This window comes from Parasteatoda tepidariorum, chromosome 6, assembly GCF_043381705.1.
Source record: "Parasteatoda tepidariorum isolate YZ-2023 chromosome 6, CAS_Ptep_4.0, whole genome shotgun sequence".
Classification (NCBI taxonomy): Eukaryota; Metazoa; Arthropoda; class Arachnida; order Araneae; family Theridiidae; genus Parasteatoda; species Parasteatoda tepidariorum.
Window position 1 is genome coordinate 42,097,653 of NC_092209.1, and position 72,089 is coordinate 42,169,741.

The 72,089-nt window shown below is 29.7% G+C and overlaps 4 protein-coding genes across 7 annotated transcripts in view; 2 read left to right on the top strand and 2 right to left on the bottom strand.

Moving 5' to 3' along the window:
- Window positions 1-7,607: 7,607 nt before the first annotated feature.
- Window positions 7,608-9,199, bottom strand: LOC107440594 (endothelial zinc finger protein induced by tumor necrosis factor alpha-like). The gene is made up of 2 exons (XM_016053569.3): window positions 9,158-9,199; window positions 7,608-8,913 (listed from the first exon to the last, which is right to left on the bottom strand). The coding sequence occupies exons 1-2, from the start codon at window positions 9,178-9,180 to the stop codon at window positions 7,896-7,898; spliced, it is 1,041 nt and encodes a 346-aa protein (XP_015909055.1). The 5' UTR covers window positions 9,181-9,199; the 3' UTR covers window positions 7,608-7,895.
- Window positions 9,200-9,296: 97 nt separating this feature from the next.
- LOC107440587 (Fas-associated factor 2) lies at window positions 9,297-32,413 on the top strand. Of its 2 annotated transcripts, none has more exons than XM_016053562.3 (12): window positions 9,297-9,573; window positions 9,812-9,880; window positions 12,911-13,014; window positions 14,939-15,057; window positions 15,143-15,172; window positions 16,532-16,632; window positions 17,465-17,550; window positions 18,902-18,993; window positions 23,877-24,054; window positions 25,995-26,166; window positions 27,190-27,333; window positions 29,198-32,413. In XM_016053562.3, the coding sequence occupies exons 1-12, from the start codon at window positions 9,517-9,519 to the stop codon at window positions 29,375-29,377; spliced, it is 1,332 nt and encodes a 443-aa protein (XP_015909048.1). In that variant the 5' UTR covers window positions 9,297-9,516; the 3' UTR covers window positions 29,378-32,413. The 2 variants fall into 2 exon arrangements, with proteins under 2 accessions (XP_015909048.1, XP_042907954.1); XM_043052020.2 differs by having other exon boundaries at window positions 9,414-9,573; window positions 23,853-24,054; window positions 29,198-29,639.
- Window positions 32,414-35,734: 3,321 nt separating this feature from the next.
- On the top strand, window positions 35,735-43,488 carry LOC107440595 (uncharacterized). Its single transcript, XM_016053570.3, has 2 exons — window positions 35,735-35,958; window positions 42,653-43,488. Exons 1-2 carry the CDS (start codon window positions 35,850-35,852, stop codon window positions 43,348-43,350), a joined length of 807 nt encoding a protein of 268 aa, XP_015909056.1. The 5' UTR covers window positions 35,735-35,849; the 3' UTR covers window positions 43,351-43,488.
- A 2,007-nt stretch (window positions 43,489-45,495) lies between these two features.
- LOC107440588 (myelin regulatory factor-like protein) overlaps window positions 45,496-72,089 on the bottom strand; it is a 138,113-nt gene continuing 111,519 nt past the window's right edge. For 2 of the 3 annotated variants that reach the window (XM_071182258.1, XM_071182259.1), the window contains exons 10-24: window positions 69,895-69,971; window positions 66,621-66,825; window positions 65,947-66,027; window positions 64,470-64,589; window positions 64,160-64,378; window positions 61,994-62,148; window positions 60,266-60,412; window positions 57,781-57,870; window positions 56,613-56,731; window positions 54,426-54,650; window positions 52,598-52,783; window positions 50,703-50,865; window positions 48,960-49,086; window positions 46,362-46,451; window positions 45,730-45,949 (exon numbers count right to left, since the gene is read on the bottom strand). In XM_071182258.1, coding sequence (XP_071038359.1) covers window positions 45,875-45,949; window positions 46,362-46,451; window positions 48,960-49,086; window positions 50,703-50,865; window positions 52,598-52,783; window positions 54,426-54,650; window positions 56,613-56,731; window positions 57,781-57,870; window positions 60,266-60,412; window positions 61,994-62,148; window positions 64,160-64,378; window positions 64,470-64,589; window positions 65,947-66,027; window positions 66,621-66,825; window positions 69,895-69,971 — 2,079 coding nt within the window. In that variant the 3' untranslated portion in view covers window positions 45,730-45,874. Of the gene's footprint in view, window positions 45,950-46,361; window positions 46,452-48,959; window positions 49,087-50,702; window positions 50,866-52,597; window positions 52,784-54,425; window positions 54,651-56,612; window positions 56,732-57,780; window positions 57,871-60,265; window positions 60,413-61,993; window positions 62,149-64,159; window positions 64,379-64,469; window positions 64,590-65,946; window positions 66,028-66,620; window positions 66,826-69,894; window positions 69,972-72,089 lie in introns of all 3 variants that reach the window. The other variant, XM_016053564.3, reaches the window with a different exon arrangement.

The following is a 72,089-nucleotide window of genomic DNA, read 5'->3' on the forward strand; positions in this document are numbered from 1 at the left end:
CCAAGAAAGTATATATTTGCAACATTTGTGATAAACACTATAAAAAATGCTCCAGTTTAAAAAGACATAATTTAATGCATTCTGATGAGAAATCTAAATTTTCATGCGATGTATGTAGCAGATGTTTCATATCAAAACATCATTTGCAGCGTCATCATCGAACTCACACAGGAGAAAAACCTTTCAAGTGTAGTGATTGCGATAGATCCTACATTGATGTCACCCAGTTAAGACAACATCAACAAACTCACACTGGATTAAAATATGGTTGTTCATTTTGTGTAAAAAAGTTCGCCACACAAACTAGGCTAAATATACATTATAGGGTACATACTAAAGAAAAACCTTACTCATGTGATGTGTGTAATAAAAGCTACAGTGTAAAACATAATCTTAAAAAACATCACCTTGTTGTCCATCAAGGATTAAGAGACGTTTGTGATATATGTAACAAATCTTTTCACTCTAAACAATATCTTAATGCTCATTATCTCACACATTCTGGAAGTAAGCCATATATATGTGATGTTTGTCAAAAAGGTTTTGGTCACAGAATTCATTTAACATCTCATATGCTGACTCACTCTAAAGAAGATAAAATTAAATCCAGTTAAGTAATAATGCCAACATCTTAAAAGGAAAAGAATTTGATGAATGCTCTGAAGGACATTCAGACAAAGATACTAACTGCATTGTTTGAAGTTGATTGATGAAGTTATATAATTATCAAACCAGAGATGTTCTTCTTATTGGTACCTGCACTAAATTGATTGCCAAATTTTGGTGAAAACGGGGCTGTAACACAGGAGAAATCACATGAAAGAGCAAACTTGTCGCCACTTCCAGATAAGCCATTATATATTTTTAAATTAATTTCATGTAGAAGAACTGAGATTGGTGCCTTGGTGATAACAGTTGGTGCAAATAAGAAATATAACTTTGAATTATCCACATTTTTTTTCTCTATATTATATAGATTGTATTAAAAAAATGTAAGAAAATAACAGAAATCTTTTAATTAATACTGAAGAGGTTCCTATTAAACAAATCATCTTTAACTGAGTCAGTTTTAATTTCTTTCTATTTATGTATAAATTATTTATACACATATATTCAAAAGGAAATTTATTAATAAGGTCGTTGTTGCTATTTTATTAACATATTAAACATTCTATTAAAGGTTTTTGAACTTGAGATTTTGATTAGTCTAAATTACTTTGATTATCGATTAATGTTGTGCCTGCAAATTTTTTAAAATTTATTTTCAGTTGTTTTTTTATAAAATGACAAAAATAGGCTGTGCCTATTTATATTATGAATCTGTATCTCATGTATATGAAGTTTGTAATAAACTTTATTGTTGCACAATATAATTGTATTACTATCATTGTTTTTTCTGTAGGAGAATATGACGTAGCATGAAAAGGATATCGTACTTTTAATATTTAGGTATGCATTAGGTGTATCAAAATTTTACAACATATATTTATTTGTTTGGTAATTGCTTAAGTCAATCCTTTGTTTTGTTATTGACAAGACTTACCCATCCTCACAAATATGCAATACTATGTAGTATTATTATGATACATTCTTAAAGTTTAACTATATTTCATATGCATTAATGGTAATCACTTCATTTAGTGTGCATTTGTTATTAAAGATATTTGTAACTGGAAAAGATATTAATAATCAGTTTGTTTTTTAAATTTAGTTACAAAAACTTTCTAAGTCCCTGAACAGGTAAAAGAAAAGAGCACGATTTAAAAATTTATAAAAGTGGCTTTTTAAAACACTAATCTGATTTGAAACTTCTTTTGGCATGTGACCAAAGTGGCACCGGTAAAAGTAATCCAAAAGTGGTTGTTAAGAATTTTTTCTTCTTAATATCAGGTATGAGGCCTAAAAATCAGTTCCCCCAAAGTAGGAAATCCCCCCCCAAAAAAAAGAAAAAAAATCAGCTTGAAAGTGTACTAATTTTTTATGTTGAATTTTCTCAACAATTAAAGTGCCTTTTTAATGTAATTAAATTTTTACAACTTTGCTAAAAAAATAATGCACATAATTTTCTTAAAATTAACAGATCCTTCATATATTGTCAAAAACATTGTAACATAATTAAAATGTGTGCAGCAATTAAATCTGAGTTTATCAAACATGACAAATTTTGTATGTTATTCATAAATGGGAAAAACTTTTTTAATAATAAAGTCCTGCTTTTTTTTTCAAATTCACATTAGAAAATAAATAAACAGAATATTTATCAAAGCATTATGTTAATTTTTGAGTCTAATGAAAATTTTAAATATATACATATATATTAAATATATAATATATTAAATAGCATTAAACATACTTAATGCTCTTTCTTCCGTGGTACCAGGAGTCAGATAAATAATTCATCTATGTAAATAGCTCAGATGGTGACCAGATTCATACATGGAAATATTTTATTTATAATATTAAAGCAGGGAAATATTTCATTAAATATATCTTCTACTAAAGGACTTGTCTGGTTTTAATAGGATTTATCAAGAGTTTAATTTAGATAACATATTTTTAAAAATATTTGAAAAAATTTAATTTTAAAGAGGAAGACACCCAACTTTTTAAGGATATTGTATAACTAATCATATAAAATAGCATTACTGTAAAAGTTTTCTGTTTGTATATAAAGAGCTTGAGTTGCAATTATTGTATTCAACATTTAATAATACACACTACCTACAAAATTCGAAGTTTCATATATTTATTTCAAACAAATACAGCATATTTGAAAATATAACAAGTTTATAAAAATGTTATATTGAAAATATTAGAAAAAGATAAACAATATACTGTTTAAATATTTATATAAAAGTTTTAATACACATTTGTATAACCAGAAGTATATATTTCCCTCAAACAAATTTAACAACAAGTAATATCATAGAATATATAAAAATACATTTGCCAAATAAAATTTTTGTTGTAGGTAAAAACTAAATTTTTTTTTTTATCACATTCTAGTTGAAGTTCAAGTTCACTATTTTCTGTGTGTTATCAAATGATGTTAAAATCTTCCTTGCACACAAATAAAAAATGAAGAAAACCAAAGCAATGTCACTTAGAGATCGAAGTGATTATTTAATGATTTTGTGAAGAAATATCACATGGTGATATTTCTTGCTTTATTCTAGCAGTGCAAAATAAAGTTTTTATTTTAAAATTATCTCTTAGAAATATTACTTTGGTGACAATACCAATACAAGAACTTGATGATAGAATGCACAGTGCGTCAAGAAAAAGGAGCACCCTGAATAATTTTTGATTTAATGAACGAATCTTCATGTTTTAGGGCTCAATCTTCATGGTTCAAGGGGGTGACCATATATGATAATTAATTAGGGCAGATATTTTAAGTTACGATAACATACATTTTCTGTATACCTTTTATTTCAACAGATTCAGGTTTCATACTTCCGAAATATAGGGGGTAGCCGCAATTTGGGAAATATGGTGCCCATAGTTTGTTCAGGAAAGTGATCCAAATTTTGAAACCTTTAATGTTAATTTTACTTTTTGCATATTTCACCATATTTTGGGATTTTTTTAAGCAAATTGAAAAAGTTTGCCTACAATTCTTAAATTATAATTCTGTGCAAAAAATAAATTTTAGTAAGGATATATATATTTATTTAATAATAGTCGAAATTTTTTTGAATAGTTAGGTATAATTTTTTTTTTCATTTTAAAGTATGTAATTTTACATGACAAAATACAAAATTTTAGCGATATCAGTAAAATAGTTTCCGGAATCAAATTTTTAGTATTTAACTTTTTTAAAAATCAATTTCTCAGTAACAAATTGACGGGTTTTGCTCAAAGTTTGTATTTTGCAATGTAAAATTACCTTCTTTAAAATGTTTTAAAAAAATTGTATACCTATTAAATAAAATAATAAAAATTTACTAAAATATTTTTCTGGCAAGGAATTATCATTGGATAGACAAATTTTAGAATTGTGGGCAAAAATGTTTGAATTCACTTATCTCGAGATATGGTGAAATACGCAAAAAGAAAAATTAGCATTAAAGGGACCAAAATTTGAATCACCCTCCTGAAAAACTAAGGGGAACATATTTCCCAGATTGGGGTTACCCCCTATATTTTAGGGGTCAGAAATCCAAATCAATTGAAAAAAGGTATGTTTTTTCAGAGATAGTTTATTTTTGGGTCTGATTTTGTAACTTAAAATATCGTTTGCTCTAATTAGCATATTTAAGGTCAACTTCTCAAACTATTAAATTGAGCCCTAAAACATGAAGATTTGATCATTAGATCAAAAAATTATTTAGGGTGGTTTTTTCTCTCTCTTTTTTTAGGGTCTTTTTTTTAATATTTATTTTGGCATACTGCACAGTTGTATATACATAATATAATGTCTCATATTTATTGCTGCATAACTGATATATATATTTTAATAAGAATATTGATACAAATTTAAAAATTGTTTTAGTTATAAACACACCACACTGCAAAAATAAATAAACAACATGTTACTAAATATTTATATAAAATTGTATATTTTTGCTAACAATTGTCAAATGCAGATTTCATAGAAACTGATTAGTTACATTGCGATCAATTATTTTTTAAAGTTTTATAACAAAAATCACAACAAGGCAACTATTATCTTCAATTTGTTCACAACAGTATTGAGGGTTTATAAATTATCTTTTCAAAAATAATAATGCAATCTCTTTACATACTTTTGATTTCACAGTATTTTAGACTTTGAAATATGAAAGATAAAATTTATGTAATACAAGGTATCCATGCAATGAAATAAAATGCAATATTTATTACAATACAGTATGAAATTAAGTTTTTGAACAAGAAAATTCAAGTCAGTTCATGCAATTTAAACTCTAATTTGAATTTTATTGATCCTATCTCTCCTATTAGAAAATTCATACAAATGACCCAATATTCTGAGGAAGGGTGAACTAGTTCAGTAATTAATCATTTTTTCTTTCCTATTTTTACTATGAGACAGTTTAAGGATGGAGGCTTTGTGGCCTACTTCTGACCTGCTGTCTGTTAAAGCAAGTGGTTTAGGAACCCTGATAAGGAAATTCTGTAATGTTGACAGAAAAACTTTAAGCAATTATTTTTTAGTCCCTTTCGTTGCAAAGGGTTAGATAAAAGTTTGATTTTACACATGGTTGCAGAGCAATACGAAAAAATTCTCTCAAACACAACCCCCTTGCGAGTCAAAATATGATGTAATCAAATTTTGGAAGTGACAATATTTATTGCACAGCACCATTTTGTTCTTTCGTACTTTCAACATTTGCCTCACTGAGTAGAAATTCAATATTTTATTTGCGAGTTTAATTTTCCTTTTGTTTTTTGCTGACTGTGCATAACGCATTGCACAAGAGTCTAATTGGCTTTTAACTCATGTAAGTAGCAACTGTATGTTTCCTATTAAGTGTTTATTCTTTTATAGTACATAACAATATAGATTACCTAAGCACTCATAATAATAACCCGTATTTAGTTGACATGCACTCTCTACTCTATTCTTCACTTGTTCCATGTAAAAATGCACTTAGCATTTACTGAACTGCTTTAGTGAAGAATCATAAAAATGTTTCTTGGTGCATCATGCAAAACTATTAATACAAAATTTGTTATCCAACCCCTTTAGGTACATAGATTTTTAAAAACAGAACAAATACAGTAGTAATATCATAAATAATTTTCGTATATACAAATAAATTTTTCAAATATAATTTTCCTTGCAAAAGCTTCATAACAAATATCACATTCTTATAACAGTCAACAAATTTTTATTATTAAATAGAAATTGTAAAGGCTAAACAGATAGAACAAATAGCATTCTTCCTATTACAGTAGGGAACCGATTATCCGGAACGGTCGGGACCATCGCTATTCCGGATAACTCATTTTCCCGGTTTTCTGAATCACTACAAAAAGCCGTTTTTTTTATTGTTAAACCCAACTAAAAAAAAAAAAATTGGAAATAACCTTAAAAATAAGAAGAAACGATGAAGTAATACACTAATGATTATTTCCAAAATGATGGTAAGGTAAATATCTTTCAAAAAAGAAAGAAAAATCGTAAAATCTTAAGAGGAAAAAATTTTTTTTTTTTAAATGGCGAGAAAATTTATCGAATTTCGTTCCGGATTTTTGGTTTTCCGGTTTTCTGATTTCCGGATAACGGGTTCTGTACTGTACATGACTCCAGGGACTGAGTACATACTGAGTTACTATATGACCTAGATTTTCTTGGACACTTCCTGGAGTGACACTAAATTTTACAATAATAAATAGCTATTATTCATGTCTAACAGAATTGAAAAGATTATTTATAAAAATAGTACTTATTTCTATGTTTTACATGTGATTAATTAATTAACTTTTGGGAGAAATATTCTACAGAGAGGCTTCAAATTTCCATTAAGGATTTATATCTTTATTAGTTTGCTATACTGCAGCTTAATATATTCTTATTAGAATATAGGTACTATCTGGTCATCACGTTCACGATTATTATGGTTACTTTTAACATGGGTGTGAGGTTTAAGGTTTCATATTTGTTTAGGTTAGGAAAATCATTTTTATTCAATTATTCTAAATCATTAAAATGAGTTTAGTCTTGTTTACAGAATACCAGACAACTTTAGACTTTTAATTAGGATGAATTGTCTTGAAAGAAGAACAGCAAATAGCTACTTTGTAAAATAGTTAAAATCTAAACAAAACTCTACAAATGAAAAATTTGCATTTTTAAAATAACACGAGACTATTCACACATTAATGATTAATAAAATGAATAATTCTAAATGTATATGATCCAAACAATATTCATTCATTCAGACAATTCATAATGTGAAACATATTCGAACACATACGGCAAATTTTTTTTCAAAAATTGAAAAGGGTAGGTATTGCATAGATTTCCCTTATGATACGATATTCATAATTTCTTGTTAATGATTAGCATAACTAATAGTTTTCTTTCAAGAAAAAGCTTTAAAATAGGCTTAGTGTTTTTTGTTTCATTTAGTTTACAGGAAAATTTAGTTGGTTATTTTTTACAGTTACATAGATATCAATAGAAAAAAAAAACAGATATTAATCAATAAACAAATGTATGTAATAATCTAAAGCAGAGCCATGACTACGAAAGGCAGTGATCATTAAATTAGATAATAAGACATTTTTGAAAAATTATTTTAGAAGAAATTTTAAAAACAAAATATGCCAAATCAGGGATCTGTCCAGGCCGAATTTACTACCGTTTAGCGGTACCTTCACAAGTTCAACTTAAGGAAAAACGGTAGTTTCACAAATTCAATTTTAGGAAAAACGGTAGTTTCACAAAATACTTTTTCTTAAAATTTCATTTTTGTATCCCTTAAGAAACGATAAATCCATATTTTTGTGTTGATTTCTTAATATAATTTTTAATTTTTCACAAATTACGTCTAAATTTTCACAAAATAGGTACCTGTCAGGAAAACCTAGACAGACCCCTGCAAATATATCTAATACAAAATCAAATAATAATTTAAAATTAGAAAATAAAATCAAAATTATTCATATAAAAAGTATTTAAGCTCTCTTCTTATACATGACATTAAAAAAAAGGGGGTTTTAACAGACAAGGAAAAAAATACAATAGGATTTTGATGTTATCAATTATCTTTTGGGTATTAGAATAAAAATTTTTTTTAAAGGGTCCCAAGAAAACAAAGTCTAATAAAGTAAAAAATCATTAAGGATTTACAGAAATTGTATTTTGATTTGTTTTTTGCACAACCATATAAAAATATAGTATATAAGACAAGCAGATGAAAGCTTTTAGTAGAAGTGTACATAGTTTATTTCAAATTGGAATGTAAATGGACATGCTTATTGTACCTTGTTTTCCTTGTAAAGCCTTTATTACAAATACTACATACAAAAGGTTTTCCATTTGTATGCACAAACTTATGCGATAACAAATGGTCTTTTCGGCCAAAACACTTATTACAAATATCACAGATATGTGGTTTTACTCCAGCATGATTTAACAAATGTTGTTTTAAATATCGTTTTGATCTGAACTGCTTATTACACACGTCACAATTGTGAGGCTTTTCACCAGTATGTGTATAATAATGCTCAGTTAAGTATTGCTTTGAACAAAATCCTTTATTGCAGACATCACAAAAATGCTTTCGTTTTATATGCACGATAAGGTTGTGCTTGTCAAGATTTGGTTTTAGAGGAAAAGCTTTTCCACATTCTTCACACACATAAGGTTTTTCCCCAGTATGCACCCGATAGTGAAGATTCAACCTAGTGTTAGTGGTAAATTTTTTGTTGCAAACAAGACATTCAAATTTACCTCCAGTGTGATTAAAAAAGTGTTGTTTTAATTGAGTGCTGGTGATAAAACCCTTGCCACATATTTCACAAGTATGTGGTTTCTCGCCAGTGTGAGTAGAAAAATGTCGATTTAAATGGTGCTTAGTGTTAAAACTTCTCTGGCATACCCTACAAATAAGCTCTGGCTTAATCTCACCTGTATGTTTACGATAATGTCGATTAAGAGAACATTTAGTTTTAAAACTTTTTGAACAATGATCACAAACATGTTTCCTCTCTTCACTATGAGTAAGATAGTGACGGTTTAAACCTCCTATTTGTGAAAACTTTTTATGGCAAATTTCACACTCAAACTTTTTAGCATTCACAGTTTGTTCTACCTTGATTGAATTGAGGTAATAACAAAAATCACACAAATGGCTTCCTTCTTTGTAAACATTATTGCTGACGGGTTCAAATTTCAATCCACATTTATCACAACTTGAGGTGATACGCTTTTCTTCGAAATCCATCAATTTGGAAGAATGACTATAAAATATTAAAAAAATTATGTAACAATAAATAAAATATTTTAAAGCTTACAAATATTCTGTAATTTATTTTTCACTAATGCAATATTAAGGACTGATTCTTTTAATTCTTAATCAAATTGTAACACAAAGGATTTATTTTTAATGCTACTAAAAATTCTTATCTTAAAAAAACCAAACCATCGTAAAATCATTTTGATAGAAGCTTTCAAATAAAAAGAAAAAAAAGCAAAGAATTTTACTCTTTTCGTGAAAATAAGTGCATTGAACTATAATTGTTTATTTTTAGTTGGTTTGGTGAGTTTATAGCTTTTTCTTTCTGCCCAGCTCAGAAGCTCGAAATGTTAATTTGGATTCTGGATATTTATTAGAAATATAACTGAGGGTCGAATTGAACTAACGCTACTAAAATAGTCCTAAATGAACAATGAAGTCAATTATTGGTTGCCGTTACGTAGTAGCCAATGAAAAATTCAAATAAAATTACATACGCATAATGCCTTTTCCCTATCGAAGAAAGTTGCACGAGATGAGAGAAGAGAAGTTTGCAAGTACGTGAAAAAAGTTTGAAAAAGAAAATCTCAAATCTAAACAGATAAATATGGCGGAAGATGTGCAGCTTTCATCTTTGCAGACAGATAAATTAGTACAATTCCAGGTTAAATTTTCAATCAATTTTAGTTAATTTACTTAATCAGTCAACTTAATTTTTGAAAAGAGATTTTGTATACATACTATTATTAAATTTTAAAAATGATGTAATGTTTTATCTACAGTGTAACATTCTTGTGATAATTACTCTGCAATTAAAACTTGTATTACTGCAGTTGCTGACGAAATTTTTTTTTTTCATATTGTTAGTCAACCGATATTTTAATTCTATTGTTTGATTTCAGGAGTTAACAGGAATAGAGGACATAGAACGATGTCGAAATATACTCGAATCTCACAATTGGGATTTAGAGGTAATAATCTCTTGTAAATTTATTTATTCTGCTTGATAAGTAGATCTAAGGTTTAGGGGAAAAAAAAGGAAATATATTAATTGAAAAACTTTATTTGTTAAAATACATTTCAAATTTATACTCGCTTTGAATATATTTGCTTTCAAAATATATATTATGTTAAAATGGGTTCGGTATTCATTTATTATGCAGGTATATAAATTTTTAATTGTTAAATATAAATTTTTTCAAATGATAATGATAAAGTTCATCTAAGAATGTGTCTAAAAATTTTGTAACTTGTATCAGTGATCTAGGATACTTAAAGGAAAGGCGTTTGTAATTCATACCTGCATTAAAAGTTTTAAATGCAACCCTGCATTGACTCATCCAAAACGAGAGAAAAAAATGTCCTAAAATGTGGCTAATTTGAAAGGTTATTACATAGCCAATGCTGAGTAAAGATATATTTTTTGTGTAATGATCTGTGGCATCAACTACAATCTCCAAGGTGTCAAATGATTTAACTTGCTACGTTTTTTTTAAAATTTATTTTTTAAATAAGCATGTAGTGGTTGCCCTAAAAGCTGGCTATGAAGAAACACAGTTTGAAATTGGAGCATACAAATTCGAAGCCGTTGATAGCTTCACCTATTTGGGGTCTAAGATTAACAACAAAAACAACGCTACACAAGAAATACACACGAGAATCACAATGGCTAATAAGTGTTTTTATGGTCTAAGAAAATATCTTAAGTCAAGCCTAATAAAAAGAAAAACAAAAGTGTTACTCTATAAATGTCTTATACGATCAGTGCTTACATACGCATGTGAGACCTGGACAATGACCCTTGGAGATTAAAATATGATAGCTAGATTTGAGAGAAAAATACTGCGAAGCATTTTTGGTGGAATAAGTAAAACGGTACCTGGTTTAGAAGATCAAACACGGAACTTTACCAAGCATATAAAGAACCTGATGCCATTAAATTTATCAAAATTCAAAGGATTAAATGGGCAGGCCACATTATAAGAATGGAGGATAGCAGGACAACCAAAAAAGTTTTCAGTGCGAGGCCAACAGGTACAAGAAAAAGAGGGCGACTAAACCTAAGATTTTTAGACTGCCTTGAAAAGGACCTACAAGTTTTAAAGATAATAAACTGGAGAACCTTGGCTAAGGGAAGAATGTCTTGGCATAGGCTTGTTGAGAAGGCCAAGGCCCATCCTGGGCTGTCGTGCCAATGAGAAGAAGTAGTGGTTGCCCTAGGAAGCTACGAATTATTCCTTCAAGTTGGTCTTTTGTGATATTTTTTGTTTCTCTCTTTTTCCCCAAAACTGCCAAGACTTGGTGATTTCCTCTGGCATAAATCATGGTATAGAAATATTCTCTGGAATCCCCTATGTATATATATAAAATATATTTCAGTTACAACATCTGGGTAGTTTCGCAGAGCCTCAATGGTTTCAGTTGGTGGTTAGCACAAATAGGTGCAGATATGAAACATCCTTAAGGAGCTTTTTACTGATCCAAAATGGAATCAGCCTGAATAAAAGCACATTAAAATCTTCAATTGATGTAGCCTTTTATTTAGTAGTTAAATGAAAACTGTTTTTTAATGATAGTTAGGTTTTTACCAAGTTGCCAGAATAAGCTGTTGTTGTTGTTGTTTCACATCCCCACTGGTCTAGCTCCGCTAGACCAGGTCCATGAGTCCATTCACCCTCAGGAAATCAAAAAACAAGACCGGATCACTCAGAAAATCCTCCTTTTCAAAATCCACACAGCTAAGCAGGTGGGCGAGGCTGGCTGCACTGGAGAAACATTTGTTGTGGATGGGATAGATCTTTTGCTGTTGCTCATACCTCATGCAGTTTATGTGACCACTGATGAATCTAGTGAATGCGGTCTGATCGCCTCTATTACCTTTGAAGGTCAAGGCACGGCCAGGCTTATCCCCAGAGTACCAGATATATTCTGGGAGAGTATTCCAGACTAGCTGAACACCTTGCTTTCTAATGGAGTGAATTTCCGAGGATGTGAGTGCCAAACTTTCCGGCAGAGGTTCATTTGTGCCAAGTTGAGTCAGCGATTTCATTCCCGTACAGACCAACGTGGGACGGAATCCACTGCAAATAAATATCCCGCTTCACGGAAAGTTCCAGAATAAGCTAAAAATAACTTATACAAATACTTAAGTTAGAGAATTCTATATATTTTATTTAAAATTGAAGTTAGTTCATTATTTAAATAAAGCTATAGTTAAATCTACGCCAAAAATTGTTCTTTGATTTTGAGCTATTGTGATTAATACTATTTAGTGCTAATGGGAATTATTGATTTATAAATTGTCTTTAATTATTAAAAAAATCAGTCTGTTGTTTAATCAACTTTTAAAACTATGTTCTATTTAATCTGATTAGATATGATTTATTCAATGATAAATTTCAAAATCTTTTTGTTTTTTAAAATAAAGAGCCCAAAGCTCTATTAAAAAGAAAATTAAATTTAGTGCTGGAAACATTTTGGTGATAAGGCTAGTTTCAGAAAAGTTAATCCTTTTGCCCATTGGAAACAGGTTTTTTGATGTAGAAGAGCCTGCAGCTTTTAAGATCAGAAAAAGCTGGGACTAACCTTCGAATGGTGAATAAAAAATGTTCCAAATTTGTCTGTTTCTTGATTACATTCTTTATCCATGTTTCTCTTTAAAGCAGGTAGTTTATCTGTTCATTTAAGAACAGAATTTTTCAATATTGTTATCTAATTTGCTTAGTTGAATCTATTTTTCAAGAATTCTTTTAAATTTATATTAATTCCAGGATATTTCAGCAAAGTGTTGTGAATTGTTACCCATTTTTCTGATAGTTTTGATAATTTAATTGTCATATTCCAATGTAATTTCTCTGATTCTTTATTATACCTAAACTTAGATAATTTAGTTGCACATTAATAGATTTATTTTGACAATTCAAGTAAATATGAAATTTTTTTAAAAATTTTTATGAAATATGAGATAAATGTTTAATTTTATATAAATCTTTTTTCCACAGGTTGCCACTCAAGTTACGTTGAATATGCTAGAAGGATCTCCTTCTGCTTATAGACCGCTTCCAAGAACACCTCCATCTGTTATTGCTAGCCCACCAGATCAAAGGTATTTAATTTCTCAGTAGTTACAGGTATTTAGCATGTACAGTAGACTTGTGTTAATCTCTATTTGAATTTAAAAATATATCTTGTAATCTTAGGAAATGTCTTCTCATCGAAACCTTGGTAATGTTAAGAAATTAGGATTACAGGGATCTGTCCAGGCCGAATTTATTACCGTTTAGCGGTACTTTCACAAATTCAATTTTAGGAAAAACGATAGTTTCACAAAATATTTTTTCTTGCAATTTAATTTTTGTATACCTTAAGAAACAATAAATCTATATTTTTGTGTTGATTTTTAAATATAATTTTTAATTTTTCACAAATTATGTCTAAATTTTCACAAAATAGGTAATTCTCAGAAAAACCTAGACAGACCCCTGAATTATTTAAAATTCATATTAACCACAATTTTTTTTGAAAATATCAGTTTTAAGCTTTCTCTTTCATGATATTATACACTGTTGTAATTTTGAATTTAACTTTGAAAATCTTATGCTTTTTTTTTGTCAAATTACTGTTGGAAAAATAGTTTATTTGGCTAAAATTAGAAGAGGATATCTGTAGTATGAAATAAATCTTTTCTTGGTAGCCGAAATAACATATACACGATTTATTTTATTTTGGTGTTTTAGATGAAAGTTAACTCTCGCTCTCATCTCTCTCCCTCCCTCCCTCTCTCTCTCTCTCTCTCTATATATATATATATATATATATATATGTATATATATGTGTATATATATATATATACACACACAGTCAAACCCCGCTATAGTGAGCACAGTTTATAGTGAACGAAATGTTTACTCCTGTGAGTTGCTACATACTTGTAATATTATTTTTTGTGAATATAGTGAAAGAAAAAAAAGAGAGGAAGTTGGATGTTATGAACTTTTTTCTGTCTTCAACTAATTTTTCTTCATTTCTTTTTGTAATAATTTTGAAATTTCTACTTCAAAATAGATACATATACCGATTTTTAAAAACATTTATAGCATGGAATGAAGCAATGAGCATTTTTTCTTATTTGCTTCATTATTGAATTCGTTCAGCATTAAAAAAACAGCTGTAATCTTCCAGTATGTGGACAAATGCTTCAAGTCAAAGCCGATGAATTTGCTAAGCGAATTGGTGAGACTACTTTTATGTGATCGAATGTCTGGTTAGAGAGGTTTAAAAAGCGGACAGGAATTGGTTAGAGAGGTTTAAAAGCGGAAACATAAATTTAGGAAAAATTATCGGAGAGTCGGGAAATGTTTCCATATCTGATGTTGCTCTTCAGCTAAAGATTATTGGTCTTCTTGTACGCGAGACGAAGAGTAATAAAAAATAAAAGTGAATACAATTTTGTTACTACATATTATTTTTTAATTAATTTTGGTATTTCATTTTATTGGTGATTTATTTAAATAATGTTATAAAAGGGGGGAGTTTGGAACCATTGGTTAAAATTGTTTGCGGAACAGTTATAGTGAAATCCCGGTTATAGTGAACTGAAATTTCGGTCCCTTGAAGGTTCACTATAGCGGGGTTTGACTGTATATTATTAACTGCCTGTTTTTCATATTCATCAATCTTTATCTTTAATTAAGTTTTAATTTGTTTATTTAAAATACTTTAGTAGCACAGATAAATTTATTAAGTACTATACTCATAGTATTAGACATTCATGCTTTTTATAATTTACCAAATGCTGTGCAGGTGAATTTTAGAATTTTTCCGTGATGTTGCAGGATAATAAGTAATGAAATTTTCGCTGTCATTGTTCAAAATATAATTGACCTTTAAAGTTTAGATTGTTTATGATATAAAATTGTATAGATCTAGATTGTATATCATATTTATACATTTATTATTTTTTTTATTATTTTTTATAAAATATTTAAATTCTTTGTAATTTTTTAATATCATCTTTTATAACTTTCTAGGGTTTTTCTAGCTATTAGTCCTTACCGGCCTTCTACTATTTTAGGATGGGGATACTTATTTATTTCATTTCCATTTCAATTTATGTATTCTACATTTATAAGACTTGCAAGATTTGCATGTAAGTATCATATAATGTTTAGTTCATTTTAGTATTTTTTCTTTATAGCAATTTTTATTAAACTACTTCAACACTTTTATTTTAGTGAGTTTCATCAGAGCAGATCCTAGAAGAAGTAAGTAAAGCAATTCATATTTCATTTTATAATTTTTACTTAATTCTTATTGCTATTAATTATCACTTAAAATTATGTAAGTCATGATTATCTAAATCCTCAACTAGCTATGACCTTGTTTCAAGTAAACAAGATACTGTTAGCTATGTAATTTTTTTCTTCTCTGTCTTTGACGTTTTTATTATTATTTGCTGTGATAGTTGTGTGATAATTTGTTATTAAGTACCATGAGTTTGTTAGCCACTTAACCACTGTCTAGATTATCCTGGTGCTTTACCACTGTCAGTGGTTTAAAGTACCAAGCTGTAAAAGGCTAGGTTTAAGATCAAGAGTAAAAGTGGTTGTTTTGCAATATTTACTCCATTGCTATCACATTGTAGGTCTAAAAATTATATTGCAACCTTTTCCCCTTCCAGGAGACAACTGGCTTTTGTGGAATTGTTATCTTTTATTATTTATATATCTTTTCAATTATTTATCTCTTTATTAATTTATTTTTTTAATGTCTAATTAAGCCAATATTAAAAGAAGGTTATGAAATGGACTCTTCTTGGTGTAAAAACTAAGTTTCTATGTTGCAAATTTAAAGTTAGTTTTGTGTGTAATATCAAATATTGTAATAAATAAATAAAATAAAAAATGCGTTTTTTGAATATTTTTATTAAAGATTTCAATTAAAGCAAATTAATGCTATAAATTTTGTGTAAGTCAGGTAAACAATCTTTTTACTCTTATAGTATAAACTAAAGCATTTAAAACTAAACTGTATGTGATTTGCATGATGTATTTTTATTTTTTACCTTTTGCTTGTGGTAGTATAGTTAGTGTAGTGTGACTTATTTAAATGAGTAATACGGTGAAATCTTTCCAAGTTGGTTTTATACCATAGAAACCATACATTTATGTAATTTTTGTGTTGATTACTGAGTATAAGTTTAGCCACAGCAAGACTTCTAAAAAAATTTCAATAAGTTTTTCTTTTATGCTACAAGCATTTTGTAATGCATTGTTTTAGTTTTCATCTTTTAATAAAATGTGGTTGTTCAAAGTTAATTTTCCTTTTCTACATTTATTCCTTACAATTTAGTTACTTATTTGTAATGGCCTCTAAAAATTCTCCAATTTTTCAGTTTTCAACTAAAATTAAAAAATTCAGGTAAATGATTACAGGTCCAAACACACTTATTCACTAGTTTTTTTCTCTTTTCAACGAAGTGTGGTAACTTAGCCTTTTAAAGAAATAAGTGTTGAAAGATTTTATTTTTTATGTATGTAAGCTAATACTTTATTTAATTTTATCAAAATAATTATAACTATACTGTGTTATTGCTTACTACATTAATTTTATTTTTCCTTTAGTTTTAACTGATCCTCTTAGAGATGTATCAATTTTTATACAAAATTATGAAGAAAAATATGGAACAGTGCATCCTATATTTTACAGAGGAACTTATTATCAAGTAAGTTTTCTAAAATCTATAAAAATTAAGTATTGCATCATGGATTTTTAACTTTTTTTAAAACTCAATATGTTATTTGTATGTCATTTTATAAATATGCAAAACTGAGAAGAGTAGAGTTTACTTTTAGCTGCCTTTTTTAATATTATTTTCAGGAGTACATATTCAAATCATCGATTGTAAAAAATTTTGTGTTTGTGGTATAGATGTAAAACATGATTTAAGTGTTTCAATTACGATTTAATTATTTGATTTTAATAAAACTAATTGGTAACAACTATTTGATCCTTTGATCCTTTTTGAGACATTTTGTTAAGATTATATTGTTTACAGATAATGCTCTATGTGTTTATATTGTCACTCTTTGAAATGAGTCATTTCAATAGCTTTTTTTAAACACTATAATGTAAACCGAAATTTAAAATATTGTAATTTAATTTATATTAAATTAATTACCAAATATATTGCAGCTGTTTTTTTTTAAAAGTATAGTGACTTAATAACTTCTAAAAAAAAAAATCAATATTCATTTATTACTTGGTGGATGACACTTTGGTGGATGGAGCCGTTTGTTTCTTTATCTCTATTTACCTCAATTTTTTAAAATTTTTATTATTAGAAGCTAGGAAAGAGGTTCAGCTTGTTCTCTTACATAATAAAAAGGCTTCAAAATTGGTGTTAGTTTGGATTTGTCACTAAGTTTTGTAAATATTTACATTTTAGTTGTAAGCTTGGTTAACCATTAACTTCGTTAAGTCACAGAATGAAAATATTACTAGTTGTCCATTACTGACATTATGTTACTTATTGAAAAAATTATTACATTTTTTAGGCTGTTAATGATGCAAAGCAAGATTTGAAGTTTTTATTAGTATATTTGCATGGTGATGACCATCAAGATACTGATCAATTTTGTAGGTAAGAAAATTGAATTTGTAATAAGTTGATAAGAATAAATTTTATCTTTTATATGAATAATTTTTTTTCTTCCTCTAAAAATATTTTTGTAACTAAGTTTTTTACGTTCTAAGTATTTATTCCTTCTGTAAACTGACTATGACCTGATTAATAGATTTTTATATACATCAAAACAGGATCTGATTAAGTAGTTAAGAACTGAATGATACAAATCCTATCACAAGGATCTATTTACAAAAAGTTGGCATTAGTTAGATATAAATTCTTGTTCGTCATTTGAACTCTGAAAAATTAAACATCTCTGTCATTGGGTTGGGCATTCCCAGGTGGTATTGTAAAACATTTTGTTTTGTATCACTAGCCAAAGTATTGATATTTTTCTTCCACATCACAAATTAGATTGTTAATGTGTTCAAAAATTGAAAGTCTATTTTAAAATATAGAATGTCTCAAAGCTATCTTTTCAAATTTGACTAGCAGTAACATATGAAATAATATTTACAACTTTTGTTATTTGCATGTGTCTCAGTAACAAATATAGTTTCCATTTTTTGACGCAATTTTTATAATATTCGCTTATATAATCTGGTAGCAAAGGTTGCAACTCTTTTTTTTCTTCTTCATAAACTTGTGATGAAGGTTCACAATACTTTTACCTAGTTAAAATAGAAGTGGAACATTCCTTATTTTTCCATGGAAATGGGTTTTTTTTTTTTAAAATAAAAATTAAATAAAGCCAGGTATACTCATTCCCTAGTCAGAAGCAGTATAAAGCTTATTCAGGTATTTATTTTTGAAATATGTGTATGAGGAAAATTGTCTTTTGATAAGCTTTTTTTTTTCAGTAGATATTTTTTTCTCTCCAGATTTACTTAATTTTTGGTAGTCTCTTTTTTTAAAATTAATATTAGATGTTTGTGTTTTGCTTTTTATTATTTTTTTAGATTATATGTAGTTAAAAGTACAATAAATATAGTTTTTTAGATGTTTGTATTTTAAGAAATACTGAAAGACTCTATGAAGAACACAACACTTTAACAAGGTGGTTTCAGAATAAGAAAACCAGGAAATTTTACTAATATACTCAAAAAGTTACAGAAAATGAATAAATTAATATTTAAAGTACCTAAAAGTCAGAAATTTTTTCCTAAAGAAGTTGTAATAATTTTTATTTTTAGAAAAATATTTAATCGTTACTCATTTGGCACATATAAGTGTTTTGTATAATATTTTAGGATTAAAAAATAAGGCTTATGATTAAAAATAAGGAAATTTGAAAAGTTTTTTCTTATTACATACTACTTTCGAAGTGATAATCTTAAGTAACTTTAATGTATTTTCTATTTTACAGTACAGTATTATCCAATCCTGAAGTTGTGAATTTTGTGAATACATCTTTTATCTTTTGGGGTTGCTCTGTTAATTCTCCTGAAGGTTATCGAGGTAAAGTGCCAGTCACTGAGGTTGAAATTGTGCTACAATTTTACTAACAATTATGTATTAAATAATCTATTTTGTTGCAATGAACTTTAAGTTTACGCTTACCATTCTTTCCAAGTTATTTATCAAAACATTTGTTAAATTCTTAATTTTTTGACTGAGTGTAAACAAACCAGTGTTTTCATCGCAGAAAAAAAATGGGTGAGAATTTCTCACCCTTTCTCAAAAACAGGGTGAGATTTCAAAAAGTTAAGTGAGATATCTAAAAAAAAAAAAAAAANACGCATAGAGACTTGAAAAAAAAATCATTTCTTTAATTATAATACATTTTTAACATCTTCTAGTTTTTAAAGCATTGAATATTTTTTTTTGCATCATCACATGGAAAATGTTCTACATCTACTTTTCATCAGCTATTCTCATTAGGTTGCTCAAATGCGCGTTTGTTTCGTTCTGATCGTTTCTACCCACATTTGTCCATTTCGGAGTAAAAGATATTGCCTTTACAAGGTATTTGTCCATCTTACATTAATGCGCAAAAAATTTGAACTTCTTACATGGAGAAACCTTACCTACGGTAAGCACATGCTTGCAGAGAAATGCGTTCTAAAAGAGGTTCCGTGGTTCATAGGGATGGTGTTCTGTTGTTCTTAAAGGTTCTGAACAATACTGGTAAATAGGGAAGCTAGATAATGGGGCAGATGTTGAAAATAATGAAAGATCCAGGAAGAAAAGTGAAACGGATTTCATTCTAAATGGCGAAATGAGAAATTTTTTTCAAAATGCAAGAAATTCGCGAATTTTGAAACTGCTTTATAGAATGTGCGATTTTCTCGCGGTAATAATTTTTTAATGCGAGAAAAGAAAAAAATATGCGAGATTCTCGCGTTCTCGCGCTGTAGTGAAAACACTGCAAACTTTATATGTTCTATTTGTTTGGCTGACATTAATGGCAGTGCTAATAGTTATTACGAACTATTCGCACCACCCTGGACCATGCACAATAAATATATACATCAGACCTATCACTTGAGAAGCTTGACTGATCGTAATTGCTGCAAATATCTTTAACTATAAATGTGACTTTTTATTGGAAATACCTGACACTGTAGAATTAGTAATAGACGGGTCTACTGGGCAGTAGCACTTAGCCTTAAAAAAACATCAGTGATGGGTATACCAAGCAAATGTGTACATAGCAGGGGTACTTTAACCTTAATCGAAACATCAGTCTAGGGCAGGGATGGCGAACCAATGGCACCCGTGCCATTTATGGCACCCGACACAATATTTCGGGCACGCCACCGATCACATTTGTTATTACACGAATGGTATTACACTATGAGGCATATATAACAATTAAATTACACCTTTTAATTGTATTTGATAATTGTTTGTTTTACCACTTTACATCTTCACCTCCTTTTGTTTTACATTTGAGATTTTCTTGGCTCCTTACGCCTTGTTCTTCTGTCTTACCTGTTGTCAATTTGTCATCGACTGTATTGGTTCTTTGACCTATATTAACTTGGGACCTCCGTTTACCTGTGACCTTTTAATGTTTTCTTATGCTCATTTCAGGTACACGTTTTTTTTAATGGTTCACTTTATGTTTTACTGTTCTTGAATACATCAACAGTTTATACTTTGTGTCCTTGATATCCTGTCACAATGTTAATGATCGCTTTGGTTTAGCGACCCAACTTACTCCGTAATATTACTCGTTTTAATCCTATGTACTGCCTGCACATGATGCATTGTATGTCCTACTGTACTTTCCTGCGATGTGTTGTAAAATTTTTCATTTGTGTCTTTGACTCACTATAAGGGAAGCCCCATCGGCTTCGGCACTATAAGGTGGGACTCTCGGAGCATTTTAATTATTTTACTGCTGTTGCCATCAGATTTTCTTGATTTTAATAAACATTTACCCGTATGCCCTAAATTGGGGCATGTCGGGGTAAATATTTCATAAAAATTAAATTAAAATTCACAAAAAACACAAAATAATAAACAATTATTAATAAAATAACAATTAATGCTAAAAAATTAACAATTAATGCTAAAAAAACAATTAATAACCCTATTAAACAAGCTAACAATAAATAAGTAGCAAAAAAATTAACAGACCTGCTTAAACTAACTTCTTACAACCTAATATAAGTTATTTGTCATCTAATCTGCGACAACAGATTGTCACACTGATGTTACTTTAAGTTGAATTACGCGTATAACTGAGACATTGCAAAATGTTTTTTTTTTTCAATGTAAATAAAGAGTTTTGAGTTGATACTATTTAGTATTATTATTTTCCCAATAATCAAAGTTACTTGACGGCACGTCTATGGCCTAATCAAACAATTTTTTAGAAAAAATGGCACGTTGGTGTATAAAGGTTCGCCACCCCTGGTCTAGGGTATACTGGGCACGGGCACAAAAACACCAAAACTGAAACTCAAGTATTATAAAACTAATTGTCTAATACACAGTTAGATTGCATATTCCGATAATAAAAAAAACTATTATTTTGCAATGCTAAACATGATTTGTTATATATCTGCTACAAGTTTTATAAAAATATAGCAATATAAAAACACAAAACAATTAATGATGCTAAACAGGCATTAAAAAGATGCAATAATGAACACATTGAAGTTGCTCACTTATTAAATGTGTATCCTATTTCTTTTTTTCAAAATGCCTTGAAATTATAATAATCATTAAACTTTGTTTAACAGATGGACAGTAATAAAAAGTAGACTCCCCTGTGTTATTAAATCTTCTCACATTCAATGAATTTACAACACACATTCAGCTTCCTGCACGATTCAAAATAAAATGCCTCTTATTAAAATCAGTCTTACGCTAAGACGTATTGCGCATCACATCAAAATTAATTTGAACATTCTAAAATTAATTTCACGCAAGTGTAAACCAGACAATGGCTTTTTTCTCCCTGCTGTGTTGGCCAGTGTCCAACGCAGGTGCCGTCACCTGTAAAAAGTAATTTGCTGTATTTGTCCTGCCTTAAAGTGAACTTATGATCTTGTGGAAGAAAAGGAAAAATATGAGTTTTCTTACCTATTTTTTCCTCTCTTAATTTGTTTTGTGTTTGGAACTGACTGGCAAATTTTTTTTTTTTTTAAAATTACAATATATTTTTTATTCAGCTAGCCCCTTGATGCAGATAGTATTTATTTATATATATATTTTTTTTAAATATTAGTACCTACAGTTTTTGTTATATCTTTTCTTAAGATTCCTTTTTATTTTACTTGATAAATTTTTACTGAAAACTTAGTGCATTTTCATAATTTTTGTATATAGAATTTACTTGAAAAATGTTTTGTAGTTATTCTAATATATAGGTATTATTTATAGTACTCGATATTCACTAAATATTTACAGGTTTTAATTTAAGGTGCACACTGCTCATGCACAATATATGACACAATATAATAAATATAATTTTTAACACAATATACTTTTTTTTTCTTTTTTGTACTTGTATTTTGCATTCACTTTATTTCTAGAAATTTTTTTTAAAAATTAGGTGTTGAAATCTTTCCCACTTTTATAAACAAAAATTTTATAAATGATATTACTTTTGTCCATTTAAAAAGCTAACTTATTCCATCTTTAATCATTAAGTAATAATTTAAGCTTGGTTCTGTTATGTTTGTATGTCTTTTTAATTTAACTTATTACTAAAGGTTGTTATTTCTGTTAATTAGTTATGGGCGCAATTTATTTTCTTTTGGGCGCCGCGTTTTAATTTTAATAATCTCATTCTTTATTTTAATCCATTTTTTTTTATACTCAACAACCCCATCTAATGCTTTCCTTCACCCCTGCTCATTAACCTCATCCAATATTCTTTCCTTCACCCCTACTTGAAAGGGAATCACCTCACAGATGTGAATGGGTGAACGATTGCAGCGCCGCCATGACATACATGAGTGGGAAAAGAGATGCAATTCGGTTTTTTTTGGCATTCCCTGCTTGGCGGTCTTTGGTGTAGCTGGTACACATATTGCGGCGATGGTGGCCGGCCAAACGCTCTCTAGCTATGTTTGCGCGATTCCTATGATAAGTCTTATATTTCATGTTTTCTATTTTTTTATGTGCCCATTTTTTATTTGTATTATGGTATTTTAAATGAAAAACTTTAAATAATTATCCGAACTGAAATGTAAGTTGTGTAGCAGTAACTACCTTTTGTTAAATGTAACCTGACTTGATTTATGAAATAAATAATATTTAATCTAGTTCTATGTTCTTTGAAATAAATATATATTTAATCTAGAATATCAGTATTGAATATGAATCCTTTAATTTTAAACTACCTTTACCTTTCAGCTAATTACAAATTATTATTGTAATAGTTGTAATTGTGCTTGTAATTTTAATTTAACTTAAGTCGTATTTACTTGTTGTATCTGGTAAATGATGTTAAATTAATGGTGAAAAAAAATAACGAACACAGTGCAATACATTTTTTAGATTCCTTAATTTTGTTTATTCAAAATTTAAGATATAACAGTTCCATTTTAAATTTCTAAAATTGTAAAAATTTTCAGTATCCATAAAAAAAATAAACTATTCATATGTCTTCTTGAATAGCACTCTTAAAAAATATTTTTTTACAAACTATCTTTCTTCTATTAGAAAACAAATTTAAGAAATAATTCTTCTTTTCTATGAAAGCAAATTTAAGAAATAACTCACTTTTAAATTCATTGTTTAAAATTTTTGTATGTGATCATATTATGTTTGATTTGATCATATTTGTTTCTTAGTGGTACATATTGAATATTAATTTGCCTTCAAGTATTTTTTTAAAATGTATTATTATTTTATAGTATCTCAAACTTTGCCTTTTACAGTGTCTCAAGCATTGCGAGAAAATACTTATCCATTCCTAGCTATTATTGTTTTAAGAGATAACAGAATGACTGTTGTGGCTCGGATTGAAGGTCAAACTGATCCTTCACTGCTTATTGAGCGTCTTCAATTAATAATGAATGATAATGAAGCTTCACTGATTGCTGCAAGACATGAAAGGTTGGTTTAGGATTATTTATATACCATTATCAGTCTTATTGTTTATTTCTTATAATGTAAGCTATAATTCAAAATTTGTGAAAATTTCAAAAAATAATACTGGCTAAAGCTTAAACTGAAACTGATTTTTTCACTCAGCTTAAAAATAGTTAATGTGTCTATGTATATATATAATTACCAAACATATATAATTACTTAGATTATTATCTAAAAGTAAATAATTCATTCAAATATTCAAATTAAATTCTTAAATAAAAAGTGTAAATGTTGAATATTTACATTTTCATTCATAACTGATATATTAATTTTACTAAAATGTGAAAATGTATTTTTTATTTTTGAAAAGCAAAGGCCACGATTTTGAGGTTTTGTAATTTAGCATGCAAATATGACATGACTAATAAGGAATAAGCTCCACACGTATGTTATTAATAAATTTGTTTTAATACTCAATTTGTAAAATGTGTAATCTGTGTAAAATAACGTTACACTATTACTTTGAAAAGGAAATTCTTTGGTTTGGCTTCAAATAGCTGAGATCATATGTGCTGGTTGAATCTGACTACTTTTTCATACAACAATCTGATTTGTGTCTCTGTTATTTAATAAGTTGCATTTAAACTTTTATGCAAAACGTCAAGGGCAAAGGCTACTATCAAACGCATAAATTGTAAATAAAGGCACTATTTTTCTATCTTGCATGGTACATCACGTTTTTAAAAAGTGCTTTAAGGTCCTTATTTTCATTTTTTAAAAGCCCTAAAAGGTGCTTTTTTCATGGGGTGTTTTTAAAAAGTGCTTAATTTTCCCTTTTTCGAAAATGAGATGTTTTTCTATACTATGTGGATTTTTGTTGCGTATTATGCAAAAGCGTGGTTTTCACATTGTTCTATTCAACATTTTCACAATTCATTCAACCACAATCCATTCCGGCCTACTCTTGGTCCAAAATGTATGGATAGTGCCACTCATGTAACATGTTTGATGAAATACTTGGGAGGGATTACTGAGCTGGGTTAGGTTAGATTCTTGCACTCTCATGTGCAACTCTGTTTCATTTTTCAAGATATTCTCAATTTTTGGTTTCATTTTCCACTCTCTGAATTCGAACAGAAAAATCTCTTGATCTTTTTATGGTGGCTAGTACAATGAAGCAAAGAGTTCTTTGTCAGAAACTAGTCATTTTATCATGATCATGTAAAGTCTTTGAAAATTATTTTGCATTTTGTTAATGTATATAGTGCTTAAAAATATTTTTTGAGCTCTTAAAAAGTACTTTAAAAGTGCTTATTTTTTGTTGAGAGATTTTGCTTAGTTATTGAAGAGTTTATGGTTTTGCGTAAATCAAGCAGTATATATTTTCTGGAAAGCTGACCAGCCTGTGTAGGAGTTAAGGAACTGCCCTTGCATCAGAAAGGTTCTGGGTTCAAATCCCGGGCAAGGCATGGATGCTCTTTCCTTCTCTGTACTATCTGTCCTCACTGTGGGAGCAACGTTGGCCCACGTAATATGGTGCCCCTGAAAGAGTGGTCTACAAATCTGCCCTTCAGATGCCTGTATGACCTAGGTCATTCTCCCGGTGGGTGTTGTAAAGAAAAGTATTTTCTGGAAATAACTCTTAATCAGTTCTTTAATACTATTGAAACATAGTTTATGAATTTATAGTTACTTTAGAATGAAGCAAAGATTCTTGCTTTTAAAATTAGTTTCATTAGAGAAACGTTATTGGAAGTTATTATTGCAATTAGAAAGTTAAGAAGGGTTTGAAATGAGTCCTAAAAAGAGCAATGCCACTGAGCCCTAAAAATTAGAAGAAAGTCCAACTTGTTGAGAAAAAAAATTTTTAAACTTAAAAGTTGAAAGATAATGGCCACTATTTGCATTATATTTTAGATTGCATAAACTTGTTTAAATAAGTCTAACAAGTTTTTATGTTTCAGGCATGAACGATCTGTTACCCAGTCTATTAGACAACAGCAAGATGAAGCTTACCAAGAATCATTGAGAGCTGATCAAGAGAAAGAAAAAAAGAGGCGAGAGGAGCAGGAGTTGAAGGCTCAAAAGGAATTGGAAGAGAGAAATAAGATTATTGAAGAACAAAAAAGAAAAGAGGTGAATACATAATTTTTTTTTAACCCCACTTTAGTATAGAATATACTGTTTGAAAATAACTTTTATTTTTTGCAATCTGTCACTCTTGGCTATAAATGAATTTTTGTTTTTATTTATTTTTGGTTATATTTATAGTTGCCATGCATAATGCAAAATAAAATAGGAAATCGAGTGTTTTTAAAATAATTGGTATATTTATACCAAATTTTTTGTTGTTTTTAAAGCACTAAAATAAATTAAATTGTTAGATTAAGATAAGATTAGATTTAGATTCTATTGATAGATTAAGAATTGTATTTTATTTATTAATTGAATATTTTTAAAGAATAAGTGTAGGTGTTGCTTTCGAATTTTTCAAATGGTTCTAATATAAAACAGTCAGTGATTGATTTCTTTTTAAAGTTATAAGAGGTTATAATTGTAATTTTTGTTACTAAATAAGCCCTTTAAATTAATTTTTTTTAAACTAGTTTAACCTTTTAATTTTAAATTTTTGTAGCACTCAAGATAAGTCGAAATTTTTTTTTAATGCTATCTTTGCTTTACCTGTTTATCTTTGACTGATTCCTTTTTGTAAAGTTCAAAAAGCTTTCAATAATGTTAAAGAATTTTAAAATTTTTTTTTCTGCCTGCATAAAAGCTCTAAGGTTTTTTCACGTTTTAAATCATTGGGTATAACTTTGCATTAATCATTAAATGTTAACTTTGTTTTTTCCTTCTTTCTTTTCCGACTTATTTTTCATTAAGCAAAAGTATTGTTACTTGATAATTTTGGGATATAAAAAGTAGTTTTGATAATTATATTTTATACATTTTTAAATTTTTCATTTAAATTTTTTTCATCCTTTTTGTAATCTCACGCTTGACACAATCCAAGGAAGTTTACAAAGAATTCTTTAGACCAAGAAGCTTACAAGTCTTAGATCTTAAGAATTATTATTTTTTTATTATTCAAAACTTAATAAAGTTCTTAAACTTTTAATTGCTTTTATCTGAAAAATATATTGTGTATTTATTTGTCAGGAAATACAGAGGAGAAAAATAGCTCTTTTGGATGAAATGCCTTCCGAGCCACCTGAAGATAATCCCCATACTGTTCGACTGAAGATTAAACTTCCTACTGGTACCATGCTTGAACGAAGGTTTGAACAAGACCAGTCTCTTAAGGTAAGAATGTAATTATTAAGATACTTTAAGCAAGTTATTTTTTCACAGTTAACACTTCCATGTTATTATGTTTTAAACAAATTGCGCAATCTAGCTGCTTTCATTAATATCTTGAAAAAAGATTGAAAAGTGTTTAAATTATTGGGCCTTTATATAAAAGTCATTACTAATTCAAAGATTTGTCTTTATTTTGGTTTTACTCAGTTCTCTTGAGCAGTGTTCCCCAACCTTTTTATCACTGCGGACCTGTCAATGTTTGACAATTTTACTGCGGCCCGCTGGAGGGGGGGGGGGGTGATTGCTTAGATTTTAGATTATTTTGATTTATTAATTTTAATTTAATTGTATTTAAACATGCCTTCAAAATTAAATACAGTTACACCTTAAAATAAATATAAAGTGATTTAAATTTTTAACTTACTAGAACGTTAAATCAATGCGTACCCTGAGCTTGTTTCTTTGCAATGAGACGGTTCCGTCTGGGAGTAAACGGAGACAATGATACATTACAAACATTAAAAAAATTATGTCACTACCTTCGGGGGTCCCTTTTTTTTTATATAAATAAAATTTTAATGGGACACATATTTTTTCATTTGGGGTATAAACCTAGGAGTTTAAATTCAGTTTCAATGAAATGGACGGCCCTTTACCATTTGATCCATGGAACACTGCTCTAGAGGATGTAATATGTTATTTATCGAAAATGTCCGCTCATAACTAGTATAACGTTATATGCTTCGTATAGAAATTAAGAAATTTAACGGAAACAGAGAGAAGAATAACATACAAATCACAAATTGCTAAATTATTTGAGATCCTGAAATGCACTCTGTTTACAATTGTAATGTAAATCTAAAGGCAGAAGAGCAAAGTGTTCCAATTTCATGACACCGTTCTTTTAAAGCAAAATTTCTAAATCTAGAAAACACACTGAATGACTGACTAAAGTATCTGTGCAATATTTAAAGAAATCATGTGAAAAAAATTTAAATGTATTTTTAACCTTCTATGGAACATACTTTAATTGACATAAAAATTGACACTTGTACTTGAATTGACATTAAAAAACAAACAAACTGTTTTTCAGTTTCGTAATTTCATTTAAAAGGAATTGTGTTTTTGCCAAAATAAGTCCAGTATATATGAAATATAAGTAAATAATTGCAATAATTTTCTGTCTCACTATATAGCAACTTCTCATTATAACATCTATTTTCTTTTGAATGACTGGTGTATATTGAGTGTCATGCATGTCAGAAGGGGTCATAATTGGTTCAGTGAACATCAATCTGACTTCCTACACCTTCCTTGGCCACCACAAAGACCAATTTTATTCCAACAAAAAATGTTTGGAACATGCTGAAAGTCACTATCGACAGTATTCTTCTTGTTTATCTAAAATATAGGATCTTAAAGCATGTGTAGCTCTTACGAATACAGGCTGTTATCCATGTAAAAGGTGGTCCAATAAGATATTAATCTTAGGCTTCTAATCTATTGGCCAGTGTGTGTATAAGTTTATAATGATTCTTTTAGATATAAAAAGATCTTTTTAAAGATTAAATTTGAAAATAATAAACATTAATTAGTAGAGTGGAATAAAAAAGAGTGGAATTAAAAAGAGTTGGTAACATAATTAAAAAGACAAATTATATATAGTGTCATTTGAATTATTGTACTTTAAATTATCAGAAATTGTCTGCACGTATGTATATTAGAGATAGGAATGCTTAACCTTTTTTACTTTTCAGTTTTTAATTTCAACTTGTAGAGTTTAATATTAGGTTATGATTGTCAAAAGTTAATATTTGTTTATTAAATAAACGTTATCAATTTTGAATTATATTTTTTCCTTTTCTAGTTTCTATATTACTTTGTGTTTTGCCATGCTGAATCTCCGAACAGTTTCCAAATTGTTTCAAACTTTCCGAGAAGAAAAGTGCCATGTGAACCCACAGAAAGCAATCCAGACCCTCCGACTTTTGCCGAATTCGGTTTTGGTAGCTCGGAAATGTTGCTTGTTCATGATTTAGAGGCATGAAACAAGTTGTTGATATGAATACTTACATCATGGAAGGACTCTTAAAGCACGGCATACATGCCGAACATAAGGGTTTCTTTTGCATTGTTTGTACAGTTTGATGGAAAAGCAGCAACTTCTAAATGAGACTTAACAATTTTTTCTATTGTCAACTGTTAGCTCATAACATCATTACATTTGTCCAGAAAAGTGTTGCATTTCAGTGATATTTTCAGCTTTTCTTGGTTTTAATAAAATAAATGGTGCAATTTAAATCATTCAATGATTTCTTTTTATTGTTTCTTGCTTTAATTGTATTACAGTTACAGTGTCATGTTTAAAAATATAAAATTCTGTAATCTTAAAATGTGAATGTTTCATTATGAATGTTTTTCTGGAGTGACAAAAAAACTTCGAGATTTTATCACATCTGTAAAAAAAATTGATAGCCTGAATTAATTTTACTAATACTAATAGGATATTAATACACCTCTTAAAAGTCATAAGTAAATATAATTTGAATTGAAACATTGAAAGCAATTTAATTTTTTGTTGCTGTGTGCATTTTTTTAAATGAAATATTTTGTGCATTCATCTAATTACGCTATTTAAATTTGTTTCATTTAATTTTTAGTTATGATTAATTTTTATAAAAAAATTATGATTTTGTAAATTTAGCAATCATTTGTTCTAAAATTATCAGATATATTAATTTTGTTGATTATAAAATTTCTTTCATTGTTGACAATTATTAATGTTTGAGCTTTTGTACAAAAATTCAGTCGTTTGTGGAAGAGGTTTTTTATTTATTTATTTTTTGCAAATTTAATTATTTGCTAGTAAATATTTAAATATTTAATTGCATTCCAATACTTAAGTCAATTTTTTTCATTAAATTCTTTTTAAGTTATCTAATAACTATTTTTTTAAAATATTAATGCAGTCTAATAGTTCAAATAGCTTGTATGAACACATAAATCCTTCATTAATGTAATATTGAATTATCTTATTTTTTTGCATTTATGTAAATATTCAGTTTTTCAAAATAATTTGCAGGGTAATTGCGCTTTTTGATTTGAAAACTTTCATGTGTCAGTAAGTGGACCTTTTCTTTTTAACCTTTTCAAACTGGTACGGTTGTTATGTTTGATACATAATTTTCCTTAAAATCCTTAATTTGTATGTTTTTAAAAGCAATACACTTATGCCAAAAATTTGGATAGATTTTAATCGTAACTTTTGAATTCTAATAAATAATATAAATACAGTAGTCTCTGGACTTTGGAGACAATGATTTTGATAGCATTAACCAATTGATAACAATAAATAAATTGCGAAATTAAATTGGATAAATTTTCCAATTTAAGCCACACAGGTATCTGAAGGATGTTCTTACAATTCCGAATTACAGTCTTAGAGTTTTTTAATTTTGCTCATCTTTACCAGCTCTCCTTCATTTGCAATCTATGTTTTCATTTTGTTTTTCCCTTTTAATAAGATCATTACAATTTTTCAATATTTTGCATCTTATAAGTTAAGAGAGTTTTAATTGTGCTGCGAGATGTTGCGTCCACTCATTTTAGCTAATCCGTCATAAAGATTTCAATCTTTTAATTAATTGTAAAATCAGTTGGCTATCTGCTATCCATATTGTGTAACTTTTTGTAATCGAGCGGAGCACGTAATTTTGACAAATTCGTTCTCCGTTCAGATTAGACACTACTCTTCTGACACATAGAGAAAATTATCATTTAGAATTAACAGGTAATTTTGACATTCTTGTCCACCTGCAGTTGAAAAATCACCTCTAGTAATTCTCAGAAATTTAAGCAGTGTAAGGAAAGAGAAGAACAGGTTTCTATTGAATTTAAGATGATTTTCAACAAGAAAGTAATAATAATAATCAATAAATAAACTAATAACTTTAAGTGATGTAATGAACACAGAAGCAATCCTTTTTGCATATAAATGAATGACTAAAGATAATCGGAACTAAGGATTTTGGTAATGAACAGCAATTGATAACATTAACCACAATCAGATTAATCGGAGACTACTGTATATATATATATGTTTTCTATATTTTAGCAATAAGTCATTGCTTTATGTATAAAATCAAAGCAAGTCTCTTAAGGTACAGTTAAATCTGTGTAAATTGTCCACTTGTGATCAACTTATGTAGAAGGGTGAGTTATACTTTTTTTTTATATCATAGTATTCTTACATACCTAAGAAAAGCATATATAGTATACATTATTAGGTATGTTAACAGTTCCCCAACCTTAATGGGGGTTTAGTACTATTTTACCAACACAGTGAAATTATAATGCATAACTCAGTGAAATTAAAAGTTTTTGTTTCTTGTTGGACAATGATGGGTTTAGATTAGCAATCATCAACTCAAGTTTAATTTTTTCCCCCATCATCAGTCAACACGCAAGATAAACATACTACAAAGGTTTTACTCACTTTTATTATTTAGGATAAATTTGGTTCTTGATAATAGGGATCAATTTAGACATGTGGTCAACTGGACAGATTTCACTGTGCCGATATTATAGAGTGTCTCGTGTTTAATTTAGAAACCAATTTTGCTAATTTCTTTTTTGATTTTTAAATGTTATAAAATATAATTATACAGTATTGAGTCATTGTTTACTCTGAAAAATTTATTTATCTAGTCTATATTGTTTAATAATTTAGTCATGGAATTAATGTTGTATTTTAAAGCAAAACTCATTTCATTTAGTTCTTTTCCTCTCTTTAATTATCTTTAATATTCTTTTTATTTAAATATTTATTATTGATTAATATTTAATACAATAGTCTTGTTTTTTCCTGGTTAGAATTATCTGTCAACAATCTTTTTCAAGTGCCTGTGTAGTTATTTTGATTATAATTATGCTGTTTTAGGTAAGAAACGCTGTGTAGCTTTTTAAGTTTTTGAATATCTGTAATGAAAGGCGCCTCACATTGTATCTATCGAGACACACATTTCTTTGCAAGAATCATGTCAATATTTTATGTCTGGAGAAAATAAATTTTTTACGAAACACATTGTGTTCGTATTTAGTTACATATTTTTTTTATTTTATTAGTATATACAGTCAAACTCTGCTATAGTGAACCTTCAAGAGACCGACCACTGGGAGATAAAATATAGCAAATGTGGGTTGAAATTTTTTTTTGCTAATCACCACTTTTTACGGTGAAGATAAATTAATAATAATAAAATGTACATGGAATGTAACAAATGCAGAATTGTTACAAATATTTTGATATACTGAAAATTACTTAAATTTCAAGCTTGTTATTTAAATTTTTTTTTTTTCATTTTTGGCATGAACCATGTGTTTTCTATAATTTAAGATGTGCTTTAAAAGTAATGCCTTACATTATTAATATGAATATTTTTTTATCGTTGATAAAAGTGGCCACTGGCCAGAAGAAAAATTTCTTTATTTTTCCCTATACCTATGAAAAGTTTTGTATTAATAAAAGCGACACACTAACTCTTGTTCTCGTTAGGGGTTAAAAAAGTAAAGAATCCAATGGGTATTGGCACAATAATGCAAGTTAAAAATGCATATACCGACACAACTAAATAAAATAAGAATTTTTTTTTTTTTAATTATTGTTTCCTATCTTGGTAATTTTGCATTATTAGATTACGAGAAAGATGTTTTTGAACGTTCAGGCGAAGAAATTTTCTTTAGCATTCGGTGCTGAAAATGAAGTGAACCAATAGTAGTCTCTAAATTAAGTCATTCTATTACTCATAATTAAAGTGAGTAATATTATATTAGTTACTATTTAACGCAATTAAGCAGCTTCTTGGACGCATTAGCACTTGATGCAATTTTTTAAAATTATTTTTTAATTTTGCTGATGAAATTTTTAGCTATCGTTGACTTCACATTATTTTCTTTATAGGTGTACGCTTCAAAAGCGTCATTACGTAACAAAAAAATTGTAAATAATTATCACGCACCATCTCTCAGAAAAACTCGTTTTTGACTAATTAAAGTCCTCACCTAGCAGACATCATTGATGTTAGCTCTTATAGTTAAAAAGAAAAAGCTTGTGCTGTATTAATTGCAACAACGCTTAATGCTATTCTCGTGATAAAAATTAATTTTGTACACGTCATTCACGAACAGACCAATGATAATTTTCGAAAGATTTTTATGATTGATAGCTAAAATTGTTCCTTGCATCTTTTGTCTAAATTTTGGTTATTTAAGAGGAACATACTCTTCTTTTTATTATCAAAGTGGTAAACTTTAAGGCCCGCCAAATGCTTTAGTGCTAGAAGAAAATCACTTTTGAAGCCGAATAAGATCCCCCGTTATAAAGCAGCACTAGTATGGTTATAATCATATCATTCATGTATAGGGGCTGTTCTTCTTGCGCAGTTGGTTGGAGAGGGCTCCGAGAGGCAAGTGCCGAGAAAGACATGCAGCCATCCTCAAACTGCTACCCTCTCCAGCCAGACTTTTTAAAATATGCGATTTTTCAATCCTGCGGCCTTTAAAAGCGCTCTCCTGTTTGGCATTTTCTTAATTAAAAGAAAACTTTATTCCTGACTTTTTTTGCAGTTCAAGTAACAAATTAAAAAAAAAGAATTAAAAGCTTGTATTATAATTGGGACCAACTACAGTCAAGGGGAAAATACTTAAAAAAAGAAAGAAAGTCGCCAAAGACCGCTGGATTTTATTTTATTTCATTACGTCGTTGAACAGCCGACCCAATTTAAGGTTTACGACTACTAATGTTCAACTCCGTAGCCTTGTAATTTTGAACCCAATTCGGAATACAAGAGAATTCTTGGATGAAGTATTGGGAGAAATTTGTCTTCGTGGAGGACTTTTTGATGGAACTCACCATCATTTGTGTTACATGGAGAGGAATACCACGAAATACGATGGTAAGGGGACTCTAACCCAACGGGTGCGGAATTCGAATCGACCAGTCATCGCTGGGATTCGAACCCGGTTCACGTCATTGGAGGTGAACCCTCTATCCGCTGAGTCACAACGGCTTTGGCAGCTGGACTGTAAATTAGCCTATCTTATTTGTACTACGACACACATTGAAAAATATTTTATTAAGGGCACTTAAACAACCCAAATACTGAACAATATTTGTCTGTATGCTTTTTCCATTCAACCTATAAGTTATCTAAAAATATCAATTTTGATATGTTTCAAACTAAGTCTTTCAATTCTAAAGAGAGAAACTTTCAAGTTGCTGATTCAGTAGAATTCCTTGCCTAAACATTTATCAGAATTAAGAGAATTTTTGGCCAGTGCAATTTTTTGATTACGGATGCTGTTTTTACTAAATGCTGTCATCCCATTTTTTATGGATTCACTATTTCGATCTGAACAAAATAGATTTGTTGATTTGCGAATAGTCAGTCTAATACTTTTCGAAATACGTGATTAAGTCAAATATAAATTTGACTTAAAAAAAAAGAAGATAAAACAACTATTCCAGACCTATAAATGCAACATTTTTGAATTATCTGAACGATTGCTTTGTCTCGGTTTAAGGGAATCACCGGAAGTCATAAAAGATTCGAGAATCTCTAACCATCGGCAGAAAAAATCGTGACTCAGATTCGCGAATTTTCTGCATTTCGCTAATTAAGATCGTTAAATGCAATGTAAGTCATCGTTCAAATCGAATTTGTGTGCACTGGTCGCGACTATGAAAAATGTCTTTTAAAGTTTGGAATGTCACCATTTCTCACCTAAAAAATTATTAAATATGTCTTACATGTATTAAAGTACTTACCTTTGCACATTATAGTTTTGTGCGAAATATATTTATTTACTGTTGTGGTGTGATAATTTTCAATTTTTTTTTATATAAAAGGATAAAAAAAAAGGATTATTGTTACAATTAACAAGTAGAATTCGTTTATTTTGGAGGGGGAAAGAAAAGTAAAATTTCAAAAATTCTTTTTTAAAAAATGTTTTTTCTGTTTCAAAAAAATTCAGTTGGAAAGTGTAAAAAAAAAAAAAAAAGTTCTATAGAGTGCTTCGTCCAAAAATAGATCTCTCAATATTTATGGAAATGTAAGTTTATTTTTATTACAAAAAAACGAGCAATAACAAACCACAAAAAAGATATAAAGATTGTTGAAACCACATTGCAACCCATTTAAAACATTTCCGTAAATACGGGGATCACCCTACACTGACATTTACTTAAATTTATATATTTTTCTCACAAAATTACAATTTGTCATTTCCTATAGACTTAAAAATCTTGATTCATTTTCAAACTTAATTTCGCGCGGAAGTGAGTTAGAATTTTTACCCATTGCGACAAAACGGAAGGTTAACTTCCTCTTTTTTTACGTTTTAGAGTTTTTCTTCTCCGTAAATTTGATTCTTATAAGAATTTTCTTCTGTGATAAAGAAATATCAGATACCTAAATGCATTTGGATACATCGCCATTTTGTTATTTCTTAATGTTGAGAATATGCTGTTGAATATTCTTCTGGTGACATTTTGTATTCAACTACAATATTCTTCTGGCATTATGCGATTTGATAGTAATGATGGTTTTCCTAGTATTATGCGATTTAGTCGTAAGTTATTTTCATGCATTATTCTACAAAATTAAAATTTTATTAAAATTTTCGTCACTTAAAAGATCCTGTACATTTTAATAAATGTTATTGTGTTAAATATTATCACATAAAATAATGTTTCGAAATTTTATGTTAATACAGGGAGCCAAATAAAAAAAGATATAAACCTGAATAACTTTTTCTTCTTCTTCCATCTACTAAATGCCAATCTGATTAATTAGAGAGTTTATCCTTAACTATGTCAGTTAATTTGTGTGCAAACGATAATCTAAGTTACGAAAACAGACACAAAATTGTACTTTCTCTGAATAAAATTTTTTTTTTTTTTAAAATCCTCAAGTCAGAATAGTTTCGCCAAGAGAGAGCTATCATTATTTTTTACCCTTTAATGTTGATTTTTTTTTATTACGAATTTCACTAGGTCTCTGACTTAATCTCAATCTACTTAAATATATATATAATTTTTTTTTTTAAACGCACAGTTATAATACTTAAATAAATAATCCCAAGAAACTGAAACAGTAATATATAACTTAATTAAAAATGTCATTCGCTTTAAAAATAAAACGGAAGTAACAGTCGACATGCTTCAAGTGCTCAAAAATTAGTTTTTGAGCGCTGGAAACATGACTGTTATTTCCAATTATAATTTTTTTTTGAAGCGAATGAAGTTTTTAATCAAGTAATTATGATGCTAGTTTACTGGAGATAATTTCATGAAAAAAAATGGTTATTAATAATTATTTAATTGGAAATATCGAAAAAAATTTGCATCGTTAGGTGAATTAATTATTGCATCATTTTAAACAAAACAGTTTTTAAATGACAAAATTCGAAATTTGAACGAAATCGAAAGGGATTTTAAGAAATGAATTTTTTTTAAAAAAAAATCGCATTCTTACATTTTTTTCTCAGGAATTATTTGATCGATATCGTTCAAATTTTGTATTACATTGTTTAAAAATTGAAACTTGTGCAAAACTACGATCAATAAGAACCGAACTGACCTAAACGTTAATCTGGGAATTATTTCTTTTTACTACATTGTACGTATTCAAAAAATAATTGTTCGTAGGAATATTTAATGGATCCTAAGAAAAGAAAGAATCATAAGAAAACAAAGTTAGGAAGTAATTAATGTTCATAAACAGATGTCAGGCAAGAGAAGAAATTGAATTTCGGTAAAATCCTTAAACTATGTTGTTTAAATAATTATGTTTAATTAATGCTGCTTTATAGTCTTATTGCGTTTTTGTTGCGTAAGTAAGTAAATGTGCAGCGTAAGCATAAATGAATGACCGAAATTAAAAATTACAAATTTTTAACTATTACAAATTTTATAATAAATGCATAAAAATTAATAATAATAATAAAACGTTAGAAGCCCTAATCTTTCATTAATTGATAATCATTCAATATGTTATCAAATACATTAAAGGATCAATAATATTGCATAATCAATAATTGTATTAAAATGTATTGCTTATATGCACGTCTCGTATACTGGCGTCTTTTGAAGTTATACCGAATGTTTATAGTTTTTTTTTTAATAAACTAGAAGACTCCATCCCCTGTTCGCTCCACTCACCTACTTCCGTAATTGCTTCTTTTTCATAATTGTTTATTTTAACTTCCCATAAAAACACTGTGCAATTTGGATTCGAAAAATTCAGTTACTGTAATCATATATAAGACATGGGCATCATTTGTAGAGGGCGGTGAGTATATGTCTTTCAATATTTCAAGCAAATACGGAAAACTTTTATGAATCATCATAAATTAAAATTCATCAAAGTTAATAGCGAGAAAGAAATTAGAAAAAATTAATCTTTCTGTAAATATTTAGCAAACATAAGAATTTTTTTTAAATTTCGTTCACCTAAAAAATTGGACTTTTGCGAAGAAGATAAGGGCATTTTGTCAATGTTTTTAATCAAACAAATTGGATGATTACCCAGATTTGAATGAATTACCTAGATTACCTAGATAGAAGGAACACAGATTGTGAGACTCAATAAGAGGACATAAATGAGAAATAATTGTACGTGTTGAAGAGATTTTTAATAATTCAAATTGGGAACGGTTTTTATCGTTATTTATTAAGTTTTCTTAATTTTTAAAAATTTCACTAGTTAGAAATCTGACAACTAAGGCTAAGATTTTTATCTGGCAACATGTAATCTCTCTCTCTCTTCCTATCTTTTGCTACTTTTGATTGACATCTACTCGAACGCGAGCTTACGAAATAAAAAAATAAAATCTCATGAAGGAAAAATAATTTTTCTAGAAAAATAGATAAATCGATATTTAGAACCAAAAAAAGTTGAAAAAGAAAACGAGAAAAAGCATTTAAATTTGCAATAACTTTCGAACAAGTAGGAATTTCGAAGTCCCGCAGTGGACTGATCGTTAAGACACGGTTCCCAGCAGATCACCGAAGTCAAGCATCACTGGCTACGGTCAGTGTGCGGGTGGGTGACCACTTGGATCAGTCTGCGTAGGGACCGAGGGTGTGTGATATTGGTCCTCGTTAAACTGTGCTACCGTAAAGTGCTCGACTTCGCACGTAGGTCGTCGGGCTACCGAAGCGGGGGTGCCATCCCCTCCGCAGAGGATCAAAATTGTGATGGCATGTCTTCGGATCATCCTCCGGGATGTTTCCCAGACCGTCGCCAATAGCCCATTGTGCAGCTCTAGTGCGACGTAAATTAACACCAACCAACCAACCAAGGAATTTCGAAAAAAAAAAACTCTGGTTAAAATTATGATCATCACATCAATCTATCATAGGCCGGGATAGCCTGGTCGGTAGGGCGCTGGGCCCATATCCAAGAGGTCGTGGGTTCGATCCTCGCCGGCCGAAGACTCCCCGTGTAGTAAATGGTGACTGATGCACGTTAAATCTGTCGAGTCTCAAAGTCCTCCATGTTCCCACAACAAATCAATACCTCTGGGGGTACTGATCCAGGAGTTTCCTTGTCTTCTGGATTGGTTCAAAATTGCAAGGCTACGGAGTTGAACGTAAGTAGTCATAAACCCATGAAATTGGGTAGGCTGTTCAACGACGGTTATAATATAAAATAAAATCTATCATCACGTCAGTCATCACGACTATCATCACGTCAAATTTCAATTCTGAAGTTGCATTTCAGCGGATAGTAAATCGACCAATATGTTTCTTTTTTTTTTGCAGCAAATTAAACAGTTAATAATTCTCGAACTAATAGTCGAATCAGAAATTTCTTTACTCTATCGTACTCTCTATACTTTTTGCCACACACCTTCGTAATTTTAAGCATCTAAATCTTATAGATTTTGAGCTGTAGAGTAATTTGTATCGTAAAGAGAAAGAGGAAAAATTTGCGATAACGCACTTAAAATTGCAATAACTTTCGAACAAATTAGAATTTTGGAAAAGAAGAAGAGGAAGAAAAAAAAAAAACTCATGTTCACTCGTGTAAACAATGTTACATCACATAAACAAATGTGATTCTTTTATCATGCCAAATTTCAACTCTTTAGTTGCATTTCTGCTGCCTAAAGACTGACCCGCATGTTATTTTTTCAAAAACACGTTTAAAAGTTTCACGAATAAATTTTATTCACGGAAAAATATTCTAATGTTAATTTTTTTTATTCCATCCCTGTACTTCCATCCCTGTACATTCATTCCATCTGTATACTTTTCTACACGACTTAACAATTTCAAGTTTCTAAGTCGTATTATGTAGGGAACGAGATTTGAAATATTTTACAATTCGCAATTCAAATATTTCTTGATAATTAATAAGACAAGGCTATTTAAAAAAACAATAAACAATAATTTTTTTGATTTATTTATCTTTGAGTAAGTAATTACTGAGAGCAAGTCTTATAATTTTATGCAAAACTGTTTGATGATCAAGATATGGTGCCCCGAAACACCAAAATAAATAAATAAATAAATAAGTGTTGAAATTTCAACTTTTTAGATTTTATTCCCCATTTATTTAGATTTAAAAACAAGAATATATTTTGTAAAAAAATACATGAATATAATAAAGTATAAAACTTGTATGTTTATTAAAACAATGCGATAAAGTTGCACACGGAAGGAGCAGTTTCATAACCAAAACCGTAAAAGGCACCATAATTACAATAGTTCCTTTTGAAATACGAAGATTTGTATTTAAAATTTTAAAATTAGATCACTTGATGAAGAGTTATTCATGGCGACTTTTTTCTTCTTTTTGAATTGTGCTGATAAACCTCGCAATATTATGTAGAAAATATTTTTTCTTCAACAATTTTTTCTGAAATTTTTTTTTTGAAAATTCAATATAATCTTTTGAATAAAATCAATTTTTGAAAAATTGTTTTAATTGAAAAGGTTACGAATTAATTGAAAGAAAAACACAAAAAATACCTGAGTGCCACGTCTTTAAATATGGTAATTTTGAATAAAAAATAAGACGCTTTGCAAACAGCTTTATAATATTTTTACTTATTCGAAAGTTGATATTTCTACTTATTCAGATTTTTTATTTTTACTGTAACTTTTGCATATTCAAAGTCTTATTTTTCAAAAAATTGCTAAAATATCACTGGCTAAAGTATTTAATCAGTACAGATTAAGCTTTGCAATTACAGTCAGTAGTTTTTACATATTTAACTCACTTTGAGTAGCTACATTATAAATCCAAAAGTAGAACTTAAAGCTAAAATTACTTATTTTTTATTTCACTTACACAGCAAGATACTGTATAAGGTGTTCGGTAATTACCGACTTTAATATATATTTTTAGAATCCTTGTTAAAAATTAAGTAAAAATGTGCATTCATAAGGGGAAAAAAAAACGAAATATTATTATGGTAATTTCATTTGATGAAAACATTACAATTTGTCTGATTACTGTGATAGAGAGAAGTTAACCAGGCAATCAAACTGGTTCGAATATTATTCATTCCCTTTTTATCTCTATAGATTTGATAGATTTCAAGTGAGTTTAATTTCTTCCACGCTGATAAATTAATTGTACAATTTTTAGACTAATCATTTCACAAGAATTATAAGAATATATAAAGGCGAAGATTACGGAGCTGTTATACTAAATAACAGTTAAAAAATTCAAGTAAAGATTTGCCATGATTTTCATAGCCAACGAACTTTATGTGGCCGTATAAAATTTATACATATTTTGCATAAAATGTTTTGTTGGGGAAACATAATATACAGGATAACGAAGAAAGTAATTCTTTTTAAGATGAAAAAACAATATTATCCATAAACATAACAGTAAAATAATATTTTGAATTTTACAATTCTTCTAAGCTTTAGAGGACGCTATACTACGGGAGAAACACTTTGTGTTCAATTCTCTTCCACCTCCACTGGTATTTTAAAATTCAAAATATAGAAAAAATTAGTTCGTGTAAACCTAAAATAAACCATGACGTTTCAAGTGCTGAAAAAGGTTTTCAAATAATCAAAATGCAGACTAACAATTGCAGAATAAATCAGGATTACGCAGTGATCCAGCAATAATTAGTTTGCATTTCGATGTTTTGAAAAAAATATTTTCGGCATTTGGAACTTCATGGTTTATCCTATGTTTATTTGAACTCACTTTTTTTTAATCTTTAAATTTTAAGAGACCAATATTGTTAAGCAGAATTTGCCATCAAGAGTTTCTCCCGTTGTATAACATCCTAATAACTAGGCAATATTGGTCAGTACTCTAAGATGAGTAAGATTCATTGTTCTGGGGACTGATGAGGTCATATATTAGACCTCAGAAAGTTAATATAGAAGCCTCTAATCAAAGAATGAAACTGATATACGCAAATTAAATAAAAAGACAAAATAAGAAAATACCGTTTAAAATAATAAGTCAAAATGGAAAGGCGCTAAAAGCAACTAAAACCAAATTTGTCTTATTTTAATAATTCAGAAAGTTAGAAACTCAAATCAAGCAAAAACAGAAGAATTTCTAAAGATATGTATGTTAGTAAAACAGCACTTCACCAGAGGACGCGCTGTCTGCAACACACAGGAGCCTTTCTGTCGTCAGTGGTAATACCAAAAACTGACTGCGCACCGTCGCCCCATAATGGATAAATACGAAAAAGCAATTCAAAAATTGAAGTGCAAATACAATGAAAAATTAACGATACGCAAGTACAATTCAAAAAGTACACAGAGGACTAATTGCTTTATTGAAATTACATATATTTGCAGGCTTGTTTGCTCAATTTAGGTTTATAAACCCTTGTCAATTAGAAGGACATATAGAACAATTTATAGAAGGACATCACAAAGAATACATCAGGGTTACGACGGGGTTCGAGCCCACCACCTCCACGATTCACACTGCGTTTGGCGGGCGATACCGCGCGGCTAGGGAATCCCCAGAACTAATAATGAAGCGCCCATATATAAGAAAAATAAATAAAGATATAGTTACAGTTAGAATAACCAAATCAAAATAATAATATAATAATGATAAATAAATTGCCAAATCTTAATCTGTGTATTGGCAGACAGTGTGTTCCCTGATGAAGTGCTGTTTTGCTAACAGACATATCTGTAGAAATTTTTCATTTTTGCTTGATTTGTGTTTCGAATTTCCTAAATTACTAAATTGTTACAGAAGCCTTCAGTATCATGCACATATTATTATATTGTTTCTACTTTCTCTTCTTTTCTTTTCAGAATTTGGAGGTGTATATTTTAGCCCCAACGAAATCTATCGCAGAGTGCCTGAAATTAGAGGGCGAAAAATGAAGATGGCCTTAATGGAAGTCAGCCCAAACTATGGCCAGTCCTGCTTCGATCCTGCTGATCTGGTGAAAAGAACTAGCCGGGCCCTATTTGCGAAAGGTCAAGAGCCCTATCGAATGGGCAATTTGAAATTTTCAGTGCCCTTAAGATCTGCAGTAAGATCAAGACAGACTAATATTTATGTGGAAAGACTATCGCTCTTTGGTTTATCTGATTTTAGTTTCATTGAGGATGCTAAATCAGATGAACAAGGTGGATGTCCAGTGATGTTTTTTAAGTGGGGTCGCTTAAGAGCGATTTGCACAATTATTGCAGAACTTGAGGGGCTGAAGAACACTGGTGAGTGTGAACTGAGAACAGAAGAGCCATTGTACATGCGTGTTCGATTAGCGAAATCAGAACCTGTTGATCCACAAATTGAAATGTCTCAGGTTAATGACATGACTGTTGATGTTCAAGGTCTTGAAATAACTTCAGAAGAATCAATGGCAGAGATTAGAAGAGAGCTTGAAACCACTTTGAAAGAAGCCATAAATTCTGAGGTCAGAGATATTTTAACAGACTTTGTACAGAACAGTTTATTGAAGCAAACTACTTCGAAGTTAACTTATAAATTGGAAGATATTTGAAGCATTAGTGGTTAAAATTATTATATCTGGTTGCCTTTAATTTATTTATTAAATATTCTGTGTTATTTCTGTTTATTTAATTTTTACAAATGAAGGAAATAGTAGGTATTAATCTGCTACAGGAGATTAATTAAATTATTATTGCGTGTAGTTGAGCTTGTTTATTACAAGACCTGCTTTAACAAAGAAATTTTTAATAATTGTTTATTTTAGTGTTAAAAGCCCTATTATCGTTTTTCAATGTTCGGCTGTGTTCAACTATAATCCTATTCAGCTTAAGCTAAGTATGCTTTCATTAAAGTCATTAAGAAGTCCAATAAAGTTTATCTAACTTCATTCATGTGCTTCTGTGCTCATTGCATGTTTGCATTAAAGTTTTTCAGTGACTTTTGGTTACGAACTTGTAAACTTCTCTATCGGGGCCTTAGCTTAACAGTTTCTCTGGTCGTGGAAATATAAAGTTGGTTGTACTTCATCTAAGCGTTTATTGAAGACTTGTCTCAAGCGTTGAGGTTCTACAATGACTTCAGGGCAAAATTAACAGGTATTTCTGCCTTAAATTCTCACCTTAATCTCTCAGTCATCCGGCCTATATTTAATCATATCATAATTTGTACTGTACGGTACTTTTTTTTGCTTCACGTGGCACTGGAGCTGCACAATAGGCTATTGGTGACGGTCTGAGAAATATCCCTGAGGATGTTCCGGAGACGACATGCGGACGTCATATCCCGTTTTACTGGCAGGTCACATTCCCACACTATCCATCCGCAGATTGTAATTTTGACCTGAATTTGAACACGATCAATCTCCGATATAGTACCCCCCAGAGATAGTTATGGGAGCTTGGAGGACTTTGAGACCCCGACAGATTTAGCGTGCTTCAGTCATCATTTTGCACACGGGCAGTCTTTGGCTGGCGGGGATCGAACTCACCACCTCTCGGACATGGGACTAATGTCTTACCTGCCAGGCTATCTCAACTTAATAAGTTTTCATGCTTTGTTCAAAGATCTACCTGGTGAAATTGAAAGGGAGAAAGCATAATTTATAGAAAGTCATTATAAAGGGGAGATACAGAACCTAAACCGGTGCGCGGTGGGAATCGAATGTGCTACTTTCACGCTTCATGAGTGTTCTGAAGAAAGATAATACCCTGCTGCCAGGATTTTAACTATATCCTGCTTACCCTTAATCAGAGAAGGTTGATTGATTTGTTCATTTTCGTCGCACTAGAGCTGCACAATGGGCTATTGGCGACGGTCTGGGAAACATCCCTGAGGATGATCCGAAAACATGCCATCACAATTTTGATCCTCTGCTGAGGAGATGGCACCCCCGCTTCGGTAGTCTGACGACCTGCCCGCGAAGTCGAGCACTTTACGGTAGAACAGTTTAACGAGGACCAATACTTCACACCCTCGAAATCAGAGAAGGAGAAAAACAGATTGAGGAGCCTTCTTGGCCGAGTGGTATCGCTCGACAAACGCTGCACAAAGTGAGGAGGTAGCGGGTTCGAAACCCGCTGTTATCTTGGTTGTATCTCCGTGCTGTCGTTCTCTGTCATGTTCGATCTGTCCATCTATTTGACAAAGGTTTATTAGCCTATATAAGCACACAAGCCTGTAAATCTATATAATTTCAATAAATAAATAAAAGCAGATTGAAATTTAAATAAACAAGCAAACATGCATATGAAAGAAATCTATATATGAGTAAACAATCTACGTTGCTAGTGCATTTTGCATAGATCATCATATTAATTTAACCTTGCTTATATGATTTGATTTAAAATATACGTCGCATGAAACAAAATGGAATAAACAAAGGTAAATTAATTTATAAAAATTAGTTTTTTTATCTTATTATCCATATGTGCTTACATAATACATTTATATAATCCATATCTGTTTACGTATGCATATTGCAGTTTCGTTTATCAAAATTTGATTAAACAGAAATTTTATTAAACAGAATGTTTGAACACAACATGAAATCTTTTTTGTTGTCTATATTGAATGAATGTCGAAATTTGATTGAACAGAAATTTCATTAAACAGAATGTCTGAACACAACGTGATATCTTTTTTGTTGTCTATATTGAATGAGTGTGAAAAAGTACACAACACAAAATAAAGAGCCCAATAAGTACGGTTGATTTTATTAATTAAAATTGCAAAACATAATATCCTATAGCAAATACTATTCTATTAATTATTGATACAATTATATTCTTTTTCAATAACAATATTTCATTGATTAATGACATTTGAAAAAAATTAAATAAAAGAAAATATCGTCAGAGATATTTCAGAGTCATTTCTTTCATAAATTTCTTAGAAACGTCGTTTAAAAAATGTTTTAATACTGTTTTGGTGCTGTCCGACGTTTTTTATTTCACGTTAATACTTGTATATAAATTAAGATATTATATTTCAAAAGAATAGTTCCTTTTTTGAAATCAGATGCTTGTTTCTTTATATACATGGCATTTTGGTCAGTATAAATATTAAAAAATACGTCTTCATTTGTCACATTTTCTCTGGAATGTCAAAATATATTCAGTGAAAGGACGGTAGTTTGAATCGTAGGAACAGACCTAAAATAATAATTTATAATAAGAAATTAAACTCAATGTAATGATTAGAATGTACATAAAATAAAATAAAATATTTATCAACGTCAGACAAATCATTATTGGAGTCCATCAGATCAATTAAGAATAAGATTAATCTAAATCAATTCATTTATTGGAAAAAACTTAAAGAAATTTTTCCTGAATGTAAGATTCAGTTTTGTCAGATAAATAAACTACTTTTTGATTATGTCAATTACTCTATAGTCTCTAACTACGGTAGATACAGAGATTTTAATTAGAGTCCCTGTATCTAACGTAGCTAGAAGTGATATGACAATCTCATAATAATGCGGATTTAAATAAAGATAGTATTCATTTATGCAGTGTATAATGACGTAGAATTTATGTAGTAGAAAATTGTAAGAAAACTTACTGATTGCTCCGTAACGAATTCTCGAGACAGCAACCGGAAGCGATATCGACTTCGGATAAAGGAACCAACAGGTAGTTGCCAGGAATGACTCTGCAAGACAAATTAATCTTTTTATAATTCATCCATATTTCAATTAAAAAAGTATTTTGGCGTAAACTAGAGAAAGGCTTCAAATGGATTATAAATTGATCTGAGACTAGCCTGTGTAGTGTACACCAGAGTTGTAAGTATAACTGCAATGTATTGATAATTACAAGTATAATTGCAATGCTGCAATAAATGCAAGTATAATTGCAATGTACAATAATTGCAAGTGTAGTTGCAATGTAATTAAAAATTATAAGTATAATTGTAATGTAATAATAATCAAAAGTATAATTGTAATGCAATAATAATCAAAAGTATAATTGTAATGCAATAATAATTAAAAGTATAATTGCAATAACAATTAAAAGTATAATTGCAATGCAGTAATAATTATAAATATAGTTACAATGTAACAATAAATACAAGTATAATTGCAATGTAATAATAAATGCAAGTACAAATGCAATGTAACAATAATTGCAATGTAATAATAGTTAAAAAGTATAATTGCAATGTAATAATAATCAAAAGTGTTGTTGCAATGTAATATAATTGAAAGTATAATTTCAATGTAATAATAATTACAAGCATAATTGCAATGTAATAATAATTAAAAGTATAATTGCAATGTAATAATAATCAAAAGTGTAATTGCAATGTAATTTAATTGAAAGTATAAATGCAATGTAATAATAATTACAAGTATATTTGTAATGTAATTATAATAATAAAAAGTATAATTGCAACGAAATAATCATTACAAGTAAAATTAAAATTTAATAATAATTGCAAGTATAAAGGCAATGTAATAATACTAACAAGTTATAGTATTACTACATATAATAATAATAATAATAATACAGTTATAGTTTTCCTTCCTCTAATTAAATCGTTTCATGTAAAAAATAATTTTTTATAACTTAATTTGTTTTTATTATTTTGTTTCATGATAGTAGAAAATATTTTGAATGGCAAGGTACATCATTTTAAACTATGAAATTTTTTTAATTAATAAAATACAAAATTGAACGAAATCAGTCTCATAGTTTCTGAGTTAGAAAATTTCAAAAAAGCCGAATTTCTAAACTTTCATTTCTCAAGAACTATTCGATCAATTAGATTCAAATTTCGCATAATTTTTGAGCACTGTACACAAAACCACACATCTTTTTAGTATATATTAAAATTGGAAGAACAACTAAGTTGAAAAAAGAATGAAATAGAAATCGAAAAAGAGAAAAAGTAAAATACAATTGTATAATGTTCAATTTTGACATCATGTTGAAGTAGTCAGTGATTTGCAATCATGATTACTTGAAACCGCTAACTATGAATTTTAGTAATTATGATTGTATGTAACCGTTATTTATAATTTTCAGCAATTATGATTATTGATTATCTGCAATCATAGACATTGACCAATCGACTATTCGTACTAATCCTATTTGTGATTTACATCTTAGCAATTAATCTTTTCCATCTATCGCGTCTCAAATCGTTTACGTTTCAGGAACGTTAATTCCAAATTTATTCACTAGGTGACTCTGTTACGGTTTCGCCAAATATACTAGAGCTACAGCTTTCCATTATTTTTATGCTTGTCGTTGCCATCTTTCGAAATTTTATCAAGAAATATCGACTTCATGTTTAGAACCTAGCCAGAAATTTAGTATGATGTCAAACAATAAATATCAAAAGAAAAAGTATTCATTTTTATTTTCTCATTAGAATTATGATCAGGATGAAAAATACTATTAAATCTCGGCAAGTTAAATAATTTTTAATTTCTAACCTTCAACTTGTTAATTAATGTTTTTATTCAATCAGAAATTAATAAAATTGTTGTACTCTGCCAAGACGTAAATTAATGTCTTTGTAATATTATTGAAATAAAAAAATACTGATTGACCAGACATAGGGTTATTTTCTTATAATTTGAAAATTTAAGTGAGTAAGTATAGTATCAGAATTCAACTTCTGCAAATTTTCCAAAGACTAAAACATTTTTCAAAAAACGACTATTAAATCTAGTTTATCCCCCTAATTGTATTTCTTAAATTACTTTTATTTCATCAACCCTTTCTTGCATCTAAATCGTTTTTTATTTTATTTAAATGACCCATTATATGTTTGAAATCATTACCTATCTTTTGATTAAATTTCATATCGATACATTTATGATGCAGGAGTTTTGAAAGTTCTTTAATTTTATTATAAATATGTAGCTTTTTGTCTATTTAGTGTTATATTTATCTTTTAATTAAAAAGAACGTTTCGATGATTTTCTGAGTAAAGTCATAAATGCCGCTAAATTAAAACGGGAAATATGTTAAATTCAACACTAAAAAGCAAGAGCAATTCTTTACCATTGGTGGCTTTGTAGAGTAAAAAATTATAGCAAATGTCTAAACCCGACCAAGTTTACAATTTTTCTTAATTTTTAGTAACATATATTTAAATATAAATATGCATTCCTCATTGTTCATAGTTCAAGCCTGATATCTTTCTTACCTGTGAAATTATATCCCTTTTAAATATCCTATTGGATTCGAGTGCTTTATCGTCATCTGATATTTCTCGCGGGCAAGATATAAAATGGCTTCCACCACAATATTGGACGGTATCATCCTCTTCAGTTCTAATAAATATGAATATAGTAATTGATACAAATAAATATTACATATATATATATATATATATATATAAACAAAGAAGAAGAATAAAATAAAATATTAAAACTTTTAATGAGAAAAAGAAAAGGTCTTCATCAGGACACATTCCTTACGATAAAAGCGATATTTCTGAATAAAAAATAATTTTCCTAAGATAAAAATTAATCTTTATAATGTGTCCATATTGCTAGAAAACTGACAGTTCAGGTTAAAAGATGTCCTAAGGAATCTTCAACATAATTCCTTACCTTATCCTGGATAGACGGGACTGACGTGCCAAATATGATGATGACAATGATGATAAACAGAATCAATCATGTTTCTCGTTGGTTGTAATGAAACCGAGACCATCATCTCATTACCCCCTCATTAGGATTAAATTTCTTCGGATAAATGGACATTCAACGACCCTGAGTTGTTCCAGGAATTTTCGTTCTTGCTTTTTGATTGTTTTCACTTTTGAGTTTGTGTTTAATACAGTGTTTAGCACTGTTTAAGCATTCATAATTATTTTATCTTAAGTCTGGTGCCCCGCAGCCGCATGCGGCTTTTGGGTCACTAATATATAATCACTAATATATAATCGGGTAACTAATATACAATCAAAATTAATCCAGATCGTTCAACGCTTTCATTGAATAGTTTAATGTTAAAAAGTTTGTTTGTAACAGAAACAGTCAAGTATACAATACAGTAACAATAAGTCTGAAAAATACTTTTTTTTCCTTTTTGCACGCTTTTATTCAAAACTGCTCTCACAGTTTGAAAAAAAAAATTGACAAAAGAGTATAAAGAAATTTAAATGATTGGATTCAAACAAGTTGGAAGCTTTCCTGTCAAAGTGAAGTACGTTTTTTAAGTGTTGATACAAGATATCTATAACAAAGAAGATACATTTCATTTCCTTCTTTTTCCTGAGAGGTGTTAAAAACAAAAATATTACGAAGTTTAACTTTAAATTTATTAAACTTAACACAGTATGCTATTGAAATTGCACTGCGGTGGCTCAGGGAATAGAGCTTTCGTTTCCCAATAAAGTAAACCAGGTTCGAATCCCAGGGATGACTGATTAATACGAATTCTGTTCTCGCACGGATCACAATGTTGACGTAAAACATCTTCAATAGTAGATAGGTCATGAATTGGAATTCCCATGCCTTTGGGCTAACCATGGGAAGTTTTCTTGATTTTCCTCTCCTTGTAATGCATATGTAGGTTAGTTAAATCAAAAAGTCATCAAAGGTCAGTTTGTCTAAAGGCGTGATCCCAATGTCTCTTGTCTTCTGCATTGGGTTCAAAGATACAAGGATATGGAATTGAATATTGATAGTCGTAAACTCAGAATTGGACCGGTTGTTCAACGTCAGTTATAAAATAAAAATGCTTTCAAAATTGAAAAAGCAAATATGTGTTCGGGTTAGATAAAAAACTTTATAATTGGCGTCGTTTAAAAGACGCATTCGGATGAACGAGGTTTAGGTTTTTAAGGTTCTATGGTATTTATAAATAAATCAGGTGAGTTCTCTTGTACTTATTAATAAATTAGAAAAGTTCTATTGTATTTATAAAGAATTGTCTTTACCTAAACTGAAGAGTAACATTCGGATGAGGAAAATGTCTTGATATGTAAATAGGACAGTAAATGTAAATGGCAGATGTTCCATCTAACCTTTTTTCAGAACACAGCTCAGGTGTGAGTGTTGTATTTAATTCCACAATGTGCAGAAGAGCTTTCGTATTATAATCTGTAGAAGAGAAGAAAAAAAATTCTTATTAATATGAAAAATAAAACTTTACCATATTTGGTGATTGCAACAGATGAGATTATTCAAAAATGAAACTAATCATTCACTGTTGCAAATTTTGGAACGTGATGAACTATAATGCGTTTAAGTTCCTTTTCCACCTTCAATACAGCGAAATATTAAAATCTATTATCGGGCAAATGAAGCTATCCACAACATTATTTCACTATCTAATGGTTTAATATAAACGGAAACTTGGCATAAATTAACATCTTACAAAGATCAGAATATATTAATTAAGTGCCATTAGTTAAATAGGTAGTAGTTTTCAAAGTAATAAATTAAGTGTTTGATAAAATGTAACTAAAGGATAAATGACTAGTTTAAAAATGACATCAATTACCTTTGAAATTATACGTTAACAGTTATTCTCTTTTATATAAAAAAAAACTTTTATTAATGCAATCAATAGGCATTTTTTGGAATCACTCACAAATTGAAGAGAACAATAAAATTTCCTATTAAATGTTATTATAGCAGCGTTTTGCCAAACAGTATCATATTATTGGAGAATATCACGAATTGTTTTTCGAAATTAAAATTTCAACTCTTTAAAAAGTTGTTACTGTTATTAAAAATGTTATTTTTAAGTATGAATCCATGCAATATGTTACCACTAGAATAAATTTTTCCACAAAGCGTAGAAAGTTGGTAGTCCTGTTAGATGTAGTTCAAATTTATTGCCATCTTAATAACATACCCTCCAACTGCTACGGAATTTCCGTAGTTTCAGAAATCTTCTTTTCTGACGGTAGCAAAATTAATGTCTTAATATTTAAAAAAAATTAATTTTAGCGTAACTTGTCCACTATTACTTATAAAAGTGCAGGCCATATGGCTAGATTCTTAAATTCTGATAAAAGTTTTATGAGAGATCCATTTGCTTTAAAAATTTCTACTTTGGTTCACTACCACTAGAAAGAATTATTTTCAAAATCCTCATAAGTTGGAGGGTATGTAATAACCAAAACATATCATCTTGCAAACTAATTATCCCTACTTTCACACAATGATACGGTTTAGTTTGAACGGAAACACATTTTAATGTAACACTTTATTGTGGGTAAAGCAAGTTTTTATGATATAATAATTCTAAGTAACGATAATATAGTCCAGAACAGAATTTCCTGCGAATGTAGGAAGTCAAACCTCGAAAATTTTGACCATAATTTGAACTTGTTTAATAGGTAAAAGCCAGGTGTCAACTAGTTAAGTTAGGATGGCGGAAACTAAATACCTTTTGGGAAGTTTTGCTGAGTTTAAATTAAACTGCGTAAAAAAGCATTGTGTCTTAGAACATTGTTCTGTAAGAGTAGTTGCGCAGATAATGGAAGCTGCTGATTTTGAGTAAAAAGTTGATAGTTGGGATTATCCCTTAGATGCAGAATTTTTATTAAACATATTTTTCATTATTTTTTCATTATTTTGTATTAATTTAGGTGAAAATAAGTGGAAACTATTATATTTATCATTTTAATAGTGTATGGTTAGGGAACACCGGTGTCCATTTGTGCGTTAAATGTAACATCTTGCTAACATCGTTCATTTCTAAACAATACTTTTTCAAATTTGTAAATGTTTGCAGTTATGCATAGTAGTGCTGTTGGATTAGTGCATATGGATTGGATTAGTGCATAATAAATTAATGCGTAATTAAATAATGTTTTAATACCTGTTATGAAAGATTCATCATTATTTAGATTTTCATCATCAGCATCTATCATTCTTTTTCTGATTTTTTGCAGTGATGATTTAGATGCGTCATTGTTATGTAAACCCTTAGAAGAATGAGTAGATTCATGAAAATCATTTCTTAAATTATGGGTAAGATTCAGGGAAGAAGATAACGTCTTCAATTCTAAAAGTAAAGATGTTACCTTAGCAAAACAGCACAACTTAAACATGTGACGCGTATATACAGTGTGAAAAAACAAAAGAAACATTCTGAATAACTTTTGATTTATCGATTGGATTTTCATGTACTAAGCCTCAAATTTACTGGTTCGAGCAGTTGATCTTGTATATGCTAATTAGTGCAGACGTTATTTTAAGCTATGAAATAAGACACAAAACGTACTTTTTCTGAATAAACATACCGAATACGATTTCTGTCCCCAAAATACAGGGGGTAGCCGCAATCTCGGAAACATTTTCGAATAGTTTGGCCAGTTTGTTAATTTTATTCTTTGGATATTTCACCATATTTCCAAAACATTGTAAATGACTTGAAAATTTTTTGCATATAATTATAAAATTTGTTTATCCAAAGATAGTCTTACAAAGATTGATTTTTAATAATTATTTATTAATTTGCATGATTTTAAAGAATGTAATTTTAAATTGTGAAATACAAAAATTGAACGATATCTGTGTGGCTAATTCGATTTAGGAAATCAAATTTGAAAAAAAAAAAAAAAAAAAAGATATTAAAAATTCGATTTTTCAGGAACTATGCGACGGATTTCGAAGTATTTTTTTTCATATTTTTTTCCGCACTGTACAAAGTTTCAAAAATAGATTTAAGTACTTTCAAAGTATAAAAACTAATTAGAAAAAAAACCTTGTGAACTGCCTTTTGATCAGATAATAAAAAATTTCAAGCGCAATGGGAAAAATTGCTTTGAAATAACTGAATTTTGTTTAAAAGAATGTAAATTTTTAACAACTTATTTTTGTTTGGAAATAAGATGGATCACGTCCTGTACATGTTGTTAAAGTGTTAGTATGTATAAGTGTTAGTTAGCGAAGTGCTAGTGTACGTATTTGTCATCATTCCAAAAATTTGGAAGTAACGGTAAAATCACTACACTATCCCTAAACTGGGGCAAAAAGGCTATTACTATTACTTAGTCATATTACCCGGAGTCATTAAAAAATCATGAGTTTAGGGAACTCACGTTAAAAGTACCGGGTAAAAGCAACACCTACTGGAAAAGAGCAGGCCTCAGCACGGGTTACCATAAATATCCTTTAGTAGTCCAAACGTAATGACATATTTCGTATTTTCAACCACTGCTCAGCTTAGTACCCCTAACGTAATGACATCTTTCTTATTTTTCATCTACTGCGCAGTTAACTTCGTCACATCGGACTACTAAATTGATCCGTGCTGAGGCCTTCCTTCTTCTAGGAGGTGTTGGTAAAAGCCCACACATTGTTGGTGGGGTATTATTATGGTTTATCCATATATGACTATTGTCTGGTAACAAAAAAAGAAAAAGAAAAATACATTACAAAAATACTTGACAAAAAAAAAACATTAATCCCATTGCGGTATATAAATAATGGTATATTATGTGTATTCTCCAAAATGGAGATTGCTGGTATACAATAATTTTGTTTGCTTTTAAAGTAACACATACATATCTGTTCTTAGTAACAGTAAAAATTTCTCTATAAGCATTTCAGCTTTTTTTATATAAAATATTTTACATTTGTGGCAAGAGAGCAATAAAAAATAAATATTAATAAGTAACTAGTAAAAAAAAAGAACTACTAACCTTCGACTTTCACGTTATTGCCACTTCGTTTCATCTCCACGTGTGGAATGGCATCATCTTGCTTATCTAAGATGTCGTCTTCATTGTGAAGATCAGCGAACGGATCACAGCAAAAAATAGGACATTCGCTTGAAGCGCAGTCTCCGTAGAATGTTTCTTCATCGGGTTTAGAAGTCACTACGGGAGAATAGGACCTAGTGCTTAGTTTCTTTTGTTCTTTGGCATCTGTAAAAGCAACCAATCATGTTGAAGATTATATTGTGAATCACTGAATCATAGTGTCGAAGATGTTAAATATAGATTTTATCGTACTACAACATTTTATCGTACATATACATATTTTAACATGATGAAATTGCTGTGTGAGAGTTCTGCAGATTTTGAATATTCTAATGGATTTTATTTTATAACTCCTGGATCAAGTATTGGGAGAAATTTGCCCTCGTGCAAGACTTTTCGATGGAACTAACCCACATTTCATGAAAAGGAAGTCCACGAGAACTGCCCACGGTTATCCTGACTGCAAGGGGACTCTAACCCATGATCCGTCTCCCACGGAAGATATTTTCACGTCAGCACTAAAGTCGGTGCAAGCTGGATGCGGAATTCGTATCGACCTGCCATCGCTGGGATTCGAACCCGGTTCACCTCATTGTAAGGCGAACACTCTATCCCCTGAGCCATTGCGGCTTGATGAGTCAATCCTAATCGATTTTATCTTATAACCGTCGTTGAACAGTCGACCCAATTTTATGGGTTTATGACTGCTAATGTTCTACTCCGTAGCCTTGTAGTTTTGAGCCAATCCAGAAGACTAGGGAACTCCTGGATCGAGTATTGGGAGAAATTTTGCCTCCATGGAGAACTTTTTGATGGAGCCCGAATTTGCGTTACATGGAGATAAAGACCATGAGAACATCCCACGGTTAGCCTGACGGCAAGGGGACTCTAACCCATGATTCGTCTACCACTGAGGATATTTCGTGTCAGCTCTATGGTCCGTGCAAGTCGGATGCGGAATTCGTATCGACTTGGATTCGAACCCGGTATTCGAATTGGAAGGCGAACGCTCTATCCCCTGAGACATTGCGGCCCAATCCTAATGGATTGACTCATCAGGAGTTTTGAAATAGAGCGCCATTGTTTAGTTATACAAGAATTATGACGGCTGATAAACTATCCATTAACACGCGGCATGCATACCATCGAATTAATAATACGTTACACATTTTCATGCAAACATAAAACAAAGTTTTTTGGCTTTTTGCATGCCACATTACATCAAAAACTATTCTGTATAATTTTTGTATACTATTATAATGAGTTTATATTTAATCATATCGCACTAACCCTATGGCGCAGATAGGGCACCGGTTTCTATTTTATATACATTTTCCAATGATGCTCTAATTATTATCAAAAATATATTTTGGTGTTTTTAAATTTTAAAAGTAGTTATAGTATACTGAAATAGTTGAATAGTTGCTGAAAGTATCTGTTAGATTCTCGGAGTTATTTTTGTTCTAAAATATAAAATCCAAAAAAGTAGGTTGAAAATTTTTCCCCATTCATATTCAAAAATTGATCAGTAGTTTATTTTGCAAATTAAAAAAAAATTAATGATGAATAAATGTTTCTCTTATATCTAAATAACTGCAGATAGGTGCAAGTTTGAAAAATTATTGTTCGATTATGAGCCATGTTTGCAAAAAGTTTATTTTTAGCTCAAAAAAGGACACAGGTGTTCAATGCCGTATTTTATAGCCAAATATTATTAATGCACTAAATATTATATTTTTTACTTAAATTGGCTTTAATAAGAAATAATAAAAAGAAAGCATGAAAAACATATACGCTAATTTACAGTATATTTTTTAAAAAAGTCCCCTTTTATTGTTTTTATCGTCTTCATTGTTTTTCCTCATCGAAATATTAGTTTGCGACTTCCTAAATTATAGTCACATTTCGATAATATTATTTCCTCTCTTACGTTTTAATTTGTTACACATATAAATGAAATTTTTTTTTACTTCCTTTTTGTTGATGATTATAAAAATATATATTAAGAGAGGATTGTGCATAGTATTTTATTCCTTTGTTTAGCTGTGCATACATATTTTATTTCGGCATTGGAGAAATCTAATTTTTGGATGAAAAATTAAGAAATTTTTAAGTTTTTATACTTACTGTCTGTGACTGGTTTCTTAAAAATAGTAGAAATTTTTTGAGATTGCGTTGCAATAGGAAATAAAGTAGAAAACTTTGAAATATCTTCTATCGTAAAATTTATACTTCTTGGAGATGTGCTGAAAAATAGAATGTTTTGTAAGTATACATCAATTTATTAACAGACAAATGAAGCAATAATAGCCTTTTTATCTAAGCAATTTTTTGTTTTAATGTATCAACATATAGCTCAGTAAAATTAAAATTCGACAGTAAAATTACACCTTTTCTTCGAAGAAATTGCATCTAAGACATTTTTTGATGCGAAGTTTTGTTATGTTATTATAAATGATGCTTTGAAACATTCCTACTTTTGTCTGATCATTTCCCAGTTTTTTTCAGAGAAATGGGGATGATTTGAGGGGAAAAATTGAATTTCATCTAAAAAAAGGCAACTGAAGCATATTTTCCAATGCACAGTAATGAACAAAAAAAAAATCGGACCACCCTGAATAACTTTTGATCTAATGATCGGATCTTCACGTTCTCAATCTTAATGGTTAAAGGGGGTGATCTCAAATATGATAATTAATTATTGCATAGTTTATTTTAAGCTGCAAAATCAGACACAAAAACGAGAAATTAAATTTTAAATATACGACTTTTTAAAAATTTGATTTCTTAGGTTCAATTCAACTGATTGAGCTCAAATTTTGTATTTTACCATGCAAAATTACGCTCTTTAAAAAGTTTCATATCTTAAAAAGTTTTTGACCATTGTTAAATAAAATAATGAAAACTAATAAATCTTTACTAAAATTTATTTTTTAAGTGAAATTATCTTTGGATAAACAAATTTTATAATTGTGTGCAAAAAGTTTTCCATTCGCTTAAAAAGATCTCGAGATATGGTGAAACACGCAAAAAAGTAAAATTAGCATCATGGGTTCCAAGCTTTGGATCATTTTCCTGGATAAATTATTGGGACCATATTTCCCAGATGGCTGCTACCCCGTATACTTTAGGGGTCAGAAATCTAAATCCGTTAAAAAAAAAAGGTATGCTTATTAAGATAAATCAGAGAGAATTTACTCTTTTGGTTGACTATCTACAATATGTTGACTATCTACAATATGTTGACAATCAACAATAGTACTAAAGAATACGGAATATTGAAAGTATCGTTTACCTCTTTACTTGAAAAACGACAGAGCTCCTGAAGTCTGAATGTCTTCTGTTCTGCCATTCCATAACATACAATGTTGCTAAAGCCATGAGGCTTGAAAAAGAAATATTTTTTATTGCAGCTAAATTCTTGAAATAAGTGTTTCATTTAAACTTTCTTTATTGGGAAGTTTTATAATAAATGATTCCTAATTATAGTAGATTTTAAAACACATTTATATTGATAATAACGACAAATTCAATTTTTATTATTCAAGAAGAATAGTAATATTTTTTTTCTAAGAACTTGTTTTAAAATAATTTTAAAATTATTCTAATGTATTTTATAATAATCTCTAAAGAATCTTTGTGCGGAGAAAATATCATTTAACAACCACAACAGGCTAGTAATTTACACAATATATGAATACGATCAATCACTTTTTACACATGAATTGAATACTATAATAAAAATTACACTGTTGAAAACATTGAATCACATTATACTATAATATATAGAACCGAATTACTGCACCTTCAAAAATAATTGTGTTTATTAGATTGATTTACAAAAGTTACGTTGCTTCATTCTTACGCTATAAAATTTGGTACAAGTTGTAACATTATTTTTAATTGCATCAACCTAGTAAATTGTTATGCTGTATCAATTGAATTGCAACTTTTGTCTTTCTTTACTATTAAGAATATACAAATAAATGAAAATCATAAATATCACACAAAAAATGCTGTAATCGATTTCATTCTACTTGCTCGTCACAGCCAATATCTCCTTTTAAGACTCTAAAGATATTTAACCACAATATCAAGCACTCAAAATAAATGCAACATAGGTTTTCAAGTATTACCATAGGTTTTCAGGTAGTCAAAATAAATGCAACATTGGTTTATTGACGTGGTTTTTATACTTCCTAACACATTATCAAGATTGTATGGCTCAACATGAAAAGAAAAAAAAATGCTTAACTAACATCTTATTGTGGTTATGATTCAAAGAAGAACATATTAATTACATATTGGGCATTTTTTTCTCTTCTCAGATGGCTTATTTTCGTCAGGTTGCGTAGCCTCCAAAGCACAGTAGTAAATTTCGTCTCTCTTTTATATTTACGACAAATTTTGCTTATAATCCTATTTAATTTCATTACTTTGCAAACGCTATGCATAAAACAAAGCTCAACTGCTCTCAGTTCTTGTATTATCACACCTAAGCAATCGACATCGAGATTAGATGTCTATTGAAAACCAGTAAGGATTTTTTTTTATCTAAAGCTTGCGTACGAAGAAAGTAACAATCTATTATATATAATTCTCTTACGTGGCTCCCAAATTTTAGCTGTATTTCTTTTCCGCCGGTGGCAACGTTTGCTTTGTTTTGTTTACGTTTTGAAGACACCAAAGCATTCTGCCTTTTAATGATGTGTTTCTGATCTAATATATATAATTCTCTTACGTGGCTCCCAAATTTTGACTGAAGTACTTTGTACAACTAAATAAGATTCTTTTCACAACAGTTAAATATTTACTTTATTTTCTTCATTCATAGAGAAAACAGTCGGCAAAGAATTCTGTTAGGTTAAAAAACATTTCTCTAAAAAAAAAACGAATTCTAAAAGAAATAAAAATAAACAACTTAAAAAATAAAAATGATGTTGCCAGCCATAGAATTTTTTGAAAGTTAAGTTAGCAACATAAATCGAAATGACATAGAAGCGCAACTAGATCAAAATTAAGATACCTGAGCACTTGACGTAACAAATCCTTCAATTCTATAAGTGTTGTATCACCAAATGCCCAAATTAACAATTGTGTTTTTAAGGAAATTCTCTCTCTTTCTCTCTACTATCCAGAATACTATTTCATATTGTTTTACAACACATGGCTTTAACACTCTGGTGGGAAAGACTTTTAAACAAAACTTACAACAGTTACTTTTCTCAACAACTGAAATTTAGAATAGTGTGATTAAGAAAAATATGTGAACAGTTTGCAATTTCAAATTAATATTGAAATTTACAGGTTTAGAATTTTCTAAAGTGAAAAGTTTTCGGAACTTCAGTATTCAAAGAAGTATACAAAAGCTAGACGCTAAGAACGTATCCAATGAGCGAGCAAAGCGAGCATTGGAATGCGAAGCATTCCGAAATGAACTGCGAAAGCAGTTCCGGGGGTTGGCGAGCGCCAGGGAGCAGGGGGCGAAGCCTCCTAGTATTAAAAAATACACAATTGTTCCCAGATGTTTCTATGAACGGAATGGAAATAATACGTCTGTAACTTTTGTTAATGTATTTTTTCGCTGGCAACAGTTGTAACGTACGTTTGGATCCATCTTCTTTTTCTTGTTTTTAAGTGATAAAACAAGAGAGTACAAAATTATGGCATAAATAGAGTTAAACAAGCAGAAATGTTTCTGTTTCACAAAATTAATTGAAATATTAATTAAATTTTTCATAGAAATGATTATGAAAATGTGGTAATTTGAATAAACTTACCAGCAGGCCATGATGACTACGAGAACGATGATTGAGGATTGAATGAAATGACTGGTACATGATGCTTTGTGACCGTTAGGATATTGCTTGTTGTAAGTATGGCGACATCTTTGTTTTCCATGAGACACCACGCTGCTCATGCGACTGCGTTTGAAAAATAAAAATAATTAATCCAAACATTCATGATATGAATGAATGTTGATATGAATACAAACATTTATATCACCACATAGTGATTGGATTTTGTAAATTCAGTCTAACTCTCTAATTACGATCCCGGTGTAAAGAGATCCCGGCTTCAATGAGTACATTTTTAAGGAATAGTTGATATTAAAAGGGCCTATATAAAACATTGCTATTATGAGTGTTACTTGGATATAACGATATATATTTCCTAAACATAATGAAAATTGAAGCTGTCATTGTTAAACTGTTCGATTAAATTTCACCTCTTGTAAAAGATTTAAAAGCACTTAGTTAATTTTGTTCAAACACTGCCTGTGGATAAAAAGAAAGAGAATCAAAATGAAATTACTTCTTCGTTGTAAAAAATCGTGGATCAAATTACGGTAAAATGTACTGGCACTCGGGCTGCGGTTAATTTTTACTGTAAAATCTATTTTTATTGGAATCCATTAAGGAACAAAAAATATTATACCATAAGAATTACGGTATAATATTTTACGGTCAAAATGAATTTTACGCTAACAAGGATTTTACGGATGATGCAACCAAAGTGCCGGTACTTTAAGCCAATTGCAGTTTGATTCTGAATTTTTTACAGTGTATGCCTTGTCATAAATCACACAAATGCAGTAACTAACATAAGACATTGCCATTCAAATCTTTGAATGTTATTTCGTATGTATCTCGAGCTGCACTTGATAAAATGTTCGTAAAAGGCAGAATCTGACAGTGATTGGAAGACAGTGATTGGACCACCACTACCCCCATTCCAAGGTAGAGTTTTCGAGAAACTTCACGCATTTTTTTGGAATGAATTTGTACTATAATGATGTTCTTCGTGTCATGCGTGTTGTATGTCGAAAACTGCCAAGGTCTAATCACTTATCGTAATTCCAATCTTAGTAAATAAAATAATTTTTAAAAGTTAACCGTTTATAAATATTCTTGCACATTATAGTTTATATTTATATCAACTCTCAATATTTATATCAACTCGACTCGGGTCTATCTAGTACTATGATCTAATGAGTGAATTGTTCGTTACACCAGAGCCATAATCTCGTAATAAATGAGCTCAACTGTACTACTTTATTTAGAAAGAGAGAGTGACAGTGAGAGTAAGAGAGATACAGCGCTATGGACCGATATCAATTGATATATGGAGATATAGATATTTAAATAAAGATATAAATATATAAAGATATAAATATATAAAGAGATAGTTGGATTAGATAGATAGATAGATAGATAGATAGATAGATAGATAGATAGATAGATAGATAGAGAGAGATAAAAATATAGAGATATATTGTGATATACAGATATATTGAGATATGCAGATGTATTGAGATATAATGAGATATAGAGATACATTGTGATATACAGATATATTGAGATATACAAATGTATTGAGATATAATGAGATATTGAGATATAGAGAGTTATATAGATAGATAGAGATAAACAGAAATAATGAGGTAGGGTAGAAAGATAGAAATAAGAAAGATAGATAGAGAGAGATTTAAAGTACTGAACTCTCACCTGATATCTGTAGACGTGGATTTGAGACTGTCTTTTCTCTTTATCTTGTGCAGTTTTTTGTTGATTCTTTCTAATTCACCAATCCTGTTCTCCAAGTTATCAGTTACTTTACACAATTCTTTGACTGCTCCAACATTTTCCATGAATATACGCTCCTGTAAACATAATTTTAAGATGCATGAATGAACAAACTTGTTAAAATTCGATTTATTATATGCTAACAAAATATATTCTATTTTCCTGATATTTTTGGTTTCAAAATTGTCACGATACAGATTTTATTTCCTTAAAATTCAAACCTATTCATATTTTTAGACTCCGTCATGCTTTAACTTTAGTGAACGATTTTCATAGAAATATAGTTATCTCTCTTTAAAACTCTTTTTGGAGTCTATGTACATGTCTTAATTTCTTGGAAAGCATAAAAATATGAGATTATATAATTAAAAGCATAGAAGTCTATACCCATGCTTTAACTCTCTTGCTAGATAATGTCTATGCTTTAACTTTAGAGAACGATTTCAGTAGAAATATAGTTATCCCGCTTTAAATTCTTTTTGAAGTCTATATTTATGCTTTAATTTCCCAGAATACATAAGAGCAAATTACCAAATATTTATATTATATGTATAATATATATTATATTATAATATATAATTATTAAATAATTGAAATCATAAAAGTCTATTCCAATGCTTTAACTTCCTTTAGAGATTTTCGTAAAACATCTAAGCTTTAACTTTAGTAAACGATTTCCGTAGAAATATAGTTATCACGCTTTAAATTTTTTTAAAAATCTATGTTCATGCCTTAATTTTTCTGAATACATGAAAAATTAAAAGTATAAAAGTTTATGCCCATGCTTTAACTTCCTTTTGAGATTTACATAAAACGTCTATGCATTAACTTCCTTGAGAGGTTTTCATAAAACGCCTATCCTTTAACTTTCTTGAGAGATTTTCGTAAAACGTATATTCTTTAACTTTATTGAGCGATTTACGCAGAAATATAGTTATAATTCTTTAAAATTCTTTTTGAAGTCCATATTCATGCCTTAATTTTCTGGAATGCATAAAAGTATAATAAATAATTGAGAGCGTAAAAGTCTATATTCATGTAACTTTCATAAAAGATTTCCATAAAAACATAATGTTCTCACGTTTTAATTATTTTTTTTAAAATATATGAATTGAATTTTTTTCATTCATATTCAAAAATTTATCAATAATTGATTTCGTAAATTAAAGAAATTTCAATATGATGAATAACTGTTTCGCTTAGATCTAAAAAATTGAAAATTAAAATTTGAAAATTTTATTTGGATGATTTTTCCTTTAACGAGAAAAAGACACCGACTCTTCATGATATATTTCAAAACCATACATTATTAAAATGCTATGTATAATATTTTATATTGTAACGATAAATGAAGTGCTGGGAAGTCAGTTGTTGTTAGTCACGTGCGTTAAATAACCAATCCAAACGATTACTGCCAACTGAAATAGTATGCCGCCATTTTATAACATCCTAGGTGGTTAGCTATTACTAGTTTTATTTACTAATTAACTTATATAATATTGTGGCTGTGTGGTTGAATTGAATTCATCAACTGAATTCCGCTAATCTGATGAAATTCCCTAATTTTGAAAAAAAAATTATTTATGAATTTTGAAAACTTAAAAAGGATCTTTTGTTTGAAGAGTTCTATAAGACGAACGAACTTACGATTTATTAATTGTCTTAATTTTTAAATTGCTTTTTAATGATGATTTATAAATTTTTCTGATCAAATGTTTAAAATCAATGCTGCCTCTTTTGGTTTTACAAGCTTATATGAGAAACTTTTGTGATCTTTTCTTTTAAATATAGACTGCGCCGTTTGATTTCATTGCATTAATCGCTTAATAACCGTTTGCTTTGGAGTCGTACAACAGATTTTGGGTCCTCTAAAGCTATATTCAGCCAACTATTAAAATAAAATAAAATTAAAATAATTTCTACCATGCCTTTCAAAGTAAACTATCATAATTTTATTGCAGATCATACTACTTTGCTTTCACTTAGTTGTAATGTAATGTTAATATTTATGTGCACATAAAAGTTCATTTAAATTTTGTAAGCTTATGAAGTCTTGTAATTTTTGTTCTTGTAAGCGAAAAATTTTACCTTATTTACAACTAGCAGTTTCTCAATAAGCTGCCCATCTTTTAGAAGCACATCCCCAGCTTCAATGACGGCATCTGGCAAGACATGCTGCACTTCTTGAGCAATGACACCGGTATCTGATAGCTGCTTCAGCCCCATGCGATCCCCAAATTCTGGTAAGTAGCGATACCTGACAATTCTAAGATTGGCAACATTTTTAAGTTGTTCTTTTGTATCCAGCTGCAAAAAAATAATATTTATGTTCATTGGAAGGAATTTGTATTAGTTGCTCTGAAATTAAAATGGTCAAGAGACGTGTAAGTTGCACTACCTCATGCAAGCCGAATTTCGCTCGAATATCTGATGGCTGTAGTATGTGCCCCGTTACTTTTATATTGCCGTGGACAACGAGAGATTCTTCCGGTCTGTCTGTATTAATACCTACTCTTCCCTAAAAGAAAAAATATAAAATTGTATTTTCATAAAAATATAGTAGCCCTTTTCCAAACAAAGAAATATTTTTTTATGATACATAAAAACGAAATTTTATACATCATGAAAAATACTCAAATATAGACGCTCAGAATAGTAATTAAAAATCCTTATAAAATTCCATTTCGAAAAAAAAAATTGTAAACTGCAGAAGTTTTTATGACATGAATTTTATTTTATAACCACTGTTGAACAGTCGACCCATTTTTGAGTCCGCGACTATCTATGTTCAACTCTGTAGCCTTCTAATTTTTTACCTAGCCTAGAGGAAAAGAGAACTCTTTAATCAAGCATTGGGGCAAACTAGCCTTCTTGGACGGAGAGAATCCACATTCACGTTACATGAGGAAATCTCCCACGGATATCCCTATAACAAGTGGATTCCAACCCATTAGCCGTCAACCACTGAGGATATTTTTAAATCATCATTATGGTCAACCAGCAGCCATCCCTGGGATTTGAACTTGGGACATTTTATTGAGAAACGACTCCTCTATCCCCTGATTCAAAACTTATTAATGTTGATTTCTCTATATTAAAGTATTGTAAGTGTTGAGTTACATTTTGCTTTGCTGAAGAAAAACTATCAAATTGTAAGAAATTACTTAGCTGTGTAGAAAAATGTAGAGAGAGTACGAATGACCCCAAAAGAATGTAACAATCGATTATTAGTTCGAGAATTATCAACCGCTATACTTCTAGTCAAATACCATGCGAGGTATCAAAAGCCAGCGGAAATGCAGCAACAGAGTAGAAATTTGACTCGTCTCCCTCATCTTATCTGAATCTTATGACCACAATCCCCCCAAAAACGAGAAAGGCTATCCCCAGTAAGATTGTATACGAAAAAATAAAAAGTTTCAGTCTGTGCCAGAATAGAAAGCTGACATCTTAGAAACTTGACATAATATTGATCTTATTGTCCTCCTGAGTTGGTAAATGGGACGCAATATGACATATTTTAAGTCAGATAAAAATATGGTTGATATTTTGGCTGCAAACAGCAGTGGCTTCATTTCGATGGGACACATTTTACCTCTTTTTACTTATTCTATGCTTTTTTCATGTGCTGATGGACCAAAAAGTGAGTTACTTCTGGAACATATATGCTTAGATATAGACTTTCTTAATAAATTAGTTTGGCTCTCATAACTTTTTCTTTGTATACAAAAAATCAACATGGCTTTATTTTGTAGGAACTTGCTGTAGTATACCAAAAAATTTTTGTTCTTATGTTTGATTGAGATCTGCGCTTATTATTTTGAGCATCTCAAACTATATTTGATTCTTAAGAATTAATTAATTATATAACTTACATTATGGAATATAGAATCTAGAGTATGTCCTTTTTGCCATGATAATTCCATATCATTTTCAAATTGACCTGGATTAGAAGCCTGAAAAATAAAGAAGTCTTGTGAAATTATATTCAATTTTCATTCTCTAAAACTTTATACAGTAAATTAAGTTTTCAAGTACAAAATATAAGTTATGCAAAAAATGTGACATGGACATTTGGCAATGGAGTTAGAATTTGGAGTTCAGAAACTAATTGAACTCATGAAATTTTAATATTGCAAAACTATTGAATCAAATTTGAACACTTGACGAAATTAGAACTGAAATAGGAAATGAAATTTTGAAGTTAACGGTTAATAATGGTATTGACGTTTTAATCAATATTTAATCCATCTATATTTGAAATAAGAAAAACTTGTTGTTTTTGACCAACTTAAGAAAATAATTTCATATGCGTACACTACACAGTTTTGTTTATTAGAGCATTGATTTTTACATGGTACTCAAAAATTCCGAACCCATAACATTTGCATTGATGCCAATCTGAGTACTTATAACAACGTTGTTGACAAACAGAATATAACTATTCACGTGGCATTTCATGTTAGGTAAAATCTAACAACGCAAATAACTGATTACTTAGTAACTTAAACCCTACTGATTAAAAATATGTTTAACATACATAACATACCCTGACAATAATTTTCTCTGACGAGTGGGCAATGATTGTCGCAGGTACATCATCAGCTACGTGGGCACAGAGGCTAACCACAAGAAAGAAGAACCTTTGATCCGGATTCGGCTTGCCTTTCTTTCTCATATTATTGGAAGTCGTCTCACTAAAATGAAGCCTTCCAACTGTTGTTTTTGTCACTTGTTCAGGTATAAGTTCCAGTCTGAAAGAGCAATTAATGTTACAATGAGAAATCTGCAATCAAATTGTATAAATTTTGACTTGATGATAGTTCGAGAGGATAATCTTAATGAAGGTGCAACTACTAATGCCTCTAAATGAACTATGTGCCGCACATTATACCCGTAAAGACTATGGGTGCCACGCCCTGTTCGAAAGCTTCTGCTGTCAGCCTTGAACAAGAGCAGACGTCTCCAGTTTGCAAAGGAGCATAAGGATTGGACAGTAGATGACTGGAAAAGGGTCACGTGATTTGATGTATCCCGTTTTCAATTATACCATGCAAAAAATACACATTTGGATTTAAAACTTTTTACATACAAAAAACATTGATTTATATCAAAATTGCAAGTTAGATTATGTGCCATTTACTTCAACTTCTTAAAAATTCGTAATACATAGTAAATTTTACCTTTACTTTCAAAATTTTTTAAAAAATATTTTAGAAGTATTCAATTTATTTATTTCAAGACTGAATTATTATAGTTAAAAGTGTATTATTTAGTACGATGTAAAAATTCCTACTAATTATAATAAAATTTTTTAAAAAATAATTATTATAAAAAAATTAATAAAAATATTAAACTCTTACATAATAGAATTATTTTAAGTAAAGCCTGTTATACGAGGGTTGTAAATTAAATAGTGGCAACTTAACCTTGAAACTCACAGAAGGGCGGGCATGCGCAAATAGGGTATGGGTGCTGTGAGGTGGCGCTGTTGTCGATGTGTAGAGTGCAAAAAACAGTCGATTTGCTTAGAAGGGTAGTTGTTACGTGGCGTTAAAGTGAGGAGTTTCGTTTCCATCGCTCTAAAGCATGTTGTCAAAAGGCTTAATGACGAAAAAAGAAGAGATGCTTGAACCCATCGTGCTACTGTCCTATAGGGTAAAGCATTTGCGCCACAGGCTTCCACTCATCCACGATAGCATTCTGTTGCATTTTTGCCACGGACAACCTCGATTTTAAGCCACGACCGCTGATCACCTTTTGAAAACATGCTTTAGAGCGATGGAAACGAAACTCCTCACTTTAACGCCACGTAACAACTACCCTTCTAAGCAAATCGACTGTTTTTTGCACTCTACACATCGACAACAGCGCCACCTCACCGCTCCCATATCCTATTTGCGCATGCCCGCCCTTCTGTGAGTTTCAAGGTTAAGTTGCCACTATTTAATTTTCAACCCTCGTAAGATAACGCGTAAAAATTTAAATTCGCGCACTGGAGTGATAAGAAAAAAGCTCTTTTACTTTGAAAGAAGAATAGAAAAAGTAAAAACTAGCGTCAGCAAGATAAGTTTTCTACCAAACTACAGGCACATAATTTTTCTACATCGTGACTACCTCGTCAAAAATCAAATCAAAAAGTATGCTTGCTAGGTGTTATCAATTAATTTTTAAGAAAAAAGAAGCAAAAATGGTATCGAAATCTGACGAATTACAAGTGAGGAAGATGGGTTGGAAAAATCAAAACCAGTTTGAATGCCGTTTAAAACTTAAAGGTGTTTCGAATCATTGATATTTAATTACTCTCTTTCCTCCAGCAATCAGATTGGCTTTAAGTTTTTCAATCCTGCGTTTCATCTGAAATTTATAAGTTTCTTTAATCTCTGAGATGGCATTTTTTAAGCCGAACTCTTCCTAAACACTTCAAAATATAACCTCAAATAATAATGTTATGGTATGTTTTACTTCATTTCCATTTTTTTTTATGCTACAACATTCATTGTAGCTTTCTGTAAGAGGAAACAAATATTACCAAACTTTCTTCATAAAACTGATGTGAGCCACCATGCTAAAAAAAGGTACTTTCAAGTAATGTTTTCATATAAGTATTAAAAAAAGTGCTATTGATTTCGTTATTAGGTAATTTGATTTAAATGGTTTCTTAGAAATTTAAAACAATTTTCTATAGAAATGTCTAAGAGATTTTCTATGGAGATGCTTAAGTTGACGTAACTTCGATTACCTGTCCACTTACAATCCATCAATGATCAATCAGTTGCATATAGCCACCAGTAAGAATACGTTTCTTTTGGGACGAAAATATAAATCGTCCAATAGAAATGGTGCAAACGACAATTGATTGATTTATTCCACTCTGTGATGTAGTTCAGCTTCTAGCTTGAATATCTCTATTCTAGAAAACTCTGAATTCATTCAAATTACAAGATTACTTTCGTTAGTTATTGCATATTTATCGCCAAAATACGCAAAAAAAAACAAGTTTTGTCCGATTCTAAAGAAAAGCTATTTCAATTTTTAAAAATTTAAATTCTTAATGCTCGAAGCAGTATAAATCGTTGTAGAACTATTGGAAACACATAAAATAAAAAGATAAATGTTACGACGCGTTTGGTATTTAATTTTACTCAAACGCTAAACTTCTTGAAATAAAGAGAAGAAAAAGAATACTTTTAACTAATATTTTTTCCATGTTTTAAACAGGATGCGTGCTTTTATTTTAACCTTTTGATACACCATCACCAATCAATATAAGTCTGCTATTAAATTCCTGTTGCTGGATTTAATTACTCCGTATTGAGGGGTAACTTAATTAAGCCACACTGCTTAATTCATTTGCTTTTAACAGTTATGTTTCGGAGAACTTTCATGCATATTAAGTTTATGTCTAATTATTAGTCCTTGTTATTAACTCAAGTTTTACAACAATTAATAAATCTTTAATAAAAATGCTCTTAAATTAGCTAATGACTTGAATTGAAAAATGACTTAAATCGAAAAAAAGCTTAAATAACAAAAAAATCTAGACTGTTGAAAATTTTATTCATGCACGATGGTTGTCATTATCATTCAATGAAGAAATTGCAAAATTTCAAACGTAAAATTTAAACATAAATAAGTCATTTTATAATACATAGATGTGTAAATAATATTTAATGAACAAAGAGAAAAACTGAAAACGATGCATCTTAAACAGTTGACATCAAACTAGCCACAGCATGTTTTTTAAAATAATAATTTTGTTTTAAATTATTCTAAATAGTGAAAAATAATTCTATATATTTATTGGACGCATGAATACTCACGGAACTGGATTGAAAGGTCTTTTACTTCTGTCGGATTGAGATTGTTCTACTTTTATCGTTTGCGTTGGAGATTCCATCTGTAATTGTGAATTTAGAAATTAGAAAGTTGCATGCATTGTGCAAAAGACACAAACTCCCATCCCCAAAAATACATTTAAAATTTCATCATTCATAAAATTAAGTATTTCACTCTGAAAAAATAATACATATTAAAAAATTATTACTGTAATTTCGTAATTTTGAATTCGCGAGGTACAGTTAAAGCGGAAAGAATAGGGAAAACAATTCTCAAATTCAAGCATTCGAAAATAAAAGATAAAATTAATAAACGAATAACGTTTAAGGCATCTTAAATGTTTCATTTGCTATTGCATAAATATATAACTGCTTAAAACTAAAGGGCAATTTTTTTTAATAATTACATATTTACCAGCACAACTGTTAGAAATTTGTAGGGAAGCAGGGGACAGTAAGGATTGAGAATTGCTTATTTACTTATGGCCGGAGATGTCATCATATGCAGATAGGGAGGGGGGTGTCCCTATTGTGAACCGCCTGTTCTTACGCTTTTGAACTGGTACTTTTATTTATCAAATAATGTTTGCTTTTCTCTAAAAATTACAGTAAAAAACTGCTTTAAAATTGATCAAAAGTAGTTGTTTTAGAATGATTTATTGATCAAGCTGATATGCCTTAACTTTTCAAGTTAGTGGCCAAATTGTGAAACATTACGTAGAATTCTCATAATGTGTGGTTAGAATTTCTCTCATGAGTCCCAAGAATGTGTTCTATTGGTCCAAACGGAATCGAAATTTGAACAATGAATAATTTGAATAATACGCATGGCATTTATAAAATATAAAATTATAATACAAATAAATATTTAACAATATTTTCAGATTGTTTTTATTTGCATACACTGAAAAGGTGAAGCATCACGCATATTGCGTTGCAGCACATGTCAACTATTCAATATTCTTTTGATATAAAGATGGCGTTGCAAAAATAAGCTATATTGGAAAAAATGTTCAACCAAAACTGGCTGCAGTTAGATATTTCGATCGAGTCACTTTGATTAAACGTGAAAAATATGGTTTTGCTAATAATGAATAAAATTGAGCGATTCCATTGCAATATTTAAGAATTCGACCTTTTGCACTCTAAAATTGGTAGTCGTGTGATCAACTGTTTTGGTGAACAGTTGATCACACGATCACACAATCAGTGGCTGAGGTTTAACACGATTCAACTTTTTCTTGTGGGGTGCCATGAAATAGTAACTGTTAACGTTTCAGAAGTATTTCAAGTTTACATTCTACTAGGTATAATTTTAGTAATTAATGATAATATTAATTATAAATTTATAATTGTATGTAAGTTGATTATCTGTAATTTTGACAAGTATAAGAATGATAAAAATAATATGATGATTTTTCATCCTATCACTTGGTATTTTGACCGAGTAAATGAAAGTGCCATGCCGCTTATATGGTGGCATCTGTCCGTTAAAGGCTAAGGCTATGCGTGTAATTCTCCAACTATTAAATTCCTTACTTCCTTAACCCCTTCCTTCTCGCTCCCGTGAAAATGATGGGGTGAGGTTTTACCCTCTATTTCTCGCTCCCGTGAAATTTCCGGGCTGGAGTGTGCAGTAGTAACGCGCCAATAAGAATAAAACTAATTCATTTCTTTTACCCGGAAAACATTTTATTTCTCATTTAACACACCAGATGGCAGTACCAGGATATTTTTAAGGTAATTGTAGATAGTTTACTTTGAACTAGATGTCAGCACTAATCAAATACATGTATTTGGCAAAATAGGCACTTTAATGACCGTTTTCTTGAAAATTAACTGATCGTTAAAGGGTTAACACGTTGAATGCCATGGGGGTCATCGGTGACAGGCACTGAGTTTGTTCGTAGCACCACGTGGGTCACCGGTGACCGTCGAAGCCAAGACTATTTAGTAGATTTAGCAGATATCCGCCACTTTTTTCAGATATGTCATGCCAAGCCTTTTAAAAAACTAGCAAAATCTGTTTGCAAATTTAGTTTGTAGTTATTTACCGTAGTTATTAACCATGGCCAGACGGGCAAGCCATGTAAAATTAGCGTGGCATTCAACGAGTTAACCATAATATTGAAGCTGTTTGCGAAATAGAGTTGAAATTCATTAAAAATGTACTGAGAAAC

Coding starts and splice junctions, on each gene's coding strand:
- LOC107440587 (XM_043052020.2), top strand. CDS start 9,517: ATGGCGGAAGATGTGCAGCTTTCATCTTTGCAGACAGATAAATTAGTA. Junction 15,173..16,531: donor CAGAGCAGATCCTAGAAGAA/GTAAGTAAAGCA, acceptor TTTTTCCTTTAG/TTTTAACTGATCCTCTTAGA. Junction 26,167..27,189: donor AAGAACAAAAAAGAAAAGAG/GTGAATACATAA, acceptor TTTATTTGTCAG/GAAATACAGAGGAGAAAAAT.
- LOC107440595 (XM_016053570.3), top strand. CDS start 35,850: ATGCTGTTGAATATTCTTCTGGTGACATTTTGTATTCAACTACAATAT. Junction 35,959..42,652: donor TAGTATTATGCGATTTAGTC/GTAAGTTATTTT, acceptor TTTTCTTTTCAG/AATTTGGAGGTGTATATTTT.
- LOC107440594 (XM_016053569.3), bottom strand. CDS start 9,180: ATGCACTTATTTTCACGAAAAGA. Junction 8,914..9,157: donor CACTTATTTTCACGAAAAGA/GTAAAATTCTTT, acceptor AATATTTTATAG/TCATTCTTCCAAATTGATGG.